The sequence below is a fragment of the Tenrec ecaudatus genome, chromosome 1 (genome assembly GCF_050624435.1).
Source record: "Tenrec ecaudatus isolate mTenEca1 chromosome 1, mTenEca1.hap1, whole genome shotgun sequence".
NCBI lineage: Eukaryota > Metazoa > Chordata > Mammalia > Afrosoricida > Tenrecidae > Tenrec > Tenrec ecaudatus.
In genome coordinates, this window is record NC_134530.1 from 159176380 (window position 1) to 159245425 (window position 69046).

Consider the following 69046-nt stretch of genomic DNA (forward strand, 5'->3'; position numbering starts at 1 on the left):
TTCATGGAGGGAAAAAAATGAGCTGATCTTTAGGGTTTGGGTTTTCTTTGGCTGATTTTTGAAAGCAAACAGACATACCTTTTTCCTAGTCTTGGTCTGGAAGCTCCAGATTTTCTTCACATGACCTTGTCACCAGACTCCAAGTTCATTTTAACTTTTTTTTTAAGCCACTCAAACCACAATATGAATTTGACGGATGAGGAATCTGGACTTTTTAACTTTTAAATAACTTTTATTATAGTTTTTATAGAGCTTTTAGAAAAACATTAACAGTCCATCCCAATAAATGAAATCAAGACCCAATTAAACCTTCAATATATGTGGGACTTTAAATTAGTATTTTTTGTCACAGCTCCACTGAAATGTATGCAGTATCGTGTAGCACCATGCAAACTTCCTCAGGTGGTAGCTGTGCATGAGGTATACTGGAGGGGAACTGAAGCCGGTTCTCCTGCATGGAAGGCAAGAATTGGACCACTGAACCACTAATGTCCGCAGGTAACTTTGGTTAAAGTAATTGTTACTACTTCAAATCAAAATATACTCTCGATTTGCAACTCCATAAGGAATGCTGAGTGAATCAGAATTTTTTCTGCTTCTTAGAAAAGAGTTACTGAGATGACAAACTAATGCCTACCACATGCAAGCACTGTTAAGTTCATTTCCAAGCAAATTCCATTTTTAAGACCATCGAAGCCCACAATGGTGTTGAAAAAGTGAATGTCACACACACAAACTAGTCATTATAACAAATCTTCAATTTATTTGAAGCAATTGTTTCAAAAACTTTTAAGTTACAGCAGTCACAGATAAAACGGGGAACAGTCAGAAACAGAATGATCGGGAGTACTGCATTTTTTGTTTGCTGTTTTTTAACACTGTCATGGCTTTATTCAAAACAGTTACACAAAAAGTATTAACTTCAAAGTTTTTAAAGGAGAGATTCTTGAGGAACTTAACACACTATATACACACTGCCATAGAAAGAGCATTAAAATAGGACCAAAAACCTCTACAAAATATAAAACCCACCCTTACTTATTTGCATGAAAATATCACCCACAAAGCTAAATAAGTTCTAAAAGTTATCTGGAGGCTCTAAACATTTTCAAACCAAAGAACTCTATTTCTGATTGCACAATAAGATGATTGGTAAGAAAGTCAATATATAGATTTAATTTTAAAAATAATTTTATAGTCTGACATACTATGTGATGGGAATTCTTAGGGACTAAAACAAGGCATGTCAATTATTGAAAAGAGGTCAAATGTTTTAGTCTTTTGGAGATTCTAATACCTCCAAGATTGATCCCAAGAATTTCCTTTCAGTCAGTTGTGCAACATTTTAGTTTCTCTACAAATAACTTCATAATATTTACTTTAAAACTCACACATTTAAATTTAAAAAGTACCAAGTCCCAATCTGAAAGTGTAACTTCAACTAATTTGCTTTTTATTTATTTCTACAAATATCCAAAAGGAAAATCATTCAGATAGCCAAAATTTGGAAATAGGCAAAAATGGAGATATCGTCATCTCATATTTTTTAGCAGCCATATAAGGAAACCCATTTAGGTACATTCACACTGATCCCAGATGGTTTTCCTTTTTCTAATGGCCATCTATTTGAAAAGAAAACTTAATTTAAATATACATTTCAAAATTTTGCCAACTGCCTAAGATATCCCAATTAAATGCTGTAATATTCTTTATAAATACAGGAGGAATAAAAGTTTTCCTCAGGAAAGCTGTATTTTATAGGACAGTATCCAAACCATTTGGGAAGCCAACTTCGACACACTGACGTGACCGTCTCATTCACTGACTTCTGAAGAGTACGGATGCGTGGCCTCCCGTAGCCTCCCTTGCTTTTCCCCGTCTTCAGTTAAGAGTCTACATGTTGTCAGCCAAAAGAGAACTACCGCAAGCAGAGCCTGTTGCATAGAACTATTAGGATAATATTTGTATCTGAGCGAATACACAATTTCTTTGCTTTAGCTTGTTTAAAACTTAGGTCTAAAAAAGGTAGTTGAGGTATAAGACTAAAGGTTTTCCTGGATAGCCACAAGTTTCCCAACTTTTTTATTTATATTTTTTGAGCTCAAGGAAAGAATGAAAACCAGTCAGGTGATCACAAGGAGACTGCTGAGAATAAAAGAATGCACACCTAAAAGCAAACGACCCCTGTGACATCATGGTCTGCAGCCTGAAGAAGGGCTCACCGGCACATCTCTGAAATTAGTATAAGCAAACGTTCCTTCAAAATGAACATCTTACCAGCCACCCGCTTAAAAGAGGTTCCAAAAGCCTCCATAAAACCCATGAAACTATTGCTGGCTGAGCTTACTATTTATTCTGCTGCTACTTCCCAAGCAGCTCTGACAGCGAAGCAGCACTTCAAATACAGAAAGAAAAGCCACTGCCTTCTTACTAAAGATCTCTGAGATGTAACTAAAAAATACAACCAATTCATGTGCAAGAAGAAAATTGTCATTTCATAGTCAGTTGACCGTGATTTCAGTTAGTTTATAAATAACTTTAGAACCTTATGAATGAAACGCACTATACTATTCCTGTGTGAAAGCCAGCATATTTTAATTATGGGCTAAGCATGACTGATGCAGAGAGCATGAATGAGAAAATAAAATTTGAAATAATTTTTTTTTCAGAATAGCGGGAAGTTTCTGAATAGGGGGAAGGGAGGAGCCAGTGAAAACTTTTCTCTACATACAATATGATTATCAACAAACTAATGAATCTTATTTGGAATGATAAAAAGGCAAAAATAGTAAAACCACACTTTTCCTATAAAAAGTTACATGTTTTCAGTAAGGATAACTATTGTACAAGAAGAAACAAAGACGAGACCACTCCATCGCAAACCGAAGACTGTCAGGAAATCTGCTCTTAGAGTGACCTAGTCCTCTTCTTCTTCTCCATCATCTTCAACATCTCGTTTTCTCTTCTCGCCTCGAAGGCTTTCTTCTTCTGAAAGAGTGGACGGAAAATTGTAAAACGATAAATTTTAACAAATGAATATGCATTAAGTTACAAAGTTTTGATTATCTTAGTGAAAAGATAGCAGCATATTTAAAAGTGGCATAAGACAATGAAGTTTACTATCCAAATTTATTTCAGTTTCAATATACTGAATAGATTTAGAAATCCTTAATACTGGCAGCTTGGTATGCACTCTGGTGGTCAAATTATGAAGCACAGATAAGAAACTAGGCTTGACACAAGGGAAATGTTCATAAAAACAACTTTTTGAACGATGTTAAAAGAGAGCCAGAGGATATGCTCACAGGGCATTATCTGGGTTTTCAGAGCTCTGTGCTGCTCTCTTACAGGTAGGGTTTCACATTTTCCAAAATGGAACATTACAAAATAATAATGAATTGAACTCAAGGCTCCATTCTTTGTTTTAAATGTAAAGCAGTTTAATTTTTAAAATGAAACTCATAAATTACCTGAGGAAATTATTCTTTAAAAAAGAATTTATACCTTTCAAAGCATATGAAAAGCACACCAAATTAAGTTATAAGCGATCAGTAATAAAATCCATGACTTTAACTTTAAAGTTTTTTAATGACTAACTCACCCTCTTCTTCCTCTTCCTCTCCTTCTTCAACATAGTCATCATCATCTTCTTCATCCTTGTAATTAAGATATTTAGTTAGAGAATAAAAAGGACATGATGTAGATTTTTCACTGTTGGGAGTTAATGTACCCTAGCAATGGCAAAGAAATACTTCTCTGTGCTCTGATGATCTCTACCTATATAATGTAAGTCCTTTCAAAAACCCTACCCAAACCCTAGTTTTATTAAGTTATCTTTTAAATCAGTACTGTCCAAAATGATCTATATATGTGCCACCCCTCATTTGACTACCAGCCACTTGTGGCTGAGCATTTGAAACATGACCAATGCACATGAAGGGGAAGTTTTCATTTTTGTTCACTTTGAGTCACATGTGGCTGGTGGCTATCACACTGATCAGAGCAGCTTTCTAGGCGTCAGCAACAGGGCCTGCGTTCTGTAGATGGAAGGGGTGTTACCTGAGTCCTAGCACTAACTTAAATATATTTATTCCCCGGGCCTCATTTCCAATCAAGAAAAGGAAAATATTAGTCTAAAAAGATGTGACATTCCTTTCACATTTAAAAACAAAGGTTAAAAAGTACAGTTCAACTTGACCAATAGCTCTTATGGGATGAACTGTTCTGGAAAGGTAATCTTTAAATATAGCCTTTCAACACAATTTTTTTTAAGTAGTCAAATAGGATAGAAATTTAAAATGTACTGCATACTCGTCTACTGCTTTATGTTGACCTTTTCTTTGAATAACGAGTCCCACCAGTGTAATCATAAACATTGTACCAGGTTGATGCCCTAAGAATCTATTATGGAATCAGAAAACAGATCAATAAGCTTATCATATAATTGAATATAAAAGAGATAACAGGTTCAGAATAACAGCTTGGACCCTCTCCTATAAATAAAAGGCCTTTTATCACTTATATTTTGGCTTCTCCACTTACAAGCTTGTCTTGGCTATGTTCCAAATGGCTGAGTTCCAGATTTGTTTTTAAAAAAAAGTGAAGCAATCTAGTCTCCAGCCCAAGAGTATACTGCTTCCAAAAAGTGCATTAACCCACTGGTGGCTATCAAGAACTCAGATTCCACTAGAGTGGTTGGCCAAGACTAAGGTCTTTTCCTATCAGTAGGAAATAAAATGTTTCCTCATTTATGCTCTGAGTATTACAAAATTGATGTTGTTGAGTCAAAGGGGACCGAAGCGACCTCATCTGGCAGTGGGTGTTCTCGGCTGTGACCTCTTTGAAAGCACATGCTCAGCCTGTCCTCATGGCACTGCCTATTCCTTAGCAACCTACTGCCAACAACCTACCCAGGGCCTGGAGTACTACAAGAGCGCCACTGTCCCTAGCTCGACCAGGCCCCACCCCCTCATTTTAATAAGATATACTGTTGTATCCTTGCAGCTGAAATAGAAATAAAAACACTCAAAAAATGGCCAGTGAAATACAATTTCTAGAGATATCAGGGGGATTAGGGGAGGATGGGGGGAGAGAGGAGGAATCGATCACAAGGATCAACCTATAATCCCCTCAGGTAGATGAACAATGGAAAAGTGGGTGAGAGGCGATAGAGGAAGATGTCAGATATGAAAATAATAATCTAACTTATCAAGGGTTCATGAGGGAGGGCGGAGAAATAAATAGATGATATCAAGAGCTTAAATGGGAAGAGAAGGCTTTGAAAATGATGGCAGCATATTTGCAAATGTGCTTGACACACTGGATGAATGTATGGATTGTGTTGAGAGATGTAAGGGCCCCCAATAAAGTATTTAATTAAAAATACAATTTCTTGTATTAGATTACTAATTAGAATACTAATCATTTCTAGTCTAAAGATATATTATTTATAAAAGTACTGAATTCTACAACTCGCTAACCTTAGGACACACTTGTCCAAATCAACTGACACTTCTTGTGAGCCTACTATGTGTCAGTCAATTTACTAGATGCTAAGATACAAGGAGGAATGGCTCTTGGCCTTCAGGAGCTCACCACTTTAACATGAGGCCACCCAAAACAAATACCTTCCGGCAACTGCTTCAAAGGAAACTGAGGAGGGAATGCTGGCCATGGGAAACCACAGAAGCTTGGCTAATGAAGCAACTCTGGAGTTAGGGTGCTTCTGTTTTTTAAGCTAGAGTGTACTAGGTGTGATTGGACAGTGATTTTTAAAGTAAATGCATATATAAAAACTAATGAAATTGTATATAAAATTAGTGCATTTTAGGTTTTGCTATAATTATGTTTACCTCAATAAAAAAAGGGAAAAGTTCATCAGAATGAGTGGAAAAGAATTTGATAGTATTAAAGACAAAAAGGTAAATAGTTTGGTGCCACAGGCAACAATTTAACTTGGTAGTGAGAGAGATGAGGCTAGAGGAGGCAGCAGAGAGCAGGCACATAAGGAAAGGTCTTCTGTGCCCAGCCAAAGAGCCTGGCAAATGGGACACCTGAGTGCTTCCAGCTGGCTAGAATGCGAGCGCTCAGGCAGCACTGCAAAGGGTGTGCCCTTGGGGTGAGCACTGTATTCAGAGGGACCGGTTAGAAAGCCACTACAGAAAAATAAGAAGAGATCGTCCAAGGAAAGGAAACTTATGCTTTCTTGATATGCTTTACATATATTTAAACTGAATGAAATAAATTGAATGCAAATTATTAAGCCGTTACAACAGTCTTGGTAATTTAATCTCAATTTCATAACTATAGAAACAGGCTCAGAAAAATTTGCAAAAACGGTTCCATCACACCAAGCAACTGAGGGCAAAATGGAATTTGTTTTTAATATTAAGGAAATAATAGGTATTTATGATTATTTGGATATAGTGTGAGGCAAAGAACTGTGGAGGGCAGGCGGAAGAGAGGCAGACAGATACATGCATGCACTAAGCAGTAACTCAGATTTGCATACAACTTACTTTTACATTCAACTTTCAGGCCATATGCCTGAATAATTACTTTTCAGTATAAATGAAAAATGTCTATTCACCTGGATTTCTTCTTTCATTAAGTATGAGAGGCCCACTTCCTCTTCTCCCTCTCCCAGTTCTGAGCCTGCATCCTCCTCCTCCTCCTCCTCATCATCATCATCTTCCTCTTCTTCCTCATAGCCTTCAGGTGGACCAGCCTCATCTCCGTCTTCATCTTCATCATCTTCATCTCCATCTTTAAAAATATTTCAAAATATGGACAGTTGGGCAAATGTTTCTTGCTAGTACGTTAATCCTTTTTACCCCGACCCAGTCACTTCAAACTCAAACCAGTAAGTGGAACAATAATTTTTTAAATGAATATTTTGCATCATTTATTTGTGCAAACAGCAAGAAAAATATGGAACACTTCGCGAATTTGTGTGTCATCCTTGCGCAGGGGCCATGCTAATCTTCTCTGTATCGTTCCAATTTTAGTATATGTGCTGCTGAAGCGAGCACAGAACAATAATTTTCTTTGAAGATTTCCCTTAAACAACACTCATATTTACTGGCTGAGAAATGTGGTTTTTAAATATAGGTTTTTCCAATGTACAAATTTTCATAAAAACATTATGTACCACAATCAATTTTACTTTATACTTAAAACTCAACTTGCCCACCATTCTATATATTGTTTACCCATCAAATTTTGGACAGTGAAAATAATTCCAGCCCATAATAGCAAGTAGTAGCCTATTACAAAATTTAAATTCTCTTTGTAAAAATCACCTTTTTATCAAAAAATATATACTGATTATCAACTCCAGAACATTTCTCAACACCCAAAAGGAAGAGAGGCACCATTAACAATCTGGCAACTGCGCATCTTAGTGTTTCTATGAGTTCTCCATTTTCAACATGTGATAACAAATTATACAATATGTGTCCTTTTGAATCTGGCATGTTATTTTCTTTCTTTTTTAACAATTTATTGGGGCTCATACAACTCTTATCACAGTTCATACATATACATACATCAATTGTATAAAGCACAGCTGTACAGTCTTTGCCCTAATCAATTTTTTTCTGGCATGTTGTTTTCACAACTTATCCATGATGCCCAAATATCATTTCTTTATTCTTTTTAATTGTTGAATAACATCTCATGTAATATTCCATTACATGGAGATATTGCCATCTGTTTATCCATTCAGCAGATAGTCGCTTCTACTTTTCACTATTAAGAATAGTGTTAAAAATTTCTTAAAAGTCTCCCCCTTTAGTGTATGACTGTAAAAAAAACATAGTGCTTGGTATTATAATAAGTGTGACATTCCTTATACCCTCAGAAGTCTGAAAGAAGAAATACTAGGACAGGACAAGGAATAGGGGTTTTTAAATCATTGTCTTTTGGCCTCTTGTTTATTTTTAACTATCTAAAACTCCAAGTCTAGTCTAATTTGCATGGCTAGGGCAGAGACTGTAATTATGACACATTGTTGAGTATTAAGAATGACTACCATCATCATCATCCTCGTCAGATGCTTCAGGTGCTTCGTTATCCTCCTGATCAAATCCATCTAAGTACGTAATTTGCTGCAGCAGTTCAAAAACACTTTCTCTATAATCTTCCAGGTTTGTGATCTCACAGTTAAACAAGTCAAGACTTTTCAAGTTTTTAAGATTTTGCTGTAAAAGAAATGTTAAAAATTACATTAAAGGCTTACGATATTGTGGTTTTTAAAAATTCTTTTAAAAAATTATTCTTAAATGATCAATAATTCCTACTAAAGGACTTTATGTCAAGCAGAGCCACCCTGTCATCCATCAGTCCTGACTCAGATCTGAGACACCCAGCCCCTTTCTGCCTCTGAATCTGGGCTTAAAGAGCAATCTGGGCAACAATGTTTAAGTTTATTTTCAATCCACAAACAAGTGGTTGAAATCAACAATTTCAACCTCCTCCCAACCTTTTTAAAAAAATTCAGTGCAACAATTTGGTTTCACTTCATTTCCTTTTCCTTTCCATATACCAGGAAATAAGGGAGCAAGTAGTAAAATAACTCCAAGAATAAGCAAGACAGAAGGAAGGAAAAGAAGCTAAGAAAATAACAAGACATTCAACTTCTAAAGCCAATGACAAATTTCTCACTGATGCGAACACTTCTTTAGCTATTTTACCACCTAAAGGAAGAGGAACCAGGAACCCTCTAGAGAATAGCATGTAAGCAATTCAGGTATCAACTCCTCATTTTTCCTCTCCCTCCCCACTCCCCCTGAACCCTTGATAATTTATAAATAATTATCTTATTCAACTTAGGAGTCTTAAGAATTAAATAGAACTTAAGACAAAATACAAATAGCAGAAATTCCAACCAAAATAAAATTAGAAAGTAAATCCAAAAACAAAACTTTCCCTACTTACCAGCGCTTCTACTGTACTGAGATCTTTGATCTTGTTCCCACTCAGATTGAGGTAGGTGAGGTTTGGACATTTCTCTGCCAGGACTTCCAAGCCTCCGGAAATGCTATTGTTACTAAGTTCTAACTACATATTCCATGCGGGAAGAAAACAAAGATTGGATGGATCAGAAAAAAATATATCAACGGCAAACAATGATCATTCCTCTCTCTGAGTTCCCGAGATTGCCGCTATGAGGCATTAACTTTCAAATTTCCACAGATCACACACAAGAATCCTTATACAATGGACTCCCCGCCCAGAACTGGTTCTGGCAGTGCAACATTTGGTTTGTTCCAGAGACAAACAGTTGGTAAATGCTAGATCCAGATCTGTGTCAGTCCATTGTTCAATGTGTGTTTTGTGAAAGCAATCCTAGAGCAGATTCCAAGATCCTATATAATGTTTTTCTTATCTCTAGAAGCTTAGAAACTTGTGAACAGTTGACAGATTGGTTTCATTTGGCCAAAAGTAAACAAACTAGCCTGTGATGCTTTCACACCTAAAGCCAACTTACCTTCCGAAGTTTGTTTAAGCTGGGAAGTCGAGCCAGTGAACTTAGTTCCACTTCAGCCATGCTCAGAGATTCGAGTTCTTTAAAAGTGTCATTCAGGCCCTCAATTTCCCCATTGACACACCGACAATTATCAAGGACCAACTCTGTCACCTGTTAGAAGAAACATTCATGCCACTTTAGTTTGCTGTCTGTTTAGACACAGACCTGGGTCCGAACACTGAAGAAATTTGAGTTTTAAACCTAACACCTCTTTTAAAACCACCACACAGATCCTTCTTACTTCCCTACAATCTCCTACCCCCCAAAACACACCCTGACTAAGTCATAGAACCAATCTTTCAAATGTTACACTTCAAGTAGCAAATGCAATGTCTGCTTCAAACCTTGGTGGCACAAAGAATAAAACTTTGAAAATGGTCTCAGGGTAAAACCTGTTTGTGACCCTAGTAGTGCTTGAGAATGACCCACAGCATCGGGCACATTTTCATGCAGGGAGGGAGGAGCTGGGCTCTTGGCAAAGGATTCAAGCCGGTGTGCTAAAAGTTTGCACAGAGAAGCCCCTCTTTGGTTGATAAATACCGTACCACCAAACTTCAAAACATTGTCACCCTTCTGGAATAGCCTGGCTTTGGGGTGTTTTTTGTTCTAATCTTGAGGCCAGACAGTATCACTTAGACCCCTACATGATTGACAAAAATGTTCTTTTCCCCTGCCATCCTGGTATTGTTTTTGTGGCCTTTCCTCCATTCTTGGACCAGGGAGGAAAGCTGGATCCCGTTAGGTCAAAGTTGTAGCAACAAAACTTCTGGTGTGGGCTGTGAGAGACTTAACCTGAGCAGGGACGGAGATGCAGAAGACCCAGTCTGGTCTCTGTCCACAGCAAAATGATGTCTGAAGTCTTGTGAAAGCTACAGATTAACAACCAGGAATGCCTCTCCCCTATATGAATGTGACCGGGACAGTTATTTCGGAGCAAAAGCAGCAAACTGCTCTCACTGAGAGGAGGAAAGGAAGGCTCAGAGAACAGGGATTCTTTGCCCAGGGCCACACAATTCCTATATGGCAGAGTCTTGCCTCAGCGCCAAGACTTACGAGGCCTGGTCTAGCTGAGTGGTGGCAGGGCCACTAGATCTGGTTTCAGAAAACCAGTTCTACCACTTCAGTAAATCACATCATTGCTGGGTTTGTTAATTTGGATTCTGGACAATACAATTCAACTCACAAGTTTATCTGAAAGAGAAAGGTAAACAACAAACATGAGAAATGCTTTGTAAACTGTCCAGAAGTTTACAAATGTGAGACCCGTTATTACAGAGGCTTGGGGGTGGGGGAAGGCTGCTATGGGGGGGCTGCCTGCTCCAGTTAAGAGGGCAAGGAAGGCAAATTCATTTCCCCAACCCAAGGCCGGGAAAAATAATTTTTAGTGTTTGCCAGAGAGAGCTTTTATTGTGTCTGACACTGCTTTTCCGTAGAGGCGCGAACAAGCAGACCCTAGAAAACGTCGAGGGGTTCTGGATGAGCCAGGGCTGTGCCCTGCCAGTTCCTGGGGACGATTTTTACGTGATTCCCACCAGTCAGGGTCTTGTTCATCCGCTAACCCCCGCCCGTTTAAAAGTGGAACAGAAAAGCTCTCGGGTATATTCCAAGTCTGGGCCGCGCCCGCGCTCGGCTCCGGAACCGTGCAGTCCGCGCTCGGCTCCGCCCGGCCTCAGCCCGCCCGCCCGCCCGCCCCGCAGAGCGGCCCCCGCCCAGCCCTTTAACTCCGGCGACGGCAGCAAGAGCCGACGAGGCCGGCTCCGAGGCGCAAAGCGACTACGACGCGAGGGTGGAGCCGGGCGAGAGCCGCCTCCCGGGGGTCAGACTCGGCGCGGCGGCCCCCGCGCACCACAGCGACGGCGTCCTCCGTGCCCTCGGGGGGAGCCGGGAGGCCGCCCTGCCCGCCCCGGGCGCCCGGCGCGCACCGCTTGCAGGGGCCCTGCGAGCGCCCCCAGCCCGCGCCCACCGGACGGCGGGCGCCCGGGGTCCCCCGGCCCGGCCCGGGCCCCGCCACCTCGCCGCCCTCGGCCCCGAGCGAGTTGGCAGCACTGCAGCAAAGTTGGAGCAACTTCGCCGGCGGCGGGCGAGTGGCCCGGGGGTCGCGCCCACGCCGCCGGCCGTCGCGGGGGGCAGACGGGGAGCGGGCGCCGACCGCCCCCCCCAGCCCGCTCCCCGCCCCCACGAGGGCAGGAAGCCCCGCTCCCCCAGGGCCGGCCGGGCTAAGCCCCCAAGCACACACAAACAGGCCCCTCGAAACTTAAACCCTTCGCCATTTTAGGAAGACTGGAATGACTGGAAATCAAACATTTCCTCCAACACCCACCGCAAGTGGGGCTAATTTACTGCCCCTCCCGACACACCCCCTCGGCCCCCAGCAAGCAGACCCTCGGCAGAGGGGCTCCGCGGGGACGGGGAGGGGGCTGAGTCATCTCACCTCCTCCGGGGCTTTGTTCCGTAACTCCAGGTTAATCCTCTTCTTCATCTCCATGTCCTCCACCTCCTCTTCTGCCGCTCCTCTACTCCCTTCCTCTTTCCTGCCGTCCCCCACCACCCCCAACCCCGCAATCCACGACGGCTTCCAAATGAATGAAGGGACGCCCACCACCACCGGAGAGGTGTGTGGGGGGTGGGCAGAGAACAGCAAATGGAGACCGAGGAGTTGGTACTCTAACTCGCTGCCCCCACCTCCTCGTCCACACTCGCGCGCGCGCACACACGCACTCACACACACACACACACACCCGCAGTTCCTTCCCCTTCAATGGCTGCTCGGAGACTGAGACTCCATGACACGGCACCGCCAACCCCCTGGCCTACACTCCACCCACCTCCCGAACGTATTGGCGGCTGCTTCAGCATCACACTATTCCATTGGTCAACGTGACTGTCTATCAATCGCGAGGGCGGGCCTAGACTACAAACTCTGCGCCTACTGGCTGCGACTGAGCGCGCAGTTCGCTCCGATAGGCCCAGGAGAGTGTCCGTCCCCGGGAAATGATTTTGAATCCCAGCAGCCCCCTCCTCCTCTTTGTGTACTTGGCGCGCTTTCCCCGGGCGCTCCGACGGTTTGACGCTTCCCCCTCCTTTTCTAGAGCGAAAGGGAAGAAGGGTGCTATCCCGCGCTGTGAGACGGGCCAGTCACCCCACACGCGCCGTCTGCGGGCCATGTTCTAAAGCACAGGCCCCGCTTTGCTGCCAAAGTGTGCACCGCAAGGGGACAGGTTTCTGCGGGGTGGAAGCCGGCAGAATCCAGATGCTATTTCAAACTCTACCGTGTAAGGACCGTCTGAGCTTGAATGCTGTCGAGTAACTGAACTTTCCGGGGATTTGTCACGGAGGTCATTGTTGCGTAGTTGCCGCGACCAGCCTAGGACCTCGGGGTGAAGGACGCTGGCCTAACGAAACCGCCATCAGTTCGCGCAGAAATGGCTAGCGGTGCCTCTCTGACTTCGTTTTGGTTGGTTTCCATGGAAATCTGCCCGTCAGGAGGGCATTGGAAAGTGTATGTGGTCTGTTCAAACTTTATGTCTGCTTTGTTCTTCTGGCCCTCATTCATTTACACCCTTTTCCAGGAGAAGTTTCAGATCATCTGCGGAGGGAAGTGATGAGTCCTCACCAGGTCGTCACATCTGAGTTTTTATTTGCTTTTTTCCCCCTTTCAGTTTCTCAGGTTAGAGACCTCCCACTGCTTCACCAAAAGCATTCCCCCTTCCCCCTCGCCATCACAAATAGCCTTACATTCAAAATGTAAATACTTGCTATTTGACCTGGTAAATACTTCAAAGGGAAAAACAAAATAGTGATTGCCTTTTTAATGATACGTATTTCCTTTGAAGTCCCTGAAAAGGGAGTTTTGTAAAGGTGAAAACAAAGGCTTCGTATGAAGAGGGAGTGATGGAAACCTTTTTGGTATAAAATGACATCTCTGGGGGCCATTTAGAGAGTTTTATTTTTGTTTTTTTGTTTTAATGTAAGCAAAAAGTAGTCCAAAAGACATAGGTGGTGGTAAAAAACTTGGGGAAATTTTTTAATTAAAGAAAAACCTGGAAGCACTTTTTTTTTGGAGGGGAATCATTTTATTGGGGGCTCATACAACTCTTATCACAATCTCCATACATCCATTGTGTCAAGCACATTTGTACATTTGTTGCCATCATCATTCTCAAAACATTTGCTTTCTGCTTGAACCCTTGGTATCAGCTCCTCATTTCCCCCCTCCCTCCCTACCTGCCCTCATGAACCCTTGATAATTTATAATTTATTATTATTTTGTCATGTCTTACACTGTCAACATCTCCCTTCATCCACTTTTCTGTTGTCCATCCCCCAGGTTGGGGGTTATATGTAGATCCTTGTAATGGGTTCCCCCTTTCTACCCTCCCTTCCCTCCACCCTCCCAGTATGGCCACTCTCAACACTGGTCCAGAGGGGTTTACCTGCCCCAGATTCCCTGTGTTACTAGTTCCTTTCTGTACCAGTGTACATGCTCTCGTCTAGCCAGATTTCTAAGGTAGAATTGGGATCATGATAGTTGGGGGTGGGGGACAGAAAGCATTTAAGAACTAGAGAAAAGTTGTATGCTTCATTGCTGCTACCCTGCACCCACTGGCTCCTCCCCCAGACCCTTCTGTAAGGAGATGTCCTGTTGCTTACAGATGGGTTTTGGGTCCCCACTCCGCAATCCCCTTCATTCACAATGATATGATTTTTTTGTTCTTTGATGCCTGATACCTGATCCTATCGACACCTCATGATCATCCAGGCTGGTGTGCTTCTTCCATGTGGACTTTGTTCCTTCTCAGCTAGTTGGCCGCTTGTTTACCTTCAAGCCTTTAAGACCCCAGATGCTGTATCTTTTGATAGCCCGGCACCATCAGCTTTCTTCACCACATTGGAAGCACATTCTAGTACCAGCCTAGGAGTTAGCGGTCCTGAGTTCTGATTCACCTGAGCCACTGCACTGTCCTCACAGAGGTGCGTCTGAGCTCTGATGGTATATAGTGGTTACATCTTGGGCTGCAAACCACATGGTTGACAGTTCAAAACCCCCCAGCAGCTTGGCAGAAGAAAGATTGGGCTTTCTGCTCCTGTAAACAGAGTCTTGAAAACCCACGGGGTTGCTGTGAATCAGCATTGATTCTATAACAGTGAATTTAGTGGAATTTTAATTATTTTGAAGAGCACCAAATAGAATTCAATGTCTTAAGATAACTTAATATTATACTTTCTCATAAAATGATGGGTTTACTTTTATTTTTTTGTTGTAGTGGAAAGAAAACAGTTGCCATGTCAACCATTTTTATGTGTACAATTTAGTGCGACATCACAGAGTTTAGCTTTAACATGTATCTTTAAAGAACTTGCTGCAGTCACTGGTGTAGACTTTACTCCTTCTTCAGCCAAATTGCCCCCCAACTGAACAGAGCTCTTAGGTTACACTGAGTCTATGAGAAGATGAAATGTATTGCATAATTTGACCATAATACAAGTTAACTTTATTTCTCTGTGACCACTAAAAAGTCTTCAGGAAAAGAAAAATACTGAATTTCTGCCTAACCCTGTGATGTCTAATGTAGTGTCCTTTGTTTATCTGTCTACAGAAAGAAGAAAAGAGGGACAACTCATAGCTATATTGCTGAAAGGAGAGTAACCGGCGTAAGCACGGCAATAACCCTAAAAATGTACATAAGCTAAAGTAAAAGCAAAAGGAAATAGTCGTATACATCCAGGGGGAAGGCTGCTTTTGTAACTGACAACACTCATGCTGACATGAATGAGGGAAGGGAGCGCTCCTACATGACCAGGAGGGATGGAAAGCAAGACAGCCACTAGGGAAAAGAGAGTGCTTCTTACAAAGTCACACACACTCCAATGCCCATGCCCATAGCGTAGTGATTGGGCCTACTCCCAGGGAGAAAGATGAGAGCTACAGTCTCTGAAACCCATTGGGGCCCTTCTGCCCTGTCCTCTCGGCTTCGGCAGGTTGCAATGAACTTGATGGCAGTGAGTGAGAACATACTTGTACAAAACCCCACTCTTAGGTATTTATTCAAGAACAATGAAAAATATGTGTCCACTCAAAAACCTATACTTAGACATTTATGATCGTTTTACTCATGATTGCCCCTCAGTAGACATCACCCGAATGTCTCTCAGCTGGAAAATGGATAAACAAACATATCAGGGAAATTCAGAAAGTTCCTGGAAAGAAAGAATTCAAAGATAATGGAGTTTTCTGAGGAACTTTTTGAAACCCGTCATAAAATTAAAAACAAATAAACACAAGAACTGCAATAAAATGAAGCAAACTCCTGGTGTGCGACAACATGAATGAATCTTAAGTGAAAGAAGCCACACAAAGACTGGGCCCTGTGTTCTTTCAGATACGAGTAGAAGACATGCTGGAAAAGACAAAATTATAGTCAGAAGACAGATGGGTAGTTTTGAAGGATGGGTGTGGGAAAGGGTTACTACACAGCAACAGAATTATGGAGGGCTGAGGGAACAGTTCTCTCTATTGGCTGTAGTGATGGTTACAACTGTCTGTCAAAACTCAGGAGGCTGTGCACTTAAAAGACTAAATTGTACTGTGTAAAGGATGCCCCTATAGGCCTGATTTTAATCAGAAAACATTTGTTTTTTACAAAAAGGATATACCCTTCTCTAATTCTACTTCTAGCAACTTATCTGAAAGAAACAACTGGACAAATACATATAGGAAATAAAAATGTCCTAATTTTAAAGTTTGTTTAGGTAAAAATTAATTTTTCAATGAAAAATTAAAATTCAGGGAATTAAATATAAAATATATTAACCTGCTTCTATACAGTACTATGTCATCAATATTTCGATGGCATGGGTATGTACCTATTGATGTAGAAAAAATATTCAAAAAACAATGTTAAGGAAAAAAGGACAAGTTATATGCCTAATATGTATATAATGACCCAATTTTATAAATATATATGTAAATGATAGTTGTACATATGTAGCTTCATAAGAAAAGCTTGCAAAATATCAAAATGTTAACAGTGATTATCTCTAAGAATGTTCAGAGATTTTTTTTCCTTACTTTCTTCTTTGAATCTTCTATTTTCTGTAAATTAATAATAATTTATAATTAAGACTACTAAGATCTGATATTCTCTATAGTTCTGGAATCAATTCCAATGAACTACTTATTTTTTAAAATCATTTTATTGGGGGCTTATACAATTCTTATCACTATCCATACATACATCCATTGTGTCAAGCGCATATGTACATTTGTTGCCATCATCATTCTCAAAACATTTGCCTTCCACTTGATCCCTTGATATCAACTGTTCGTTTTCCTCCTCCCTCCCCACTCCCCGCTCCTGTTATTTCTTAAAGGACAAAAATAACTTTCATCCAAATCACAACAAAAAGTAACCCCCCCCCCAAATTTTCAATATGCATGTATTTATAACCAAACTGTGACAAGGGCAACTTAGATAAAAGCACTGTGCATGTTTGGTGGTAAAATAAAATAAAATGGAAAAAGGACAGGATCATTAATAGCTCATCAATAACTGCATTTTCTATTTGCAGATGTCATTTTAGGAGGTGTGTATGTGTGTGTGTGTGTGTGTGTGTGTGTGTGTGTGTGTGTGTGTGTCACACAGAGAGAGATGGAAAAACTGCCCTCATGTTCTCAGATGACACGGAGGATGAAAATCTCACTACTAATTGCTCCCATCTCTTGGTTCCTGTAACACTTTGTTATAACCAAACTCACTGCCATTGAATTGATGCAGACTCACAGCGACCCTATAGGACAGGGTAGAGCTGTCTCTGTGGGTTTCTGAGACTGGAACTCTTTAAGGGAGTAGAAAGCCTTTTCTTTCTCCCTCAGATCAGGGGGTAGTTTCAAACTGCTCACCTGGCAGTTATGCCCGATGCATAACCACTATGCTACCAGCTCCTTTGCTGCAGCAGTGTTTAGAATTCATCACCATGGTCTTCTAGCAAGTGGGAGGATAGCCTCATCCCCTATGGGAGCATAAAGTTCTGGAGGGCGAGGCTGATGTCTTATTCATGTTTATGTTTCTGAGCCCTGGTCAGAAACCGCCCACTCCATGGGAGAAAGACGAGGCTTTTTACTCCTGTAAAGAGAGCCAGACACTGTGCCTAGCACTTGGAAGTACACAGTTAATTTGTAACCTAGAAGATGAATTACTAACCTTGAAGAAAAAGGGTGATCTTAAAGAAAAAGAAAGTCTGGACCTCTCAAAGAGTGGTTAACCACTGTCTGCATCTCGCTGCCTCTGTAGGGCAGTGGTGCTCAGGGCGTGGTGTACCCCCACCCACCAGCCTCTCTGGGGGCTCGTGAGAACTGTGCATTTCAGAACACACTCCAGATCTTCGGAATGGGGAACTATGAGAATGGGGCCCAGAAATAGGCATTCTGACAAAAGTTTCCAGGTGATTCTATTACACAGATTTTTTGAGACGGGGTTAGTTTTCTTGTTTTGGGCTAGCCTGGCAGCTGTATGACCAGTTACAGCTAGACTTCTAAACCCCTCAACACTCAGCATCTGCTAATATAAAGTAAGGGGGTTGGAATGATATCTGAGGATCCTTCCGTTCTGAAATTTTGTAAAAAAAGAAGCTGAAAGAAAGTTAATGTCCTAGCGCTACAGCTCTTTTAGAATTTGTCTAGCAGGTTTTCTGGTCTTCCCGGAAAACCCCCCCAAAAAAAAAAAAAGAAAGTAAATGTCCAATGACAAGATACATTCACTCAATAATGCTCTACCAGGCAGTGTTCTAGGCATTTATTCAATGAACACATTACATTTCTGGCTCCTTGCTTTTGCTTTTCCTAAGGTTCATCTTTTAATTAAAAAATCACTACTTTTTAAATGAAAGATGTTGCCACATTTCAGGCCACAACCTGTTACTTGCCCCTCTGTCTACAAGATTCTTGTGCTGCTGTAGCTGTTGTGGAGTGTGAATGGGGCGACATCGTTATCCAGAGTGCTGATCGCCTCTCCCTCACGCAGTACTCTGACTTTAGCTCTTGAACACTTTTATGTTAGTTAAGGGCCTTCCCTACCAATGGATTTGAAGATAAACGTGTTCACCTTCAAGCCTGTAAGACCCCAGATGCTATCTCTTTTGATAGCCGGACACCATCAGCTTTCTTCACCACAATTGCTTATGCATCCACTTTGTCTTTAGCAATCATGTAGGGAAAGTGAGCATGATGGAATACCAGGTTAATAGAACAAAGTGTTCTTGCATTGAGTGAGTACTTGAGTGGAGGCCCAATGTCCATCTGCTACCTTAATACCAAATCTATAAATATATGTACATAGATCTATTTCCCCATCGTCATATATAATATATTTACATATGTACATGCCTTTATCTAGCAGCCATCTACCTGAGAAGCAACAAAGCCCACATGGAAGAAACACACCAGCTTGTGTGATCATGAGGTGTCGATGGGATCAGGTAACAGTCATCAAATAACAAAAAATCATATCATTGTGAATGAGGGGGAGTGCAGAGTGGAGACCCAGAACCCATCTGTAGGCAACTGGACATCCCCTTACAGAAGGGTCTCCAGTAAGAGACGAGCTAGTCAGGGTGCAGTGTAACATTGATAAAACATACAACTTTCCTCTAGTTCTTTAATGCTTCTTCCCCGCCACCCCCCTCTTATGATCCCAATTCTACCTTACAAATCTGGCTAGACCAGAGGATGTACACTGGTAGAGATAAGAGCTGGAAACACAGGGAATCCAAGACAGATAAATCCCTCAGGATCAATAATGAGAGTGGCCATCCAGGAGAGGAAAGGGAAGGTGGGGTGGGGGAGAAGGAGAGGGAACTGATCACAATGATCTACATATAACTCCTTCCATGATGGATGGAAAACAGAAAAGTGGGTGAAGGCAGACATCAGTCAGTGTAAGACATGAAAAAATTATAAACTATCAAGGGGGAGGGAGGGGAAAATATTAGCTGATACCAATGTCTCAAGTTGAAAATGTTTTGAAAATGATGATGGCAACAAACTTACAAATGTGCTTGACACATAGATGTATGTATGGATTTGTGATAAGAGTTGTATGAGCCCCCAATAAAATGATTAAAAAATAAACATGTGATAAAATTACTTCATAAGGCGCTCTGGTGGTGTAATGGCTAGGTATTGGACTGCAAACCGCAAGGTTGGCAGTTCCCAAGCCACCAGCTTCCCCATGGGAAAAGCTAAGGCTCTCTACTCCTGTAAACAGTCACAGTCTCAGAAACCCACAGGGACAGTTCTCTAGCCTATGGAGTCGACACGAGCTGTCATGGACGCGATGGCAGTGAGTTACATCGCTTCATGGCCAGAGGTTGCTGCTCTTCCAAGAAATCAAACTCTGCCTAATTCTGATCCTCGGTGCTCAGCAGCTGGCTGCCATCTGAAAGCGTCTGGGCGACCCTTTGGTTTCCCTTTGAGCTGCCTCACTTCCTCATTGGCCGCTCAAATTTAGAGAACCTAGTAGTTTTCGCTGCAGCGTTTTACAGAGCCCTGGTGGCCTCCTAGGGTCAGCCTCAGTAGGCGATTCAAATCCAGCAACCACTCGGGGAAGATGAGGTTCTCTCCCTAAACAGGAAACAGAACCAGGGTCTGCTGACTCACTGCCACCGATTCTGAGTTAGAGCCACCATTTGGGACAGGGTAGAATTGGCCCTTGTGGGTTTCCAAACCTGTAGCTCTTTACAAGAGTAGAAAGCCTTACTTCACCCACTAAGCAGTTGGTGGTTTCGAACTTCTGACCTTGTGGTTAGCAGCCCAATGTGTAAACAGAGCCACCTTACAGTCTTGAAAATTTGGTATTTGGGATTTCTATGAGTTGCTATGAATAGGAATCAACTCAATGGCAGTGAGTTTGGTTTATGTTATAGATAGGTATATTGTGCCAACCTGGCCAATGAACACATGTGGGATTAATTGAAGGGCGGAGAGATAAATGGCTCGCGAGCTTCACCTTTCTTGTCTCTTGCTCTTTGATGATCGACCAGTGTGCAGCTGCCTTAGCTGGTTCTCTCAACTTACCAACTTGTGAGCTGCACTACCTGTGGGACACCTAACCCGTGGGCTGTGTCGCTGTAGTTTGAGGTTCCTTCAAGACCTGCTTCACCACGCTACTGGAGTACACATCGCTTGAGCTGGGGACTGTCGGACCCTGTCATCTGACTGACTGTTGCTGACCTGCCTTGCTGTTTGCTGCCTGTGGACAGATTGCCAGAATTGCTATACAGAAAACTCAGCTGCCTGCTTCATTGACTTGCACCCGGCCGCCCTCAAGACTTGAGGGACTGCCAGTGTGTTAGCTGTCTCATGGAAGTGAGTTGCACTGAGCCATTTGTACTGCTCTATAGACTGTTTATTTCATATATAGCCTATCTGTCTATCTATACAAATATATAAAAAACCCTAAGTGTCCTGGTTTTGTTTCTCAAGAGAACCCTGTCTAACAAAGTTTATAATTGAGAAAATCAAGGTTAAACCCTCTTAACCTCACTGTCACTGAGTGATTCCCACACAGAACAGGGTTTCTGAGGCTGGAAAATTTTTTTCAGGTTGTGAATCTTTAGGTAGACTCATTATTGCCCGCCAGAGCAAGCTGGTAGTTAGCAACCCAAGGAGTAACCAATGACACCACCAGGACAAACCACAATGTCCCTGATGGATTCCCAGAATAGACAGCAGATGGCGCCAGAAGGCAGCAAAGTGCATTCTATTAGTACTTCTGCCAAATCCAGGTTCATCAGTGAGCTAGAGGAGAAGCTGGAATTCAAAGAAAGGTTTCAGGAGTATGAGCAGCAATGAGAAGTTTTCTGTTTTGTTTTTAACATTTAGGATCCTCTTGTCACCTACTCCAAATTAGTATGGTGGGGAAGCAGCAGTAGGAATAACTACAATAAATTCAGATGATCATAATAAAGTTAGGGGCCAAAGGAAGATGCTCACCTCCTTGCCCTTTGCCCTTTTCTGGGCAACTCGGCCCAGAAACCAGGGCTTTGTCCATTTGGTGGGGATGGGGAGGAATGTCCTCCAGGGGTTGTTCCCTCAAGAAGGAGGGGAGGGGCAGGGGGAGTGCTGATACGGGACTAAGACATCTTTGTGAAACAACGATCAATTGTGTGTGCACAATCCCAAAGCCCACCAACTTCCCAGGAGGAATAAACAAAGACCAAACTCCCTGCCATGGAGTCAGTGCTGACTCCTAGCGGCTCTTAACTCACAGGTGGGTTTCTGGGATTGGAACTGTTTACAGCTGTAGAAACCCCAGTCTTTCTCCTGCCGCGCTGCTGGTGCTTTCTAACTGCCGACCATTTAGAACGCAGCAACTCGGAACCACTACACCACCAGGGCTCATAATGGAAAAACCAAAAAAAATTTTTTAATTAAATTTTAAATTCCTAGAGGAGCCAGGAGGTGGCGCCCGCAAGACACCCTACCTGCCGGGGGAAGCTGAAATCTCCAAACCAGCACTGGCAAAGGACAGACAGGTCATCTGGTCCAGGCCTCTGCTAGGCTATCCTGCCTAAGACGTCTCTGATCGCTGCCTTGCTTCCATTCTTCTGTATTTCGGACGATTCTATTAACTTTTAAAATTCTTCTTAGATGGGTAGATGGGTTGCGGGATGGGGTGGGGGTGTTCCAAATATAAACCTTACTCTTTTTTTTCTCATAAAACTTACTTGAAGGCAAAATAATAATTTGGAGGGGAATGGGGAATTTTTAAAAAAGGAAACTGCATCTACAACGTGGCAGATGAGTTACAGGGGACAGAGAGGCAAGGCGGGTTCCGGCCGGTGCGGGCTGGTGACCCCGCTCTGCATTATTCCGCCCACTTGGCGCTGGGCCTGCCCTCCTATTGAGACCCTGCTCCCTTTGATGGGGCCTGGACTGCTCCGTGACTGGAGGAGGAGCGCAGAAGGCGCTCAGTGGGGTCCACCTTGGATGATGACTCCGGTGAAGGGTGTGTAGGAGAAAGAGGTGGAAAGATTCCGGGGTCTAGCTTGAAATTATCTGTGGGCTTTGCACTCTGTAAGGAGGGATTTAGGATGCACATTCCGATCGGGATTTCCAGTGGGGGGGGGGAGGTAACAAGCACTGGCGCACATTCCTGAGCCACGGAGCCTCGAGGGCAGGTTTCACTCGGTCCTGCTGATTTGGCCCCAGCCCTTTGTTAGGAGAAGGACCCCCTAGACCCTTCTCTCACCCCCACTTCGTGTGTACTCGCCTGCTTCCCTCTGCCTCGCCGCCTTTCTCTGCAGTCCGCCTTTTTGGGGGATGTGCTGGCGGTCCTTTCTAAGACGTGCTAGCTGCCGCCCCTGCCCTGGCCTCCACGCTACGGGTCAGTGTCCTCGCCGGTGACAAAAGCCGTCCTAGATCTGGGTCCCCCGGGAGGGAGGTGTCCGGACGCGCATTTGGAGCCGCTGTCTCTCCATGGTGCCGCGGAGGCCCCTCCCCCGCTGGGCACACAAACGGGCTTTATTCAGCAAACAAGCCGCCCCCCTTCCAGGCCACGCAGGCACGTGGAGCGAGCCGGGCCTCGCCGTGGGAAGGAGGTGGTGACAGGCGGCCGGCAAAGTTCGCCTCCCCTCACTTCCATGCCTTATTTTCACACCACCCAGGTTTCAGTCTTCGACCCTTCACCCCCGCCCGCCCCCTAGGTCCTCCCCGCCCCCCCCACCGCCCCAGCTTGTCATTTATTTACCAAGTCTCAAGCAGTTCAAATTCTACCAGGGATTAGGAGCTGACCCTCCACCTCCGGCCCATACCACCTAGGGGGCTGCTCCCCCGAGAAGCCGGACCAGGGGGTATAAAAGCCCGCTGCTCTTGCGAGGGGGTTGCAGGGGGCCCCCTGAGTCCCCCAGAGCCCACCCCCGGGCTTCAGGGGCTACCCGTTGAGCTGGGTCGTCAGCGCGCACTGCGAGGGGCGGACGCGCTCGCTGCAGCTGGGCTCCAGAGCCCCGGCCAGCGCTCACGAGGAACCCGCCGCTCCCGCGGCCCCAGGCTGGGCCATCCTGCATACCTAATGGGCTATTTAAGGAGCTGCTCGACGCGGCCCGGGCAGCCCCCCCTCCCCACGTACACCCTTCCAGATCCACCTTAAAAGCGGGAGGCAATTGTGAAGTCGCTGGCCAGCAAGTGGAGTAGGGACTGCAGAGGGAGATAAAGAGAGAGCAGAGGGAGAGGCAGCAAAGTTTTTTTCTTTTTTCCCTGGGGACCCTGAAGCCCACGGAACCCCAAACCGCCTGGGAAGCCTGGAGAGACACCCAGAGAGAGAAATTCATTCCACACCGGCAACTCCTTTCTTGCGCTCTCCTGGAAGCCTCTCTGCCTGCCCTAACCCTCTAGTCCCCCAACTCCCAGGCCACTTTGGCCCTTCTGGGGAGAGCATGCTGTTGGTGGCCGTCCTGCTCGAGGTGATTTGGACCCAGGCTGCAGACGGCGGTAAGTGCCACTGGTGTCTGTGCTGATGTCCACATGTCGCCCTGTGTGTGTCTGATTCTGATTCGGGCAGGCGGCTTGAAAGGGGGCCTAGGGCCGGAATAATCTCAGGCCAAGGTTGGGAGAAAGGAGGGGGGGGAGGAGACCACGACTCTGGTTTTCTCTTTGTTCCGCCTTGCTTTTATTGAGGATGAGCGAGAACTCACTCGCGCCGGGACTAGTTGGCAAACAAGTGTGGGGATCTGTTTTGTAGGTTGTATTCGGCAACTCTTTTCCCTAGTGCCCGAGTCAGGCCGCCTTTGTGGCCTTCACGTCTGACCTCCTCCCAGCGAAATCCAAGGTGTGGAGGGAAAGGTTAGAGGGCCTGGTGGGGGAGGGGGCAGGGGAAGCAGAGAGGGTTCGAATCTTATTCTAACCTAACCCTACATATCCCGCCTAACTCCAGCCTAATTTATCCCCTATTGAAAACCTCATCCCAAACATTCCCCCTAGATTTGACGGAGCAAGTAATTTCCCAGTTCTTTCACCCTGAAGTGGTAGCACTAATAGTCAATATTTGCTGGGACCCCTACCAAGGGCTTCCTGAAGCACCCAGGGGAGAGGGGAAGGGGACTCTTGGGCAAACAGGCCATTGCAATTCAGAAGTCCCCAGGGAATTCCTACAGTTGACTTTTTGTGTTCCTGTGTCTAATGCAGGGCCCAGCACATATAGGAGTGCAATTCAATTTATTGGAAGAACTTGGCGGGGGGGGTGGGGTGGGGTGGGGGGGGGGTGGTGATCTAGAGAAGAACTTGGCGGGGGGGGGGGGGGGATCTAGAGAGGAAAGGACGGTGTGTGTGGGTGAACTGAGAAATAGGAAGAGAGGAAGAGATGTGGAGTCAGTCTGTTGGGACTCTGGTGGGAGGGGAAGGGGGAAGTGGTCAGCTTTTGTAAAACCAGGGCATTTGGGTTTTCAGGGCATACCACACATTGGGGGGAGGGGGCAATGAGAGGCCACCTGCCTTCCCGTGGGCTGTTTTTCAGAATAGTCATAACTGAGGAGGGATGGACCAGCAGACTCCACCAGGGGAGAGCCCCAGGACATCTGAGGGGAGGAGTGGGTGTAATTTCAGAGACTAGGAGGGAGAGGATGGAATGGGGATTATTAGCCCATTTTGAAGCAATGTGAATACTTCGGAGAAAACCTACAAGAAGCCCTCCCATTGTCCCCTTTGAAGCGCTTTGGCCCTGGGTGGGGCTGAATGACAGCAGACCCCCAAGTCTCCAGGGACAGGACTGCTCCAGAGCCTGGCATGTGACCCAGCTGGCAGCTCTCTCTTCCACGCACAATGCTTCACTTTCATCATGTCCCTGCCAGCCTGTACCCACCCACCACCCTCAACCTAGGATAGACCTTGCCGCGACTCCCACCCTTCCCTCACACTCTGGACTCTAGGAAGCCTGCTTCAGTGATAGGGAGTTGCCGCTAGGGCTGCTGGGGAAAAAGATGAAGTGTTCATTTACAGCTCATTGTCTTTGTTCATATAATGCTTCAAGCAAATGAATAATTCCGCTAGATTCGCATGGGTACCCGCTCCACCTCTGAACGTCTTTTCCCCTATCCTTGTCCCTTTCCTCCAAACCCGCCGCCCCCTCACTAACCTTCTGATGGGTTGGATTGGCTTGGCACAGGTTGGAGACACTTGGACCTGAGTTAATTTTAGGTTCTGGGCTCGCTCTCTGTTCGTTCCTCCTCTAGTTAGCAAGCACTAGCACAGCTTGGCTGGCCATGTTTAAAAGGCCCCAGATGGACCTTCCCACTGAGGTGTCTGGTTTCACTGGCTTCCCTGGGCAGTTCTGGAGTGGGGGGAGGTGAGGGATCCCAGAGGGAAGTGGAGCGGCATGGAGTGGCCGAGGGAGGGGCCATGGAGGTCAGGGCTCTGCCTACCGGCTGCGCTGTTTGTAATCCAAACTACTCTGTATTGCAGGTCAACACTGGACCTATGAGGGTGAGATTGGAACTCCAGGGTCCTTCCTCCTGCTGCCCCTTTCACAATGGGACCTCCTCCCACAACCATCAAATTATAGCAACCCCATAGGACAGAAGTGAACTGCCCTCAGAGTTTTCAAGACTGTAAATTTCTTCTGGAAGCCGATTCTCCTCTTCCTTCAGACTTTTTGGTTAGCAGCCTTTACCTGTGCCATAGGGCTTCTGGCACCTTCTTATCTGTGTAGATGCAGGAAGACTTGCATCGTCTTGGGTGGGGAGATGATGATGTAAGTCTTTAGCTTCTCACCCTAAATCCTTTATTTCCCCATCTCCCCACAGGTTTTTTGCATGTAAGGTTCCTAGACCTTGTTCTAACCATCAAACACCCCACTTCCTGATTTGCCAGAAGAGCCGATTAGATCCCTAGTAGATCTATGCGGGAAGGAGGGAGCCAGACTAGGAAGGAAACTGCACGGGGTTGGGGCGGGAAGGAACCCTGAGCTGAGTTTGCAGATCCCCTCCTGGCACTCTCTGCCCTAGTCAATTACACCCCAAAGCTGCACACTGAATTGACGAGCTTTGAGGTCAGGGATAAAGAGTGGCTGGCAGGGTGTTGGTGACCCTGCGGGAGGTGGAGCTCAGTTCCTTTGTCCTTTGAACCTTTGATCAATGACTGATCCAACTCCATAGCCAAGGTGAGACCCAGTGTAAGAGCAGGAAGTGAATAATGGAAGGAAAGCCAGGCTATCTGAATCCCATGGTCACTGGGAGGGGACCCCAGGAGACCCTTCTCTCAAGGATCATGTTATTTGACCTGTTTCCCCACCCCTTCTCTGGAGGCTTTCTACCCATCCCCTCCTCTCCTCATTCAGCTCTCTTATCATTAAACTACAGGTAAGTGAGAGCTACCCTTCCCCCACTCACCCCCAGAGTTGGGGAACCATCGCTCCCTCTGAGTAAAGGAGGGGACCTACAGCCCACAGCACGGACCTGGGGGGTTTGGGGAACGACTCCTACCTCACTAGCCTTGCACATTTGGGGTCTGGACCTGGTAGGGGGAGGAGGGAAGTACATTTCTACCTCCACAGAGATATATAATTTGGGATGGGGTGTGTGGCCAAGGTGGCTGGAGAACAGGACAAATGTCCTTGGTAACCCCCACCAGGCCCACATGGTCAGGACGACTGGCCAGCCTCCTACCCCGAGTGTGGAGGCAATGCCCAGTCCCCCATCGACATCCGGACGGATGATGTGATATTTGACCCCAAGCTGCCGGCTCTGCAGCCTCGTGGATATGAGCAACCTGGTACTGAACCTCTGGATCTGCACAACAATGGCCACACAGGTAAAAGCTCCCAGGTGTAGGACCCACTTTCAATCTTAGGTGAAAGCAGAGGTCTAACTTCTGAGTTCTCAGGTTTCATCCATGAATTTGGGGATATGAGAAATGGGGATCAGCTCCTAAAGCCAAGGTGGAAATTCAAAGTCTATAAATGACGTCTATAAGCAAGCATTATGGGTGAGCTAGTATCTCAGCATTGACTCGATGCCTACCGGGGAGAGGAGCAGGGTGCTAGCATTGGCCTATCAGACGTGACGGTCACCCACCCTAGGTCCTCCACCCACCCTAGGATGCTCTCGTTTCCTCACAGTGCAGCTCTCTCTACCTCCGAGCCTGTACCTGGAAGGATTTCCCCGAAGATATGTGACTGCCCAACTCCACTTGCACTGGGGTCAGAAAGGATCGCCAGGGGGGTCAGAGCATCAGATCAACAGTAAAGCTACGGCTGCGGAGGTACCAGGGTCCAAAGAGCTTGGACTGGGACAGGGTGACAGGGCTGGTCAGTATGAGGCAAGAGAAGAATCTGGACACTGAGATAAGTCATAGTGGGGAGAGAAGACCAAGCTTTGTTGAGACAGAGGGTGCTGGGGGTGGGCGAGGTTAAGGTCGAGGACTGGGAAACATTCAGTGACTCGTTGCCCTCTGCCCTCACTCAGCTCCACATTGTACATTATGATTCCGATACCTATCCTACCTTAAGTGAGGCTGCTGACAAACCGCTTGGCCTGGCTGTCCTGGGCATCTTGATCGAGGTCAGTGGCCCCAAATCCTACCCTAGGCCTCCCCACACCCTCGGCATCCCTGTGTTAGCCTGTCAAGCCTGTCCATTTACTCTCGACACGGTGCCTTCCTCCAAACACAGACCCTACATCCAAACGCTCTGCCTTTCCTCCACTTCCAGGTGGGAGAGACCAAGAATTCAGCTTATGAACACATTCTGAGTCATTTGCATGAAATCAGGCACAAAGGTAAGCTCCCAGGACCGACAGTAGAGGGAAACAAGATTCAACTTTAGGACAAGTCCAAAAACTGGCCTCAGAGGCCTGGGATGAGGCAGGCTGGAATCCAGGGAGGTTTGCTTCTGGGATCCAGGCTAGGCTAGCGAGGGCCCCCTCAGAGAATGAGGCCTGCCCTGTTCTCTCCAGATCAGAAGACGGTAGTGCCTCCTTTCAACCTGAGCGAGCTGCTTCCCCCACAGATGGGGCAGTTCTTCCGGTACAATGGCTCGCTTACCACTCCCCCTTGCTACCAGAGTGTGCTCTGGACAGTCTTCAATCAAAGGGTCCAGATTTCCAGGGACCAGGTGAGTGGTGGAGAGGTGATGCAGCAGAACTCTAGCTGTACGTACGTCACCTAACATCCTTTCCCACTCCCCTTAATCCCATGGTTCGGTTCTGCTCCGTAGCTGGACACGCTTCAAGAAACATTGTTCTCTGAGGAGCCCTCACGGCTGCTGGTGCAGAACTACAGAGCGCCCCAGCCGCTCCACCAGCGGATGGTCTTGGCTTCTTTCAGTCAAGGTGACTGTGGAGGTCTCAGAAAGAGGAGAAACGGGGTAGAAACTGGCAGAGGGGGGCGGGGAAGGGCATGAAACACGTCCTTGGGGAGTATAGTGGTTACCTTTTGGGCTATAGTCTACATGGTCAGCAGTTCAATGCTCTGAAGGAGACAGACTGGGCTTTCTACTCCTATGAACAGTCTCAGAACCCTACAGGGAGTCTATGAGTCAGCACTGACTCAGGACAGCTTGGTTTGGGAAGGAGGAGCCCGGGTGGCACAGTGGTGACGCACTGGACTACAATCTGCAAGGTCAGCAGTTTGAAACCACTAGCTGCTCCATAGAAGAAAGACTGGGCTTTCTACTCCCGGGGAGGATAGTCTAGGGTCACGGTAAGTCGGCAGGACTCAATGGCAGTGAGTCTGGCTTGGGAAGGAAACAGGGCTAAGAGGGGAAGTTGTCTCCAGGACAAGTGCACGCCCTGGTGCCCAGTGGTTTTCTCCACACAGATGTGGTGTGCTGCGCCCAGCTAGGGTGGGATCTGCAGTCTCACTGACACGGGTTTACTTCCCTCCCAGAGAGCACCACCGAATATACTACAGGTAAGGCAGCCCTACCCTGCTAGGGGGCGGAGGGGTGGGGTGTAAGTTCATCATGTGGGAGAAAGGCTGTTAAGGATCTGCTGACACCTTCCATCTTTCCCTCCCAGGTGAAAAGCTGGGTCTAGGTGTGGGAATCTTGGTTGGCTGTCTCTGCCTTTTGCTGGCTGTTTATTTCATCGCTAGGAAGATTCGGTGAGGTCCTACTTCCCATTTACCCCATCCTTTTTTCCCCACTGAACAGCATCCTCCTACGGCAGCTCTTATCTGCTTCCCTAGGACTCTAGGCATTTCCATGAACCATTCCCCCTTTCAGGAAGAAGAGGCTGGGAAACCAGAAGAGTGTGGTCTTCACTTCTGCACGTGCCACCACTGAGGCATAGACCCCCTCGGACAGCTAGGATGTCTTCCTGTCTTGCCTATCAGGGAGCTTCTACAATACGGAGCAGGGCATTGACCTTAAATACTGTAGCGGTAGTAGGCAGAAGGCCCTCCTTGCTCGGGACAACTCCTGCCAAGAGGCACGGCCCCAGCCCCCGTCAGTGAGGAAGAGTAGCCCTCCAACCTCTCAAAACATGCAGGAGGGGAGCCACTGATGTCGTCCGGCACACTGCTCAGTTGTAGGGGCTCCGTCACCTGCCAGTCTTCTCTCCCCACTGAGACTGCAAGGCCTCTCCTCTTAGGTGGCGGTTTTCTGTAATTAGGGTTGTTTGTTTGGTTTTTTGGCAGTATATTTGGAAATAAAAGTGACAGACCCTACGTCTGGCAGGAGAGTTCCTTAATCTCTGGGATGGTAGGGATGGGCAAAGGGCAAGGGGGGTGGGTGCGGGGGAGTGTTGTCAGGGAGGAGAGAGGATGACAAACAAACCACGAGTGAGTCACTCCTCCCTTCCAGTTCTGGAAGGGGGAAATCCCCTTGGAGGAAAACAGTCCCAAGTCTACTGTGTTCTATTAGCAGCCCAGATCTCTGCCCCAGAAGGGGGCCAAGCCTAGAGTGGTCAGAGCTGGTCAGCTTATAAAGGAGGCTGGATAAGACAGAGAGGGCAGAAATCTCAATTATCTCCTCCACGCTGACTTAAAAGTCAAATCCCCCCCGCAATTATAAAGTCTTTTTTATTAGTCAAAATCACAATCACTTCGATTAAAAGATGGCACGTGCCACCCTCAGCAGAAAAATGATACAGTTTATAGAAAACCTCCCTCCGCCCCTCACCCACCCCAATTAAAAACTAGAAAAAATTTGCCCTCCTTCCCTGTGATGTCATGGCAGCAACCCCTGCGGTAACATGGCAGGTCTGGAGTGGGCCAGCTCACCCAGCACCCTCCACTTCACCTTGGGGAAAGGAGGGGCGCTGGTGGTCAAGGAGGTGAAAACCATTAGTTCCAGTAATACCAGTTCTCAACCCCAAACATGCACTCCCCGCCTTCCCCCCACCCCCCGGGGCCTGGGAAAAGGGGATGGACATGAGTCCAGCCAGAGGAGCACTCTGAGGAAGGAAAACAGCCCAAGGAGGTGAGGAGAGTTTCAATAGGCCTCCCTTCCCCCCTGCCCCCCAAATTAAAGAAGGCAGTTTGGGGTCTTTATCACACCAAAAATGGTTCCCCTCAGACCTGAGGAAAAGCTCAAGATGTCCAGTCTTGGGAAAGGACACTGGGAAACTCAGAGCCTCTATCAGTTTCATCTTAATGGTTACGCTACATCCCCTTTCTTGGCAATCTGCACTGTCCAGAACTGGAGATGGAGGAATACGGGGCGAGGAGATCAAGAGGGCACCGCAGGCCCAGGGGTCCCCCCCAGGTTCCCTCAGTCCTCGGGTGGGATGCGCAGGGCAGAATACACCATCACCCGACTGTCCTCCTGCCGTCGGCCTGCAGAGGGGAAGGGGGATGAGTCTTGGGCAGGGTGAGAGCACAGCACTGACACCTGGGGAATCCTGGACAATAAAGGGGTCCCCAAGTAGTGGGGATAAGTGCAGATTCAAACCCACCAGTCACTGACTGGCTAAACCCAGCCTGCTCCTGGTAAAACCTAGAGACTAAAGGTCACCAGTGGACAAAACAAAACCCTGAAGGTGGTGGGGCAGACCGACGAGGAGACAGAATTGTGGACAATGGACACGGGCTGGGGCAGGGCTCAGTCATGGGCAGTGGGCAGGCAGGTGGGTGATCTGGCAGGCGATCAGTCCAGGTAGTCAGTCCTTACACGAGAGGCTGCGCTGGATACTTTGGAGGGACCCTCCGGCTGTGATGAAGGCCCAGAGTCCCATGGAGACAGTGACCGCATAGATGGGCAGCAGACTGGCCTCGTACCACGGGTTCAGGAATGTCTGCAAGAGAGTGAGAAGAGTTAATCCTCCCTCTCCTCCCTACACCTCTTTCCCAGGAGCTCTTTGTGCCTCTGACCCAATCCTACCCAAGGACCTCACTCAAAACCCCTAGTCCTTCTCTCCAGAACACACTTCTGATGTTCAGCTTCCGCAGAGGTTTCTGCCAGTCCTGCTCCTGCCCCCCACCCCACCCCGATCATCTGCATTACTGGACCCACTCATTCAACACCAACCGGTCCCAAAGAATCCCCAAAGCAGGTTATACAACTGATTTTGAGATGAAAGATCCCTTAACGACTTACATACCTTCCTACCTGTTTGCCAGGTAAGTTTTAAAAGGTTAAGGAGAGGGCATATTTCCCCCATCTCATTCACCATTAAATGTGTTTCTTCCTAACTCGGGCCCAACTCACCAATTCCCCCAACTCACCAGTCCTGATGTCAGTAGGTGACTCCCCACCACCAGGCCCAAAGCCCAGTACCGTCTCTTCTCACAGGCATCGAAGAAGACAACTCCCCAAAAGGTATGCAGCAGGATGATGGCTGCTGTCAGGAAGGCTGCAGGGAAGGAGAAGGGGAGGAGATATTCCAATTTTCTCCCAGCCTCCAGAGACTCTGGGCCAAAGAAGCCTCCCAGGAAGGGACAATAAGTCAGATCAGAGCCAGGGAGGGTTAGGATATGAAAGCAAGGCAAGGAAGTGGGTCTCACCTGAGGTCAGGAAGTAATAGGGTGAGTCTCCATGGATCCCAACCACACCTGGCCCAAGTGCATCAGCCAAAATATTGATAACAGAGAAGACACCACTGATGATCCCGAAGGAGAGCCCAGACACTGGGGAGAGGAAGGTTCTCATCAATGTCACAGATCATTACAGCGAGACTTCCAGCAGCCCCCTCCCCCATCCCTTGTCACAAGTCTCCCCTGCATGCTCTCCTTCCAGCCATCTCCCCTGGAAGGCCAAGTGTGAAGGAAAACAAGTCCATGCGGATGTCTAGAGACTTCCCAAGGGGAGAATGGTGTCCAGCTCCCACCTGCAGTCCTTCTCCCTGGGCTCACCATAGGCCATCTGGCGGATGGAGATGGGTGATCTTCCGTCCTCACTCAGCGATGCTAAGCCCTCATCTGCCTTCCTGGGGTGCGGGAAATATGAGGGAGGGCTGAAGTGCTCCTTTCTCTGCTGTCGCCCTCCCTTAGGGCCTCCTCCTCCAAGCCACCACCCAGGGCTCGTCCCATGATGCAGTCCTCTGCCCCTCTCCCTGCCAGATCACCCCATCTTCTTACTTAAGCAGCTTGTAGTAAGCAAAACGGAACACCTCCTGTAGAAGTACAGAGACTGCAGCACCAAAGATCAGGAGGCCATACTGGAGCCGGGCATCTGACCGGTCAGTCACATGGACCAAGATGAACCAGACCACAGAGGCCAAGAGCAGAGAGACCAGCCAGAAAAATGCCCTGAGGAAAGAGGAGGGCAATCAGACAGGGCATCGGAGGGGCCCCCAGAGAAATCAGGGAGGGGAGTCAGCCACGGCTGAAGCATGAAAAGTGGAAGTTAGACTTCCGGATGGGCAGGGAGACGGGGCCAGATGGGGTAAGGGCACATCTGTCTGTAGGGATCTAGACACAGAGGAAGGGATGAAAAATTGGTTAAAGACTTCAGCGAAATGAGGGTGGGTGTGCGCCCAACAAGACCGGTCGAGGTATCCATTCCTGGATCCTCCTTGGGTCATATGACTCAGTCAGCAGAGGTCAGTTCAGACCCCTTAGCCTCAGGCCTTCTCTGAGTAGCCGAGAGGAAAACAGAAGAATCCTTGCCGTTCCTGGAAATCGGAAACCAACTACGGGAAAGGGCACACCATCCACACCTCCGATCCAACCCTTTCCAACTTTCACCTCCACTTGTCTCTCTCCGCCAACCCAAGCTCCCGGGCTCGCCTCAGTTCCCAGCCCCTTCCGGATCTCTCTTCGGTGTCCTCCCACGGCTCCCCGAGCCCCACTCACCCCGCGACCAGGATGATGACGCGAAGTGGGTCCCCAGCCACTGTAATCAGGAACAGCGCAAAGGCCGGGCCGAACGCGACGAAAGTGCATCCGAAAAACACTGCGGCCCCCATGGTTGGGCAGCTGACGGCGGGCTGGAGACCTGGCCCCGGCAGGCGAATGGCAACGGAGCTCCAGCTGGGAGTCCGTGCAGGGTGGCGACGCGACCCCGCGAGGGGCGCGGTGCAATGTCACCCCCAGACCCCGGGAAAGGGGGAGGGGGTACCGAAACCCCACAAGGAGACCCGCGCGACTTCCTCTACGGAAGCCGAGCTGAGGACAAACCCTGGGCCGCAGCGCATGGCCACCTCCCATCTATCCCCTTTGGAGACCAATGGAGCAGCGGCGGGGGCGGGGCGGGCCGCACAGCCTGCTGGGAGTTGTAGTGCCCCGCCTGTCGGAGTGCCCGACCTCAGTCCAGGGAGCGGTCGCCACCCAGAAAGGGGTTGGGCCGCGACCGGGCTGGGCCAGGGCACGGATTCCTGGGTTTGGCTCCTCCTCGGCTTCCTCTAACGACTTTGTGGGAAAGGGTGGTAGCAAGCCTAAAGCTTCTTGAAGGGCAGCACAGAGGAAGATCCTGTTTGAATCTAAGGGACAAATACAAAGTCCGCACAGGATAGAGAGTGCGGGGAGATAGGGACGAGCATTGTTCTTACTTGAATGAGAGGAAATGGGCTACAGCTGCCGAAGGAATGGAGCGCAGACTTAAAAGTAGGAACTCCTTGGACCGGCTTAGTCTAGGAAACGAGGGATAAAGTATACCGCTAAAGATGCCTTCATCCGAGAGAACCAAGAGCTGTCGGGCTGTCCTAAGATGTTGAGAGAGAGATTCTGGAGTTAAAGCGCTCAGAGAACACGAAGTTACTGGGAAAGGACTCATCCCCAGGACGTTACATTTCTATTGTCATGCTTCCTCTATTTATTTTCCGAAAATGGACCTCAGTGAGGTCTTTCCTCCGACTAGGGTGGAGGGCGGGGGAGGGGGGTTGGGAAGAGAGGCCCCATATTCAAGTGAAAGGAGAGGAGGGCATGATAACCCCATTTGGGTGAGTTCTTAAGAGATGGTATTTCGGCAAAGGAGTCTGAGGATGGGAAAGTGGGAGAATTCGAAATACTGTTGTTAAGAAAGAAAACTACCGAAAAACTATAGAAAGGGTCCCAAGCAAGCCAAGCTTCCTCCTGTTCTCCACCCTTTTCACCTCTTTACCAAGGGGTGAGGGCGGGGAGAGAGGGGTTTGAAGGCTTTTGCTGTCAGACACATCTGAATTTTAAATTTTCAAAGAGAGAGGCTGGGAGGGAAGTTATTTGTGACTTAATACATATGTACACATCTACATATTTTCCGGTGTTGATTTTCAAGTTTTCCCCCTCCCCACCTAGGAAGTTTTAGAAAGGGACTGTATGAACAGATACATTGTATAGATGTACACTGAAAGCTACCATGGAAATACTTCTCCAATAGAGAAGGCAGCATCCTGGCCAGTGCTCAGGACACCAAATGTCCTTTTGCTGGGATTATCAGGCTGAGTTGGTCAAAGAGATAAGGAGGGGCCAACTCATCTCTCCTTTATGCAATTGCCACCTCGGCTTCTGACCCAAGAAAGAAAGAAAGAAGTCTTGTTTGTGGCTAACGGGGAAAACTTGCGTAGTGTCTGGTTTGTACTAGATTCTGGGTAGACACCAAAAAAGAATAAGACAAACTCACTGCCATCAAGTGGATGCCAACTCAAAACGATCCTAGAAATACTTATTAACGCCCCATTTAAGAAAACGAAAACAGAGGACCTGATGCAGAGGGCTTAAGTGGAGAGCAAATGCTTTGAGAGTGATTAGGGCAAAGAATGTATGGATGTGCTTTATACAATTGATGTATGTATATGTGTGGGTTGTGATAAGAGTTGTATGAGCCCCTAATAAAATGTTTAAAATTAAAAAAAACAAAAACAACAATTATTTTCTTGTCCTCATTGCTTGTGAATCCTGAGTAGCCCAAAGAGGTTTCCTCGTCCATCAGTAAACGTTGTTGAACTGAATGGGACGCAGAAAAGCAGAGGGGAGAGTAAGGTGAGCTCCACCAAGAAGGCTGGAATGAACAGAGCACGTGACTGAACGCGAGAGCGCGAGCGTGCACCTGCCTGCAGCAGGGAATGAGACTAGGGCTTCCTTCCTAACACCCTCCCCCACCCCACCAGGAAGTTGACAAAGAGGTGAGATGAGGTTGGTGCTTAACAGAGAGAAAATAACTGGCTATGATACTGAGATTTTTTTTTTTATCAAAAGCTATACAGCAGGTGCTTCCATTCTTGCAGCCAGAGACAGAATGCTCTTTTGGTCTAGAAAAACACTCACCCCTGCCTCCAAAGATTTCAACTATGATGAAAGATTGAGCCTGAGAGAGAAGGGCAACGCTGGGTGCTGCTGATAAATTACTAATAACCAAAACCCCGTCTCACTGCCATCGCTTCATTTCTGACCCCCAACCACCCTATAGGACAGGGTCCAACTGTCCTTGTGGGTTTTGGAGACTGCCACTCTTTACAGCAGTGGTTCTCGACCTGTGGGTCGCAACCCCTTTGGGGGTGTCTCAAACAACCGTTTCAAAAGGGTTGCCTAAGACCGTCGGAGAACACATATTTCCGAACGGAGACATCACTTCTCTATCCATCTCCAGGCGGTCTGCCCACATGCAGATATGCTCACATATGAGTACCTGGTGTCAAGACTGTTACCCATGCTACACCATCCTTCGAGACAAAATTTCATTTACTTGTCATTAAAAATAAATATTTCATAATATATAATTATATATTGTTTTGTGATTCATCACTGTTTTGTGTTCACTTTGTCACAATGAGAATACATCCTGCATATCAGATATTTACATGATGATTCATAAAATAGCAACATTACAGTGATGAAGTAGTAACAAAAATAATTTTATGCTTGGGGGTCCTCACCACATGAAGAACTGTATGAAAGGGTCTCGGCATGAGGAAGGTTGAGAACCGCTGATTTACAGGAAGAGAAAGCCTTGTCTCTCTCCCTCGGAGCTGGCTGGTGATTTCCAACAGCTGGTTTTGTGGTTAGCAGCCCAATGCTTAACCCCTACACAACCAAACTAAAACCCAAAGGCCCTGCTGCCAAGTGGATGCCGCCTCATAGCGACCCTATCAGAGCAGGTAGAACTGCCCCTGTGAGTACCTGAGACAGTAACTCTTTACAGGAGTAGAAAGCCCTGCCTTGCTCCTACTCAGTGGGCAGTGGTTTTGAACTGCTGGACCTTTTGGATCATAGCCCAGGGCTCCTTCATTGAGGATTAGGGAGGGAAAACCAACCAACCAGCCACTGTCATTGAGTTGATTGTAAATCTTTAGGGGGACAGATAGCCCCCTCTTCCCTCACGGAGCCGCTGGTGGGTTGGCCGTGCAGTTAGCAATCCAAAGTTTAGCCCGCAGCACCACCAGGGCTCCCTTAAGACTGGAAGAGGAAGAGTGAATGTCTGTGAGGACCAGGAGGGAGGCATAGGAGGAGAAAAGAGGCAAACTCCTTGGGAGAGCGGTTTGCAGTGGTTGTGGGAGTCCTGGCTGGCTATCATCCAGGGGTTGGGAAAGCTCCATGAACATAAACCCCACTTATTGGCAGTTCTCACTAGGGACCGGTAGTGACAGCTCAAGTCAGCCGGCAAGTGGGCGGAGAGTTCTGTCCCCTGAGAGAAGCGTTGCCGTAGCTCCCGCCGTGCTTTGATGGGGGGCGGAGTAAGTTTGGTGGGAAAAACTGTGATTTCCTTCTTTTAAGTTCATAGCGGTAGCACAGAGTTTGAGAATGGATGTCCTCTTTGTAGCCATCCTTGCCGTGCCACTGGTCCTGGGTAAGTCCACCGTCTCCCTGAACTTTACCGCCAGATCTTCTACCCTACTGGTGAGAGGGGCGATGGCTGCAGCCCTCTGGGGAAAGGGGGCAATGCTCTCTCATCTCTGCTGGACCCCTGTGTTCAGTGGGGAGGAGGGGAGAGAGGGCAACTCTGAAAGGTAGAGCCACGCAAAAAAATGAAAAAGCAGTCTGGTAGAGAAAAGGCTGAGGAGAGACGGAGCCCCAGTGTGTTCCTAACAAGGTTGAGCTCCCCCGCTCTCCCACACCACGGAGTTAAAGAAGTGAAGGGGACTCAAGTTGAGAGCGAAGGAAAGAGGTGCATTCTTTGAGGCTGGGTAGCCAGAAACTACTGGAGGAAGCCAGCAGATCTCCTTTCCCAGAGAATTGGAGGGGAAACCTTGTATTATCTGTCGTTGTAAAAACATAGAAAGGGGGTGGCGATGAGGGCAGTGGAGGACCGACTGTCTTCAGCGCAAAGTCCCGAGAGGAGCTGTCTCCTTCCCTTCTTTGTTCCTCCCTCGGCCAGGTGCACTGTCGTTTCCTTTTCCTCCGGGTTCGCGTGTCATTAGCTTGGAGCTGGAAGGGGAACACTGCAAGAGTTTAGGGAAGTATTTAGCAGGAGGCCTAGAGTTCTGGAGTCACTCATTCCAATGCCACATAGTTTCAGTTCTGGGACTGGAGATGGAGCATCCAGCGCAGCTGACTCATTTGAAGAAATCGGGTTAACTGGCTTGTTCACGGTGTTTTGCAAGTTCACAGTAAAGCTAGAACTACACGCCATACCTCCCAAAGCCTTATGCCTACATGCTCTATTTGTGAGACACTGATAAAACAAGATGTCTCACATATGCAGACAATAAGGTCTGGCGCATACTGGCTCAGCAATGTGGAGTTTGTCATTTCTGGTCTCGTTGTGATTCCTAGTCCCCTTGTTAAGGCTGAGCTCCAGCTGTAGGTTTATAATATGTAAAGGGGCCCATGTTCTGATCTGGGAGCTCCTGGATTGAAGGACAGAGAGTACCAGGCCTCCTCACAAAAATGAAGCTGGAATGTAGGAGCCTGCGAGGGCTCAGAGGTACAGAGGCAGAGGGAGAACATGGCCCTCAGAGGGGAAGCAAAGGAAACCGATAGTCCGGGTTCCTTCTAGTGCTAACAAGTTCCAGAAGCCCTTTGACCACTAGCTCTTGTCCCCGTAGGACAAGAGTATGAGGATGGAGCGATGCTGGAAGAGGATGAGTATTATCAGGTGATCTATTATTATACTGTCACCCCCAATTACGGTGAGTACGTGTAAAGGTCTGATCCTTCACCGGATGAAAGGAGCCTTCTGTAACACCTGGCTCTGAACTGTTGTCCTTTGCTTTTCGAATGAAGCAACTGGGTCAGAGCGATCTTTGGCCATGAGTCTAGGTTATCAAGACTCATGATGCTATTTTCCAAGTCAGTGTTCAAATTTCAACTTTTTGGAAACTGGTTGCAACAATTTGAAAAATTTCAAGTTTCTAAATTATGTTAGATACCAGATAAAAGGTATAAACAGATACTCAAAAACAGCTTTGACTTTAAAGTTGGTTAGATTTTAATCATATGAGTTCTAAGTAGTGCTGTCAGGTAAGCATTGAACTGCCAGCCACAGGTTGGTGGTCCAAACCCACTAGCTTCTCAGCAGGAAAAAGTTGAGGCTATCTGTGCCCGTAAAGATCTATAGCCTCAGGAACCCTAGGTAAGAACCACATGGATGGCAGTGTATGAGTAATGCGTTTTACAACTTGAACAAGTTTAAGTTTTCTGAGTGAAGTGAGGTCTTCCTTCACTCATTGCTGTCTCCTCTTTTACTGCTGATTGACTTCTGCTTTCCAGACGACTTTCCTGTGAACTTCACCATTGATTACTCCATATTTGAGGAAGAGGACAAGCTGGTGAGTGACCCTCGTCTGTCTGAGCGTCTGTGTGCAGATGGTCAAGCTAGAAAACAGTGGTCAACAGAACTTGATGAATGTGTCAAATAAAATAATACTATTTATTGAGGCGAGAAACGATTTTCTTTTTATTGAAACTATTTTTAAAGAGGGAGCATCATCCAGAGACAAAATGCTCCCTTAGGGAATATATAGGGGGAGTCCACTAGGGAAGTTATAATTGGAATTGACTGATTTGTTCAATCATTTCTCAATCTTATCCATCGAGTTTACTAGTGTTTTCTTAGTTACCTCATGCTGTCACACAAATACTACAAGTGTGTAGATTTAAAGAACAGATATTTATTTTCTCACAGTTTCTGAGGCTGAAAGTCCAAACCAGGGTCTCAGCAGGCTAGAATCACGGTGCTCCTGGTTCCTTCACCACGTTCAGTGCTTCTAGGTGGTCCTCACGTGGCATTGCGTTCCCTGGGGTGTATAGATGTCTATTCTGGTCTTTTGATTGGCTTTTACACATGCTTTTAATTAAAGCAGGGGATGTCTTACAAAGCAGAAGTATTTGTCTCATTGGCTTTATAGTTAGACTTGTCTGAGGAGCATTGATGGAGGCTGGCATGGTGAGTCAGAAGCATTTTTTTAACCATTTTATTGGGACATAGCCCACATATCATACAAGTCAATTGTTCAATCATATCAAGAAGAGCTGCTTAATCAGAAAAAATTTTAATTATCAAGTTTTAGTTTTTATAGTTAGCACATTTTGAAATTTTTCTCTTGTTCTATCAAGGTTTATACCTGGTACAAATGGCCATTTTAATTGATTTAAGAAATTTACACCTGGCAAAATAGCCATTCATTCTTAATTTATATTTAACACAGTAAAAACAACAACAAACCCCGGGCAATGTTTAAGTATACCGATTTAGCATGACTAGAACTACATTTGAAGAAGTAAAACCAGGTAGTACACCCAAGAAAGACTTGGTGAGCACCACTGAGGAGAAGGAAGCTAAGACAGGGAGAGGAGGCCCAATCCTGACTGGATGTGGAGAACAGGATGAGGACATGATCTATGCAAGCATAACACATGGAGAAGTCTTGAGTCTTTAGGGAAACTTCGGACTGAGTATTGACCAGGGTGATAGAGGGGATGCTAACACTGTTTTCCAATCTCACTGAGGGCAGAACCGTTTGAATAAGGAAAGAACACAAGCAGGCGAAACGACCACTCATCTTCAGACAGAACACACAGGCCACCACAAACCTGCCACAATGCAGCCACCGACAATGAAGCCACCGACAATGAAGCCACCAACAATGAAGCCACCAGCAATGAAGCCACCGACAATGAAGCCACCAGCAACGAAGCCAGCGACAATGAAGCCACCAGCAATGAAGCCACTGACAATGAAGCCACCAGCAAGGAAGCCAGCGACAATGAAACCAACCACAATGAAACCAGTGAGTGAATTGGGGGTGGAGGGGTAAGGGATACTGATGGAGACATCTCTTACCCTAGATAGATCCAGGCTTGCTAATGTGGAGCTGAGGGTGGGCTGGAAAACCAGGCGTCAGTGGATGGGGAAACCAAATAACAAGTACTGCAATGCAGGTGTTCACCTCAGCTTGGCCATCGTGTTTCACAGAGATTTAGCACTAACCCTGTCTACAGAACACCAGGAAATGTGATGCAGTTACATTTCAGTTTGACAGTATTGGCTGGGTATGCAATGTATGCCTAAGACTGCTGAGGAGATTAGTGATCATGAAAAATACATCTATGATGCTATTATTGTCCTCAAGGAATTTCTAAAACTCAAGTCTACATGCATGAAACATATAACAAAATGAATAGGTATGTAACAATGCTAAATTACATATAACTTTGAGAGTATATGACATAAACAAGTATTTTAGGCAGTGGACAGAAAGAGATCAATATAGGCTACAGTTGTCTGGTAGGCTTTTGTGAGGCAGTTTGTGATTATGATACACATCGAAGAATAGGTAAGTTTTTAACTGGTAGAAAGCTATGAAAGAATTAAAGCCATCAGGAGGAAGAATGATTATTGTAACAGTGAGAGAGCCTAATAGAAGGCTAGTGGGTAGAAGAAGCCTGGTATGTCTAGTGGATGGGGTATGAAGGCATATTGAAGGAAGCATTGAAAAAATGTAAATAATAAAATCTACAGAATTCCTCATATTGACCTAGGAGTTCCTGGGTGGCCAAATGGGTAAGTGCTCAACTACTACCCAAGAGGTGGTGGGTTCAAATTCACCTGGAGGCACTGCAGAAGACAGTCCTGGTCACCTGCTGCTGGAAGGCCCTAACCTTGGAGTAGTTTGCTTCTGCTCAGATGGGCTCACTGTGAGCCATGGCAACTAAAAACAACATTTGCTTGGTGATTTCACATCAAAGAAGTCAGAACCAAACCATATCAGACTGAAGTTTAGACTCTATCTCATAAAAACTGGGAGCCAAGGAAGTTCTTCAGTATGATGATGACACAGTGCAGCAGTATTTTAGGACAACTGGTTATCTGGCTGGCTGTCTGCAGGAAGGAGTGGAGTGGAGTGAGATGGATGAGATTTGCGTGATCCCAGAAACAACTTGTTAAGGCAAAGGAGATGAGTAAGGGATATTTTGAAGACAATGCCTGTCTCAGCGATCATTTCATATGCATAAATGAGGAGAGAGTTAAAATAGCATAGGTTTTTTAGCTTAGATATTTGGGAAATGATTCAACAAAATGGGATGGTGAGAGGCCAGAGTTTAGAAGGGAGGCTATTCAATTGGTATTAGCCAAGCTGAATTTACGGTGACAGCCCTGTGAATATGTTCTAAAGGTTGCTGAATCAGGTCAGGGCAAGAGTTCTAAGGGCAAAGTCAAAGTTATGAAAGTAGGTGAGCTCAGTAGAGCCAGGATACACAGAAAACCAGAAAGCCAATGATTGTGCTTGTAATTAGGAGGAGGCAGAGTAATCAACCAAGAAAATAAGAGGATTCATTAGAGACAGAGGCAGACCTCTAACTTTATATTATTAGATTGTAATAGTACAGCCCCAAAGAAAGCCATTTGAATTGAGTGGTTGGAACAAAACCTACATCTCTGTGCAGTTAAAGAAAGAGTAGATTGTGTGGAAAGAGAGGCTAATACCAATTTGAGAGGTCTGTCCATGAAAGAAGAGAAACAACAGGAAAGGGAACAGGGCCTTGAATGCAGATGGAGGAGCTAGTAAGATAGAATGTTGAAAATCACCAACAGGTGAAAATCGTTTAAAGTCTCAAGAAGTCTTCTTTTAGACTGCAAATTCCTGGAGGACAAGGAACGTGTCTTACTCATTTCATTAGCTCTACTATAGCGACTCGTAGTTCTCCTACAGCCCCTAGCAAAGTGCACATGGTTCACTTTCAGCTGCCAACACAGGTGGATGGCTCAAACCCATCCTGCAGCACCTCGAAAGAAAGGCCTGGCGATCTGGTTCTTGAAAGATTCTAGTAAAAATAAACCCAAATCTTACAGAACCCTTCTACTCTGCAGCAGCACATGGGTCACATCAACTCCATGATTTTTGTTTCCAATAGCACCTTGCACAGTGACATGCACGTATGGACAGAGTAGGTATCATTGAATAAGGGTCACCTGTATCATGAGGGGTGGCTGGGAAGGCATGATGGAAAAGACTTCAGTGAGGGGGAGGCGGGCTGACTCTGCCCCTAAAACAAGGAAACAGAGTGGGGTGCACAGAAGGCGGTTATCCTTTCTGGCATGGGCTGGGGTGGGGACCAGGAGGGTGACACTAACTTGTTGTGGGACAATCTCTGTATTTTAGCACAGTCAAGATCTGAATGATTCTGTGTCCAGCCTGCAGAGTCCTGTTCCCCTCATCTTGTTCTGGGCCTTCATTCAGTGGGGAATGTATTTCATTTAGAAGGTGAGAGTGCCGCCACTATGACCTCATTTGTGCCAGTCTATCAGGCCAGTGTGTCCAGTCAGTGTTTCCCTCTTACAAGCGATCACAGATAGAAAACTGTACTGTCTACCCTTACAGAAGGATGAAGATCACTGTTTAAGACAGCGGTTTCAACCTGTGGGTCTCAACCCCTTTGGGGGTCGAACAACCCTTTCACAGGAGTCGCCTAATTCATAACAATAGCAAAATTACAGTTATGAAGTAGCAACAAAAATAATTTTATGGTTGGGGGGATTACCACAACTTGAGGAACTGTATTAAAGGGTCAGGGCATTAGGAAGGTTGAGAACCACTGGTTTAGAAGATGTTGAGAAAAAGACACAAAGTCACTAATTTCTCCCAGCTGGGAGACCTTCAAGACCTCTTAGATCAGTGGATCAGATTTCCAGTCTGCCTTGAGGAACTAACACTGTTTCCAGCCTGGCCCTGGCTTAAGGCATAGCTGGTGGCAGAGCAAAGTGGGCAGGGCCCTACTACAAGGCAAAGTCTGGAAGCGAAAGTTCAGAGGCTTAGAGGTTGGTGGTTCTCTGCTGCAAGGAAGAGTGTGAGGAAAACGAAGAGGGGAAACAACTGTATAGGGAAGGAATTGAAGTTGGGATTTTCAGTAACTTGGGGTGGGGGTTTATGTAGAGGAGTGAGAAGGGGAGGGGACACCACATCTTTGCAAGGATACCACCAGCTTAGAAGGTGAAATCTAGAGACTCTGCATTGGGTGGTAGGGCATGGAGCACAAGTGGGGCTTCCTGGACCCTCTGACCTTGCCTCTCTCAACCCTCCCCCCTCTTTGCTCTTTAGGAAAGAGAAGTCTGCTACAACATTTGGGATGGAAATTTGGAGAAGATAAAATAAAGAATAAGTTCATAATCTGGATATCCCCTTTCATGAGAGTCTTTTCTAAAGCTGTACCACTGGACAGCACCAAGAATTGGGGGGGGGGGAAGGCTAGCTAGGCAGGGAGTGACAGGAGTTACAGATTGATTCATCATACAATCTGAAGCCAGTCTGATGTCTGTGGTTGTTTTTCTTCACTCTGCTATTGCTTCATTGTTATATATAAGCTCCAGGCCTTTTGCTTTACAGATGGGTGAGATTTATTTAGAACACCTTTGGCCCTCTTTTGTAAAGTAAGCACATTGTCAAAAATCTGTACATTAATAACTTTTAAAAAACTCACTGACATCGAGGTGATTCTGACTCATAATGACCCTATAGGGCAGGATAGAACTGTAACTCTATAGGAGTAGAAAGCCTCATCTCTCTCCCTTGGCGGTGGCTAGTGGTTGTGAACCAGTGGCCTTGCAGGTAGTAGCCTAATGTATAACCATTACACCACCAGGGCTCTTCACATTAATAAGTACTAAGGATAAATTTAAAATATTCACATCCTCCTCCTCTACCCCTTTCCCAGCCCCACAAGACCACTTGGCAGTTAGTCATGGGAGTAGGGGCAGTTTTTTGGTTTTGCTTAAAAAAAAAAAGTTTTACTAGAGCTTCCAGCAGCGCTGGATGGATCATGGCGGATCCGAGTGAGGCAGATCAAGATCAAAACCGGCATCGTGAAGCGACTGGTCAAAGAAAAAGTAACATATGAAAAAGCGGCAAAACAACAAGAAGAAACGATTGAAAAAATGAAGGCTGAAGATGGTGAAAATTATGCCATTATAAAGCAAGAGTCCGGGATGATGATCCGATTGCCAGCGCAGGTTGGAAGCCGCATATGCCGATCTTCTGCAGCTATTACAAAGTGAAAAAGACCTGGAAGAAGCTGAAGAATTTAAAGAGGCTCATTTAGTACTGGACTCCTTTAAGTTAGAAGCCTGACATTTTTCTGTATGTTTTTTTTTTCCTTATATGGGTTTTTTCTTGCCTTATATTCTGAGATCCATTCCACAGTTTAGTATTTCTCACCACTGCTGTGTTATGTTCCAGTAGAATGAAAATGTGATTCTTTTTATGCAGTTGAATATATTTTGTTGGCCTGATTTAAGGCATCAAATAAATCAGTTCGGCTAATAAAAAAGAAGTCTTACTAGAACCGACCGCCCCCTTGTGGTCTCTCCAGTGTCACGTTGTTCAACACTGCGAGAGGAAGTACGGTAACTTCCCGGGTACACTGAATCCCTAAACTTTGGACTCCTGTTCCTCCCTCCTTGGAATCACGGCGCATCTTCTCCAGGGAACAAATGAAGACATGGAGCTGGACAAGTGACATCTTGGAGATCGAAAGGCTACCCTCTTCGGTCGGCCCGGGCGGAGAAGTTGTGCTTCGCGCTCCAGAGTCCGGCCGACTGGCATCTGGGTGGATAACGTGCACGGCCGGTTACGTAAGGGGAGGGCTGGCGGGGCCGCCCCAGCAGGCGCCGGGAGAGCACACGGTGTTCTCGGCGGCGGTCCCCACCCTCCTCACCCGGCACGGCGAGGCACCCCGCGGTGGCGAGACCGGCAGTCACGAGTGCCGGGCCGCCCACCGAGGGGGCCGTACAGCGCGTCACACCTTCATTCTCTCACACACGTTGCAGGCACCGCTCGCTGGCGGGCTCCACGTGCTGCGCTCGTGAGCGAAGACGCTCCCCGAGAGGGCGGCGGGGAGGCTCGGGAGGCGGAGCCGGGGAAGTCCAGTGGACGAGAGGCCGCCGGGCCCGCAGGTCCCGCCTCGGCACGCTCAGCCACGCCTCTCGAGCCCGTCACGCGCCTTTCAAGGCCTTGGGCTCGGCTCCCTTCCGCCCCTAGTCTCTTCCCACTCGGCGCCCCCGCCGCTTGCTTTCATCACCCGGTCCTCACCCAGAGTCGCATGTGGGGGCGGGGCACGGAACGCTCCCCTTGCAGCCAATCATCGCGTTTCTGCCTCCTTATTGGCCCGACCCCTGTGTACTGTAGCAAATGGGCCGCGAAGACTGGTAACGAGAATCACGTGGTGCCGGCTCCACAACCAATGAGAGTGCGACATCCGTACACAGGGGGAGGCACGTGCGGAGTCGCACGTGTCTGGGAGGGGGAAGGGGCGGTACCCACAAAATGACAGAGACCGCGGTGGGTAACCGCAACACAGACTAGAAGAAACCGGCAGCGAACGGAGACAGACCTTGAGCTGAGCCTACAGAAGCCGGTGAGGAGACCCGGAGGGTGGGGATCGAGCCGCGCGAGAGGACTGGATCCTGAGGAAGTGGGTCTGAGGGGCCAGAGGGGTGATTTTGTGATTGAAGGGATCACTTCGTGCCTCAGACACGAGCCGGGCTCCTGATCTAGAAAGCTTGGGAAGGAAGCGGGAAGCTGGTTTCGGTGGGTCTTGAGGTAGATCCAGGTGGCGTGACCTCGGATGGGGAGGCTCGCTGCAGGAACTGACGGGGGAACAGCGGAGGCGAGCAGCAGGCAGGGGTCGGGTGGGAGGGCAGGCACCCACTTAGGAACCAGTTCGAACTGCCGGAGACCCGTTCCAGTTCATTACATCAGGGTAAAGAGTGGAGACGGGGGTGGGGGGTGGGGGCTGGGTTTGTGTTTTTTTGTACTATTGTCTCTGAACTGTGTGACACTGGGGATGAGGAAGAGCAGGACATTCCGGTCTCCTCATCCATTTCCCAGTCCTCAACCTTTGGTTTCCAACTCTCTCGCTTTCCTCTTCAGTTGCAGGTTTCATCTCTGCGTTCTCCGAGAGCTGCTTGCTCTCCAGCGCCTGCTTTTGGACCTATGGATTCTCCATCTAGCATTTCTTCCTGTTCTTCCTTCTCCCTCTCTTCCTTTTCTTCCACCTCACCGGTGAACACTGACTTTGGCCTCCCCTCGGATAGTGAGGGGGAAGAGAGGGGGCTTCCTGGCCCCACACCAGACGCTGCTGGTGGAGGTACGCGGCCCAGCCCCGGTCCTATCCGCTGCAGACATGGACTCAAGGTTTCCAGTAACCAACATACAGCATCGTACCCGGAACAGCGGTGCCTGGCTTCTCCCATTGCAGGATCTGGCGCCAAAAGATCAAGAGATGATTTGGGAACCAGCCTAAACGTCCGGGGTGGTACCACAGAGGGAGACCTGCTCTTTGCTCAGAAGGTAAGAAAAACGGGAAAGGCAAAGTTACCACCCAGTTGATTTTCAAGGACCCTGTGAGAGGAGGGTTTGCTCCCAGATTTAGAAGTGGAGGGGAGAACCGTTTACGAGGAGTAGGAAATTCTTAGTTTTCTCATGGCCTTTGTATGTTATTCTACAGTGTGAAGAACTCCAGGGATTCATCCGCCCTCTCACAGATCTACTGAATGGGCTGAAAATGGGCCGCTTTGAGAGAGGTAATTTATCAGATAACTTGTGCTTTTAAGTGTGTTTTTCTTAAATTTTTGGGACTGTTCACTTGGTTCTAACTCATAGTGACCCATGTACAACAGAATGAAACACTATCTGACCCAGTGCCATCCTCACAGTGTTATGTTTGTGCCCATTGCCAACCTGGTGCCCTTCTCCAGGGACTGGCCATCCTCCCTACTAAGGAGCATTCTGGCTTTCCTTCTTCCAAGCTCTGTGTTCATTCTTATGGCAATCCATGGTATCTTTAATTGTCTTTGCCAACACCATAATTCAAAGACACCAAGTATGCCTTGTTCTACTCATAGTCCAGTTCTTGCATGCATCTGAGGTGATTGAAACCATGGCTTGGGCCAGCCATACCTTTAGACTTCAAGGTGACATCTTTGTTTTTAACATTTTAAAGCAATATTTTGCAGCAGATTTATCTACTGCAATACATCTTGACTGCTGCTTCCCTAGGCATTGGTTGTGGAGTCAAGTAAAGTAAAATTCTTGACCTCAATATTTTCTGTCATAATGTTCCCTATTGATCTAGTCATGGGGATTTTTTCTTATTGCTACTGTATAATCCATACTTGTGAGGGGAGACCAGCCCCTAACAACCATCACGGGTTTGTAGGCACAACTGTATGGTTATAATTCCTTGGTCATCTTTGAGTGGGCTCATCCTTGCCTCTGGGTTCTTCAAGGGAACAATCCACTACCCTTATCAGAAGGGAATGGGTCCTACTGAGGGTGGGACAGACTATACAGTCTGATTGCTCTCGATGGCTAATAACCCTTAAGGAGAATAACCTCTGACTTGCTTCTGTTGACCTCCATGTGTACAGTCCTTTACCATGTGTAGCAAGCAGCATCTTAGGTTTGGCATATATTTGGGAGAAATCTTTCTGTATCCCACACATACTGAAGGCTGAAACCTTTGATCTTTATCAGTAAGTGCTGCAAGTCCTCTTTGCTTTCACCAAGTAAAATTGTGTCATATGCATATTGCAAATCATGAATTAAGCTTTCTCCAAACCTGATACCATGTTCTTTGTGTAATCTAGATTTTGGAATTACTTGCTCAGCATACAGATTAAATAAGTACAGTGGAAGGAAACAACTCTGACACACACATTTCCTGATTTTAAATGACATAGTATCCCCTTGTTCAGTACAATTTTGACTTCTAACTTCATTACCATCTTAATCATATACTACCTTCTGAAAATGGTTGGATGTTGGCCAGTTCTTACAGGTAGAGTGATTTTCTGTATTTTTTTCCATTTTCTTTTAATGCTTCCTGCCTCACTTACTAGTTTGCCTATAAAATCCTTCTATGTTGCAAATCAAAACTTGATTTTTTTTCTTCAATTCTTTCAGCTTGAAAAGTGCCATTCATGTTCTTCTGTTTTGGCGTGTCTAATTCTAAGTCTTTACACATTTAATTATAATACTTTGTCTTCACAAGATGCCCTTTGAAATTTCCTGTTCTGCTCTTGTGCTTTTACTCATTTCTTTCATTCACTTTAGTTATTCTGTGTTGAAGATTAAATGTCAGACTCTCTTCTGATACATTTTAGTGTTTTCTGTCTTTCCTGTCTTTTTTTTCTTCCCTATTTTTAATGAATTTTTCCCTTTATGTATAATATCCTTGATGTCTTCCCACAACTTGTCTGATCTTTAGTCATTATAGTTCAATGTGTCAAATATATTCTTGAGATGGTCTCTAAATTCAGGGGGATGTACTTAATTAAGGTTGTACTTTTGTTCCCATGGACTTTTCATTTCCAGCTTCAACTTGACCTTCTATATGAGCAATTGATGGTCTGTTCCATAGTCAGTCTCTGGCTTTGTTCTGACTCATGATGTGAGCTTCTTCATGTGGTTTCTGATGTCATTTCTCTCACCAAGGCCATATTGTCCAACTACTGATCCTTCTGTTTCTGAGTTCATACTCCCAATCACTGGCAATTTTCTATGCATCTTCATTGCATATTTGATCAATTTGGGGCCAGAAGTTAGTGCAACTTTTCAATTTCTTATCTTTGGTATTAGTAGTTAGTGCAAAAATCCTCAACACTTGTATTAACTGGTCTTTCTTGTAGATATGTAGATATTACTCTATCATGGAAGCATTGTTCTTCAGAGTAGATCTTGAAATGCTCTTTAAAAATGAATGTGAGATCATTCCTCCTCAATTTGTAAATCTCAGCATAGACTATATAACTGACTAATTCAAAATTACCAATATCAGTCCATTTCAGCTCACTAATGCCTAGGATATCTTTTTGTTTTTTTCCTTTTGTTTTTGACAACTTCCAGTTTTCCTAGATTTATTCTTTGTGCATCCATGTTCTAATTATGAGTGGTTATTTATAGCTGTTTCTTCTCATTTTGAGTTGTGCCACATCAGTACATGAAGGTCCTGCAGGCTCTACTCCATCCATGCCATTAAGGCTCTGAGACCACAGTGCTTCTCCGGTTATATGCCGAATACCTTCCAACCAGAGCGGTTCCTCTTCAAGTATTAGCTTCACTAATGTTCCTGGCTATTTCATAAACCTTTCACTGGGCCATTTTTAGAAATAGGTTGCCAGGGCTACTACTCTATTTTTTAAAATCTAGTTAATTTCTTTACATAGCTCAGTTTTATCCCACTTCCGTCCTTCTTTTACCCGGCTGGAAATGTAAACCTCACTCCTTGATCCTTCTCTCTCTCTGACCCCAGGCTTGAGCAGTTTCCAGCAGAGTGTGGCAATGGACAGGATTCAACGTATTGTAGGTGTTTTACAGAAGCCACAGATGGGGTAAGTCTTTTTGATTCTTTCCTTAGTGCCTCCTAAAAATGAGAGAGGTCCCCATTCCTGTCCTTTTTCTCCCCTCCAAACCTCTCCATCTTTAACGCCCTTTTGTATGTCCCCTTCACAGGGAGCGTTACCTAGGGACCCTATTGCAGGTAGAAGGGATGTTAAAGACTTGGTTCCCTCAGATAGCTGCCCAGAAGTCATCTCTACGTGACAGCCAGCACCATCTGACCAGGGTAAGAGCATGTAAGTCTGGGAAAGGTGGAGTAATAATGCAATAAAAGTATGCATGTTTACTTCAGGCTATTTTCCTCTGAAAGGCTGCTTTGCAGTGTAGAAAATGACTATGCTTCATTAATTATCCTGAATCCTAAAGGGACATCGTTCTATTTTATGTGAATTACTGGAAAGAAATCCATGAAGTTTAGTCCTATGCCTCTTGCTACAGCTTATCCGCTTCCTGCAAAGATATCTAAGACCTTTTACTTGGGCCAAATGATTCATTAATAAAGATGTCTCAGTTTTTTGTGCAGATGTTTTCTCCCCTGCTTCTCCAAAATCCTTCATTTATCTCTCTTTTCAATCCTGCCCAAGAATATTTGTACCAAACTCTCTAGATGCCTTTGAGTGTTTTACTCAGTGGCTGGGTGTCGATGGCTGTCGTTGGGGTGAAGTACTCCGAGGAGGAGTGTTGGATAAATTCTTAGGCCCAGTGTGGATGTGATTTATTTCCTATGGCTTCAAATGAGAGTACTGAGGAAGGGGAATGTCTGTAGATAAGAACAAATCTTTTGATAATTTTCAGTCTACCACAGTTATCATTATTTCCTATAAGAATGGTTTACTTAATAAGCACCAAGATTCCATCTGTTTACTAGTTTATACTTCATTTAAACATTAAATAACATAGAAAATTAGAATTTATAATCCAGAAACAGGAAAAGTAGACTTTAAGGAAATGCTAAAAGGAACCATTTATAAATAGTAGCAACCTGTGGGACTGTCTATTTTGTTCATCTTTGATTACCCAATGCCTAAAACTGTATGTGGTACATAGTAGGCCCTCAAGAATTTGTTGAATAAGTGTAAGTACACCATGGATACTCCAGTATAAGCCAACTCGAGTCTCCGCCAAGGCACCTATTTTTACCACAAAAACTGCACTAAAAATATGCTTGGAAAATGGCTTATACTGGAGAATATATGGTAATTAGGTTCCTAAAACTTCTAATTAACCTCAATCTAGCAGGAACAGATCTGGCATAAAACCAGGTACATCTTGTTTGCAAAGATAGCTAAGATTTAAGTCACCAGATAGTGCTAAATGGAAAGTTTGCTCAGCAAATTTTTTTTCTCATCTCTTGCCCTTTTAGCATTTGCCAAAACACCACACTAATGTGGCTGTTTCTTCTGCACCTCCCATGGAAAAGAAGAACCAGACACAACTGAGACATGTAGTTCTGAAGCAGAAGCAGCCTTGGCACCTTACAGAATGGCCAGCTATGGACCTGACCTGGATCCACACAACTCCAATTTGCAACCCCCCTTTCAGCTCCCCAGGTACCATCTCCATGAGCCACGGTCCCTTAGGTGTCATCCTCTTCCTCCAGCATGGGGTGCAGCCCCCTGCTCATTCTGCCCCCACCACTCCAGTCCCACCTACTACAGCATCTCCTGCCACCTCGATGAGTCTAAGAAACTGTCTGGAGAAGGACCTCGTTGCCACCGTTTGCCAGTGATTCTCCCTTTGAACTGGACTTGTCCTCTGACCTTTCCTGGTCTACCCACCATGTTCAGAGAAGCACCCACCGGACACCTGGAGCATATCAGAAGCCATCCTCCACTTGTTCTTCACCTTCTTAACCCAACCAGGACTTTGACCATGTGATTTATAATTTGTGTAAATACATGTTTATATATTTTACTTTAATGTATTTGTGTTGAAAGAGGATAAGGTCTTTTTGATTAAAGAAATTTTATACCTAAACAGTTTGTTGATTGGAGGGAAATTGAAAACCTTCTGTTTTAAATACCAATCTTTATTTTCTGGAGAAAGGAAAAAGAATTTGGAAATGTTCCTGAGTAAGAACTCCACATAAAGAGTCTGTCTGGATACTACAATTGTTATAGTCGAGGGAAGGGGAACCCTGGGGCATCATGGTTAAGGGGTAGGCTGCTAAGGACAAAGTCAGTAGTTTGAAACCACCAGCTGCTCTGAGGAAGAACGATTGAGGTTTTCTACTCCCACAAAAAGTTAGTCTCAGAAACCGACAGGAGCAATTCTGTCCTGTAGGGTCACTCTGAGTCAGTAGGGATTTTCTGATGGCAGTGAATTAGGCTTGGCTTGGTTTGGTAACAGAGGGAAACGAACTATTACTTTCCTTCTTGCTGTTGTCTTCACAGGGAACATCCATGGTAGAGTTACAAGCTTCAAAGATGGATTTGTTTTTCATTCTGGCTCATAAATACCTTTCCCATTTGTAATTTTCCAACTGACCCAGGCTAGCAGGTTCTTCTGCCCTGGGGTAGGTATTTACATCAGTAATTGGCTGGCAAAGGAGGGGCACAAGAGCCCGATCTGTAGTAATTGCGTGTTTTGAAGGAGGAGTATCCTAAAACTGTCAGAGTGGGGTTCTCCTCAGACACTACATGTAGGTTGGAGCAAGGCAGGTTATCTGGTGCTGTCAGGAAGCAGAATGGAGCTCATGAGTTTAACTACATCTACCCCTCTCCCTATACGAATTTCTTTCTGACTCATGTCAGTTTTTACCAAACAATTTCCTTTCCATCCTAAACCTTTGAATGTGTCAGAATTCTGTGCCATTTGAATTCTTGCTTACTGGCTTTTTAGCATGGCTACCTGCACACTCTTCCATCCTCCCACCCCTATACCTCAAGGCTTCTGTTCGTAAGTGAATTATTACTTCCCTTTATTTCAGAGAATATGAACTTTCAAAGTCAAAACTCTCCCACTGCTTTTGCCAACCACCCCCCTTCACCTTTGGAACATTTGCTGTATCAGTTATGCCTTCTTGATCTTGCGACTTTGATTGCTTTCCAATAATGACGACTGGTGTTTCCTAGCAATGTAATCCAGTCCTCACATCTCAAAAACCTCTCGTGCCTGCTCATCCCTATCGCCATAATTCTTTATACCAAACTCATTGCCATCAAGTTGATTGTGACTTGTAGTGACCTTAGATAGGGTTTCTGAAACTGTAAATCTTAATGGGAGCAGACATCTGACACTGACGCTGCTTATTGACACTCTTGCCTCGGATCTCATGACTGCACACTATGGTGATTTTCCTCTCATCTGGTATCAACTTCCAGGCTTCTCTGACTCCAACTCCTCCCACCTCAGAGTATGCGTATCATTTTTTTTTTTAGAACTCTTGATTTCAAGTTTGGTGATTCTTCAAGTGTTCACCAGATAAATTACCTTTCCTTTAAATATGTCCTATTTCTGGGGCCAGCCCCAATCCAAGCTACGCAGACCCCCCCTCCCCACAAGACATCATGAAGATACATCCTGGGAGAGTGGCAGGTCTACCCAAACTACATGGGAGCAAACTATGAGGGGAAGAGAGAGGCAAGAGTGGACCGCAACCTGGTCCACCAAGCCTTGAGGATGACATTCCAGCCAATGCACAGAGAGGACCATAGGGCCAGCCCCACCATGAGACATGCCGCCCCCTCACTGGCCCACAGCGCTAAGAGGGATTGTTGGGGAAACCAGCCCCTCACAACTATATCATGTGTCTGAGAGGCACAATTATATGGTTATAATATATAAAGATTATAGTAAAGTCATAGAGAATAATAGAGATAGGAAAGAATAAAATGAAGGAGTCAGACACATTTCATAGTAGCATGCTCACCTCCTGAAAGGCCATGATCTTACCAGCCAGGTCTGTGCACAGCACCAGGCAGAGGGCAGGAGAGAGAGCGATTTATTTCTAACCAAGGCTTATGTATCTTTTGGGGGCGTGCAAGCCCCCTGATTTCAGGTAAAGACATGTCACAGGAATGGGTTGTACTACAGATAATACAGTAATGAGGGAGAAATCTAAGGGTATCCAGCAGGAGGGATTGGGGGTACGCATGTGACAAGATGGGCCAATCCTAGATTCAGGAAGGCAGCCTAACTTTGGATGCTACTGAGCAGGTTTGACCCGTTCTAAGCTCTCCAGGGAAACAATCACTATGCTATCAATAGGGTGTGAGCCCCAACTACAGTCTGTTCTGGATGGCTGAATTCCTTCAGGGAGAATATCTCTAAGCATCCGACCTCCCACCATGTACTGGCAAACAGTCTCTTAGATTTGGCATATCTTTGGGGAGACAAAGCTGGGGAAAAGTCTTTTTATATACCACAAGGGATAGTCTTTTTATATACCACAGGAGATACAGTGCGGGAATTGTGCCCGGCCTGACCACCCCCACACAGGGACTAAACACTCAACAGAGCAGCAAGGGAGGCAGATCAACAAAGTCCCTGAGGAATCCTGAAAATAGACTTGGAAATCAGTAGGCAGGCTTGTCACGTCATCAGACCCAATTGGAAAACATTCATAGAGGCAGCAGACAGACCTAGGTTCTTTTTTGTCTTGTCTTTTTCTTCCTCGTGTCTATCTATATAAGATAGGCTGGATAAACAATCCTAAGGAGGAGAAAACAATGGGGCTGATGGTTCCAGGGGGACATGGGAGAGGGGGTGGGGGAAAAGGAAGAGGGAGCCAATAAACTCAGGGACAAGGGAAGAACAGAGATCTAAAAGCAATGGTGAGGAGGGTGTAGAATGCCTGGTGGGGTTTGATCAAGTGTAATGTAGCCGAGAGAAATTACTGAGAGCCAATGAAGGTCGAACACTATAGTGGGACAGGAGGAAAGTAAAAGGACACAGAGTAAAGAACTAGGAGGCATAAATATGAGCATGTACATGTTATGTAAATATATAGCAATAGGGATATAGGTCTATGTACATTTACTTAAATGTTAAGTATCAAGGTAGCAGACTGACATGGAAGAAGCACACTAGCCTGTGTGATCACAAGGTGTTGACAGGATCAGGTATGAGGCATCAGAAGACCCAAAACAATTATATTGATGCGATCAATGGGGGTCAGAGTGGAGCCCCAAAGCCCATCTGTAAGCAATTGGACATCCCCTCACAGAAGGGTCACAAGGAAGGAACAAGTCATTCAGAGTGCAGTAGAGCACCAACAAAACACGCAACTTTCCTCTAGGTTCTTTAATGCTTCTTCCCCCCAAATATCAGGACCCCAGTTCTACTTTACAAGTCCAGCTAGACCAGAGCATGTACACTGGTACAGATAAAGAGCTCTTGACAACACATAATCTAGGACAGATAAACCTCTCTACAATAGTAATGGGAGTAGTGATGCAATGAGGGTAGGGGGAAGGTAGAGAAAAGGGAAACCAATCACAGTGATTGATGGATTAACCCCACCCAGGGGGATGAACAACAGAAATGTGATGAAGGAAGACAGCGGATTGTATAAGATATGAAAATAATAATTTATCATTTATCAAGGATTCACAAAGGTAGGAGGGAGGTTAAAAAGAGGAGCTGATACAAAAAAATTTTTTTGAAACTGATGGTGGCAACATATGTACAAATGTGCTTGACATAATGGATGTATGGATTGTTATAAGAGCCCCCAATAAAATGATTTATTAAAAAATAAATATGTCCTGTTCCTCCTTCTACAGGCTCCCGTCTCTGCTAGAACTATCAGTGCTACCATGGTTTTCTATGTCATGAGGTTTCAAAGTCAATAGCATTCAGTCATCAAACCTTTTTTATTCTCTCTTCGGGATGACCATTAAATCCTTTTCTTCCTACCCATTCCCTTGGCCACCACTCTACACCTCAAGCTTTGATTAGAGCTATAGTCTCTCTTCTGCTAACTAGACAAACGCTCCTAGAACAGGGCTTCACATGTCATTCAGTCTCTACTAACACCCTTTCATGGAGCCCAGAAGTTTAAGACCTCTGTTCCTCCCTCTGCTCCCGTGTGAGCCCTCTGTTCCAGCAAACTAGTTTTCTTCTTATTTTTTTAAAAGCCTTTTGACACTAAACTTCTTTATGATGTTTACTATTCTTGGCCTTCCCTGCTTTTTCCCTCTTAGCTAAACCTTACCTTTCTTTCAGAGGCTAATTCAAGTCCCATCTCCATGGCCACATGAGTGATGAGAGTATCAGAACTGAGACAGAATTCTGATCTCCTGACTTCTAATCCAGTACATTGTCACCATATTATGCTGTGGCTTATGTAATTCATTTTGCATCGATCACATGCTAGCTGGGCTGATGCGTGTCTTTTATATACTGATATCTGGTGGTCCAGAAGGAACAGGAGTGCTGTCAACAGTACATGGCATGGGGAAGCATTCAATAAGACTTTGTTGAATGGAAGGGGGAGTGGGGAGGGAGAGGGCAAAGATGAGCAGATACCAAGGGCTTAAGTGGAGAGCAAATATTTTGTTAATGGTGAGGGCAACGAAAGTACAAATGTGCTTGACACAATTGATGTATATATGGATTGTGATAATAGTTGTATGAGCCCCCAATAAAATCATTAAAAAAAATTTGGTGAGAAGTGCAATGGCATTCTCCTCTAGCTGGATTTTAAAGCGTGGGACCTGGCTTATGGTGAAAAGGGCTTGTGGGTTGGGTTGAGCATAAGTAATGAGGATGCATATGTGCATACTCAAAGAACCTCCTTACCAAGAACCTGCCTAGGGGCCTCCTTAGCCCCTTTGAGTCTTTCTCCCTCTTGTTTTCCAGCAACTGTTAGATCTGAATTTATGTGAGTCATCATAAATGGGTATGCAGTAAGTGGAGAGCAAATGCTTTGAGAGTGATTAAGGCAAAGAATGTACAGATGTGATTTACACAATTGACGTATGTATATGTGTGGATCGTGATAAGAGTTGTATGAATCCCTATTAAAATGTAAAATAAATAAATGGGTATGCAGAAGTAGCATGCAAATGAAATAAAAGGGTTATTTCCAAAGCCAGGCAAGAAAGAAGGAAAACATTTTAGTATGTCCTTCTAAGAGGTGAAGGGCATCAAATCGGACAAAACAGATCGACTCTAAATGCTGCAGGAGCTTCTCATCGTTTTTATACAGTGAGACGGCCATGGTGTTATATTTATAGGAAACTCACGATGTGGCAGGTGACGCGTGTGAAGCTGGTTTTCGTCGGAAGACCTATGAAAGCGCATGTGTCCTTTCCGAGAAGACAACAAGAAGCATGATGAAGCTGCTCCCATTTATGTCCCATCCGGAAAAAGAAGCCGTTAAAACCTATTAAGGGTTTCGTAGGACGAGGGGCACGGAATGAAGACGACCTTCTCAGGACGGAAGGACAGGTCGGGGACCCGTCTCGGAGAGATTTCACTCGGTTGTTGAGTTCGATCTGCGGGCGGGAAGGTGGCCAACGGGAGCCAGCGCCATGTTGCCATGGTTTCCACGCAGCGCCCTTCCGAGTTGGCGCTCCCGGCGGCGCGCGGGGATGCCGTCGTTTCCGCTTCCGGCCGCGGGCGGCGCCGGGGCGTGGGGCGTGGGGCGTGCCGCCGGCGAGCTGCTCGCGGGCGCTGCGGGCTGCGAGAGGGGCTCGCCCGGAAGGCCCGTTGCTTCCCCACACCCTCCGCCCCGGCCCCGCGGCTCCGCCTGGGTCTTCGTGCCAGGCGACGCCCTCCTGCCCGCCCGTGGCTTCCTTCGCTCCGGGTTCGTGCGGGCCGTGGGAAGAGGACATGGGCCTGCTTTCTGGGATGGGGCAACGCGCACGTGTTGCCCTTCTTCCTCACCTTCCTGGGCACGTTGCACGTCCGGGTCCTGCATAAACCACGTAGGAGCGCCTGCCATCCGCTGTGTTGTGTTTTAAATGGTCTCTGTCCTTGTCTCGCCCTTTCTTTGTCATCGTTTAGGGACATTGGAGTGAAGACTTAAGTCCAAGGTCATGGCAAAACATCTGAAGTTCATTGCCAGGACAGTGATGGTGCAGGAAGGAAATGTGGAAGGGGCCTACAGGACCCTCAACAGGTAATTGTTAAGGGAGCAGATTCATCGCCTGTGGGGTACAGCAGTGGTACTTCCCTTTCCCCTATTTAAATTGTCCCCAAACCAGTGCCAGACAGCATGGTCATGGAATCTCGAAACTTGTGTTCTCAGTTTACTTCCCCAAACCTAACCCTTTAAGAATGTCATTCAGTAAACAGCTGTCATTTTTAAACTAATCGTGAACTCGATTCACGAATTGAAGTTAGCCCAAGGAAAAAATCAAGATGTGAAGCTACCCGAGTTTAAGCAAGGAAGGAGACCCGTACTACACAGTAAACAGAAAGACAAGGGGAAGATTGGTGTGGGACAGAAGTCAGGCAGAGGAGTTTTGTTGGCATTCTGGAGAAGCGAGCAAGAGACGGGAGGCATGAAAGGTAGGCTCCCAGGAGGGTTACGACGTAAGCAACAAGTATAGAAGGAAATGCGCTGACACGGGGAGGAGCTGGATCAAAATGTTTAGAATGCTTTGTTTAGATTTAGAATGGGCCTTATAAAGACTCTCACCACTGTGGTTTCTTTCCCAAGCAAAAAATTCCTTAGCCTCCGCCACATTCATTTTCTCTTCCTAAAGTTAAGTGGGTTTGATGTGATACTTTTGCTTGTTGTATTGAATTATCCAAAAAAAAATTAGGAAAGGGCTTTTAAGAGACTGCATGGGATTGCCAAACACCCAAGGTAGGTAAGGAGTTGCGAGGTGTGGGGGGACTCAGGGCCATAGCCTTGGAGGACACCATACTTAGATGGCACAGCATAGTCCACAGTAAAATGTCCTAAGTCCTACTCTGGTAAGTAGTGACTTAAACCTTGTAAAAAGCCATCTAGGGTGGAAGTATTGGTCTTCTGCCTGGAGTTTAGAATGAAGAAAATCTAAGATGCTTGTAAACAATTAGCTTTGGGAACTAATGAGCCATGCCAACTTCAGCTGCCACAACCCTGCGACTAGAAAACTGGATGATGCCCGGCTGTCACAGCTTACTGCTCTAAAAGAGATCACATTAAAAGGTCTCTCATAAAATTTTGAAATTTTTTCAAAAGATCTTTGATAGAGTGGGAGAGAAATGTGGAACATAACTCAAAATCATAAAATAGACCAGGCTTGCTGGTCAGACATGGAAACTGGTGGACTCCCTCACAGTGTGGTCCATCTTCACCCTTCGGGCCTGGAACTGCCCTTGCCCTGGTGGTTCAGTTTTCAGCTACACAGTAAGTCTGACGGTAATCATGATAATAGGGAGGTAAGCAGTCCTTAGAACAATCTTTTGAGGTAAGGGAAGCATTTTCCCAAGACAGAGTTCAAAAGTTGGGAAGTATTAGGAAAAAGGAGAGATAGGAGCGGATAACACAGTGAAGGAGTGAGATGCATGGTACATCATGGGGATTGCAATCAAGGACATGACACAGCGTGTCAATTGGTAAATGGAAAATTGACTTGCGCAATAAATGTTTACCCAATTCACAATAGAAAGTTAAAATTACAACACCATGATTTCCCCACCCCACCCAAAACAGTATGTATGAACAAGGTAACAGCTTATTTCTTCACAAGAGAAGCAACCTAACAGAAGCCTGTCTTCATGTCCCACTGTCTGGGGTTGTTCCAATTTGCACCATACATCAGTAGATCGGCTTCTCCCAGAATACAGTCTCTTGTAGTTTTAAGTTTTGTTCTACATTTTATCCATTTGTTCCCACTCTATCCAGGACTTTTGAACGTGATCCTTTTCAGATCTGATAATCATTTAGTTTTTATTATTTCTATTTTTAAAATTTATTTGTAGCAATATATTTTTAATCATTTTATTGGGGGCTCGTACAACTCTCATCACAATCCATACATACATCCATTGTGTCAAGCACATTTGTACATTTGTTGCCCTCATCATTCTCAAAATACTTGCTTTCTGCTTGAGCCCTTGGTATCAGCTCTTCATTTTTTCCCTCCCTCCCCACCCCCCCTCTTCCTCACGAACCCTTCATAATTTATAAATTATTATTTTGTCATGTCTTACACTGTCTGATATCTCCCTTCACCCACTTTTCTGTTGTCCGAGCCTGGACCCTTCTACGGGTTTAAGTTTTTCACATTTTGGTCCCTCTGTCCAGGTCCTTCTAATGTGCTCCTGTTCAGAACAGTTAGTGACTGCCAGCCACCATCTAGTTCTGCTCTCAGGGTTGTGGCCCTTTGACCGTCTGTAAGTCTACATTTCAGTGGCATTAATTTTGTGCTTAAGGTTGTGCAACCACCACCAAAACTTCCTTCATCCTAAACAGGAATTGTAGCCATGGCACATCAAGTCCTCGTTTCCCTTCTCACAAGCCTCTGGTAACTACTAATCTATATCTTTATATTTGTGCCTATTGTAGCTAAAAAACCTGTATCTTTATGTTCCTGCTATATATAAGTAATATGTACTCTTATGTGTCTGGCTTATTTAATTTAGCATAGTATTTTCTAGCTTCACTGATGTTATAGCATGTATTAGAACATCATCCCATTTTATAGTTGAATAATATTCCATGTTACACATAGGCAAACTGTATTTATTCATCTCATATGGACATGTTGGTTTCCACTTCCTGTCTGTTGTGAATAGTGCTTTGTTGAGCACTAGTGTCCAGGCGTCTGCACTGCGGCTCTCGAGGCCTGGGGATGTCTATAGGACTGGCGTTGGGCTGTCACGTGGTAGTTCTCTGCTCTACTTTTTGAGGAACTGCTGAGCTGTTTGCCACAGCATCTGTATTGTTTGTTTTCCTCCCAGCGATGGGTAAGGTTTGCACATCCTTGCCAACAGTTCTGTTTTCTCAATTATAGCTGTCCTGGTGGGAGGTGGTTTCATTTTGTATCTCCCTAGTGGCTACTGATGTTGAGCATCGTTTCCTGTGCTTCCTTGTTATTTGTGAATCTTCTTTGGAGAACTGTCTGTTCAAGTCATGTACCCATTTTTATTGGGTTGTCTGTCTGTGTTGTTGAATTGTGGGAATTTTTGACATACTTTGGACAGGAAACCTTTATTGTGTGTATGATTTCCAGATGGTTTATCCCTTCTGTAAGTTGTCTTTTCACTTTCCTGATAATGACCTTGGATGCACAAGGGTTATTTTGATGAATTCCAGTTTTCTTTCCTTTTATTCCTCATGCTTTTGGTGTTACAGCTAAGAGTCCATTGTCAAATCCAAGGTCCTGAAATTTTACCCTTATAATTTGTTTTAAGAATTTTGTGGTTTTAGCTTCTATGTTTAGGTTGTTGCTCCGCTTTTAATTTCTTCATGTGGTTTGAAGAAGGCTTCCAACTTAATTCTTTTGCATGGGGAACGCCAGTTGTCTCAACACTATTTATTAAAAACACTGTTCTCTATCCATTGAATAGACTTGAGAATCTTAACATTAATTGGTCATAGATGTATGGTTTGGGTTTTTATCCTTTTTTAAAAAATCATTTTATTGGGGCTCGTACAATTCTTATCACAATCCATATGTACATCCATTTTGTCAAGCACATTTGTATATTTGGTTGTCATCATCATTCTCAAAACATTTGCCTTCTACTTGAACCCTTAATATCAGCGCCTCATTTTACCCCTCCCCCCACTATCCCCTCCCTCGTGAAGCATTGATAATTTATAAATTATTATTTTGTCATATCTTACACTGTCTGACGTCTTCCTTCACCTAATTTTGTCCATCCCCCAGGGAGGAGGTTATATGTAGATCCTTGTGATTGGTTTCCCCTTTCCACCTCACCTTTCCTCCACCCTCCAGGTATCTCCACTCTCACCTCACTGCTGGGCCTGAGGGGTTCATCTATCCCGGTTTCCCTGTGTTTCCAGTTCCCATCTGTACCGCTGTGCATTCTCTGGTCTAACCAGGTCTGCAATGTAGAATTGGGATCATTGTAGTTGGGGGGAGAATTTTTTGTTCTTTGATGCCTGGTATCTGATCCTGTCTACACCCTGTGGTCACACAGACTGGTGTGCTTCTTCCATGTGAGCTTTGATGCTTCTGAGCTAGATGGCCGCTTGTTTACCTTCAAGCCTTTAAGACCCCAGATGCTCTATCTTTTGATAGCTGGGCACCATCAGCTTTCTTCACTACATTTGTTTGTGCACACATTTGTGTTCAGTGATCATATCAGGAAAGGTGGGCACCCACTGATAAGATTTTTTGTTCTTTGATGTCTGATACCTGCTCCCTTCAACACCTCGTCACACAGGCTGGTGTGCTTCTTCCATGTGGACTTGGATGCTTCTGAGCTAGATGGCCGCTTTTTACTTTCAAGCCTTTAAGACCCCAGACACTATATCTTTTAATAGCCGGGCACCATCAGCTTTCTTCACCACATTTGCTTATGTACCCGCTTTGTCTTCAGCGATCCTGTCAGGAAGGTGTGCATCACGGAATGCTAATGTAGTTTAAAAAAGTGTTCTTGCATTGAGTAAGTACTTGAGTGGAGGTCCAATGTCAACCTGCTGCCTTAATACTAAACCTATAAATATGTGCACATAGATCTATTTCCCCATCATCCTATATAAATATATTTACATATGTTATTGACTCTATTTAGACCTATAAATATCCTTTGTCTCCTAGTTCTTTCCTTTATTTCGTTTTTCTTTCCTCTTGTCTCACCATCATGCTCAGCCTTCATTTGGGTTTCAGTAATTTCTCTCAGTTACGTTGCCCTTGTTGAATCCCTACCAGGACACTCACACCCTCCTTGCCACTAATTTTGGATCACTTGTTGCTGCCTTGCCCCTGGGTTGATCAACACCCACCTCCTTACCCCCGCCTCTCCCTCATTCATGTCCCCCCATAACCATCAGTCCTGTTGTTTTTTCCTCCAGACTGTTCATCCAGCCTATCTTATCTAGATAGATCTGCAGAGATAATAATATGCACCCGAAAAACAAGGCATAGCAAGACAAAGTGACAAGATAACACGCGATGACAACAAAAATGAAAAACAGTGACCCATAAAAGAATAAATTAATTTTTAAAAAAGAAAAATTTAAAAACTTTAAAAAGAAAGAAAATCTTGTAAATAGATCAAGGTCTGATTTTTAACCTCTGGGCGTGTTCTCCAGTCAAGTCTGATGGGGTGCCACGCTCTGGCCCGAATCCATCCTGTGCACTCCCTCGGGAGCTCCCTGCTCTGCTCCCCGCGTTGCTCTGCCGCAGGCCTTTAGTGATTTGCCTCTGTGTCGCAGGGTCAGTCTGGGCCAGTCCTGACACTGCATCTCCAGTGTTGGCCCCGATAGGGCCCTGGGTCAGCGAGGGGCGTCGTGTCTTATAGTGGGAACAGCCACATGGTGCGCTCTGTGCATTGACTGTTAGAAGCAAGGATATCCTCTGGGCTTGGTGGGCCAGGATGTGCTCCACTCTCTCTTCCTCCCCCTTCATTTGCCCCCGTGTGCTATGATCAGACATGTCCCTCTCCCCTAGCTGCAGCTTCAGTGCCGTCCTCTGAAGTGAATTCTTCCCGGGGGAGGTGTATGGTTTTTTCCCTTCACACTCACTCTTGTTTTACTGGTCTGTATGTCTGTTCTTGTACCATTGTCACACGCTTTGGTAACTCGTTTTCTACTGTTTTGCAATTGGGGTGTGTAAGTCCTCTTACTTTGTTCTTTTTCAAGATTGTTCGGGGCCTTAATGTAGAGCCTATAGATTGTTTGGGGTTGAACTGACATTGTAACATTAAGTCTACAATCTATGGACAAGGTTCCCCCCCCCCCCCCTGTTTATGTCTCCTTTAATTTCCTTATGGGACAAAGTTGAGTCTTTCTGTTCCCTTCAAGAATTACAGTCTTAGAAACCCACAAGACCAGTTCTACCTTGTTTAGAGGTTTGCTGTGAATCTGAATTGACTCGATGGCAGTGAGTTTGGTTCTTGGCTTAATATCCTCCAAAATATTTTATTGTTTTCGGTGTAAATGCCTTTCCCTGCAGGTAAAATTGCTTCCAGATCATCATGTTAAATACTGTTGCAACTGGAATTGTCTTCATAATCCTCTCTGGCTTGTTCAGCGCTGGTCTGTAGAAACAGCTGCCTTTCTGTTCTGTATCTTGCAACCACATTGTTTATCAGCACTGGTACCTTTCTTCTAGAGTCTTTGGGAGTTTCACATTTGTAAGCCGAGAGAGTTTTCCTGTTTTCTTTGTTTCTTTTCCTTGCTGAATTGCTTTGTCCAGTAGATATTCTTGTCTGGCTTCTGACCCAGGTGAACACTCGCTTTCCTGGTGGTTTCTTACCAATGTCCTTCATCATGTTGAGGGATTTCCCCCGTAATACTAGTCTGTTGAGTGATGTATAACAGTATTGGAAACTCCATACTTTGAAGGTTCTCTGTTTTTAATAGGTCACTGGTGGTTTACACATCTTTTTGTGTTCCGTCAGAGTGGTCAGTGTGACACCACAGGGTTTTACTTCCTTTAAAAAACATTTTTAAGCATTTTATTGGGGACTCTGATAACAGCTCTTATAACAGCCCATCCATCCATTGTGTCAAGCACATTTGTACATGTTGCCATAATCCTTTAAAAAACATATCCTTTCTACTTGAGCCCTTGGTATCTGCTTCTTTTTCCCCTCCATCTCCAGACCTCCCACCCTCATGAACCCTTGGTAAATTATCAGTTATCATTTTCCTGTCTTCCACCATCCACTGTCTCCCTTCACCCACGTTTCTGTTGTCACCCTGGGGGGGGGGGTATTATGTGTCGATCAGTGCAACCAGTTCCCCCTCCCCTCGTGGTATGTCTACTCCCATTACTTTACCTGAGGAGGTTATCTGTCCTGGAGTCTGTGTGTAGAGAGCTCTTATCTGTACCATTGGACATGCCCTGGCCTAGCTGGATTGTTAAGGCAGAATGGGGGGTCTTTATAGTGGGGGAAGGGAAGCATTAAAAACTAGGGGATGTTGTATGTTTCATCAGTGCTATACTGCACCCTGGCTGGCTAGTCCCTTCTTTGTGACCTTTCTGGGGGGGGATATCCAATTGTCTATAGATGGGCTTTGGCTCTCCACTCCAACCCCCCTGGTTTGCATCAATATGGTTGATTTTTTGGGGGTTTTCTGATGCCAGATTCCTGATCTTGTTGACACCTCATGATCACACAGGCTGGGTGCTTCTTCCATGTGGGCTTTGTTGTTTCCCTGCTAGATGGCAGCTTGTTAATCTTCAAGCCTTTAAGACCCAGGTGCTATGTCTCTTGATAGCCGGGGACCATCAGCTTTCATCACCACATTTGCTATGTACCCGCTTTGTCTTCAGCAATCCAGTCGGGAAGGGGAGCATCACAGAATGCCAGGTTGTTAGAACAAACTGTTCTTGCATTGAGGGAGTACTTGAGGGCCCAATGTCCATCTGCTGCCTTAATACTTAACATATAAATATATGTACATAGACCTATATCCCTATCGTTTTATATATATATTTACATATGTATGTGCCTATATACCTCTATAAATGTTGTTTGCCTCTTAGTTCATTATTCCCTTTTCCTTTCCTCCAGTCCCACTCATGTTCGACCTTCTTTCGTCTCTCAGTAACTCCTCTCGGCTACACTGCACTTAATCAAAACCTACCAGGCATTCCACACCCTCCTTGCCATCAGTTTTACATCACTGTTGGTCCCTTGCCCCTGGGTTTCTATGGCTCCTCTTTTTCTTTCCCCCTCCTCCCCCATCCCATGTTCTTCTGGAACTGTTGGTCCCATTGTTTTCTCCTTGGGATTGTTTATCCCGCCTATCTTATATAGACAGACTTGAGAAAGAAAGAGGGAACAAAAGCCTATAAATAGTTCCAGGTCTGTGTGTTAATGAATGTTTTCCGATCAGGACTGATGAGGTGCCAAGCCTTGCCCTTGAAATCTATTTTTGGGATTCCTTGGAGACTTACTTGCTTTGCTCCCCTTGCTGATCTGTTGTGCTTCCTACCTGTTTGGGCCTGGTGTGTGTGTGTGTGTGGGGGGGGTGTCACAATTCCCGAACTGTCTCCGGTGTTGTCCCCGGTAGTCCTGTGGGTCAGTGAGGGGATGCTGTGTCTCGACCCAGGTGGTTTTTCAGTCGTGGCTGCCTAATAGGATCATTTGGGAAGCCTTTTAAAAACATTTCGTTGCAAGAGCCCAACAGGAGACAACATCAGAATTTCTGAAAGGTGTGTCCTGGCCAGCAGCATTTAAAACAGATGTCCCATGAGATTTTAATTTGCGGGCAGGATTAAAAGTTATTGTAATAGGCTTTAGACTATTTAAATGCTTCTTTATGTATTTCTTGCACTAAACCAGAGTCTGTCACATAGGAAATTCTCAGTAAAGGCCTCCTTCATGCATGTAAATGCCCTTGCTCCTCTCTCCCTCCCTCCCTCCCTTTCCCACTAAAGTACGCTTTAGCAGCACAGGAGCTAGAAGGAGCGGGATGGGTCTACCACTTGAGCAAAATGGAATTTCTTTAACTTCTCCTCCTCCTGCCTCCATGTGTGTGAGTGTGTGTGTGTGTGTGTGTGTGTGTGTGTGTGTGTGTGAGAGAGAGAGAGAAGTATGTCTGTGATTAAGATGTAGGTGACTTTTGCATGCAGTGTAAGCTCTGCCTTTGGGCTAATTTCCTTACCTTCACTCTGTTAAAATGGTTGCAACAGAAAATGCATCAAATTTATCCAGAGACTTTTTGTTGCCTTTTGCACTCTGCCAGTATCAGAAATGCAACATGTCATGTTCTTTACATCACTGATTAAAACACTAGGATTGGAATAAGTTTTTGAGGCAAACAAATTGCATCCCTTGGGGGAGGGGGGCAATAGTTTGATTTTTTAAAAAAACCAAGAGTGTTGGTTAGACATAAAAATATCAAAGTAGAAATTCAAGTCCAGAAGATATTGGCGATCCAACAGTGTGAGGATCTCTTTAGGCTTCTTTGTGAATTTGGGAAATTATATTTTATAGCGGGAGTTATCGGGGGAACTGGTGCACGAAGGACCTGTCGTTAAACTCACTGCCATTGAGTCCACTCCTGCTCACAACAGCCCTGCAGGACAGTGGACCCGCCCTGTGGGTTTCTGAGACTGCAGCTCTACAAGAGGAGAAGGCCCTTCTGTAAAGTCACTGGTGGTTTCAAACTACTGAACTTGCCGATAGCAGCCGAACATATAACCATTGCATCGTCAAGGTCAATTTATGATGTTCCTAATTTTTTGTAAAATAATTATTTTAGCCATTTATCTTGGAGTATTAGATACATGTCTCATGAACTATTTAGCCTTGAGGGGAGATGATCAAATGTTGTGTTCTTAGAATAATTTTCTAGACAACAATTTAAGCATGCAAATATGAGCAGGCTGTTGTTGGTATCAGTCTTCCTCTTAAATGCAGTATTTTTCCTACAGTTTTCTTATGCTTTCTCTGATTCCTCACTGGCTACTTTTCTGTCTTTTTTAAATCTCAGGCTTTGCCTTATTTTTCTTTCAGCTTTCTGATAGTTGGTAGTTAAAAAATAAATTGCTTATTCTTTAGTCTAATTCTTTAGTCAAGAGGTAGGAGAGCAAATGAGGGGGGAGAGAGAGGTGCATTTGGGGCACTGAGGTATTTTTACAAAGGAAACTGCCACCGGAGGCCTGTTATATAACCAGGGGTCTCACTGTATCCTGGGATAAAGAAGTGGAGAGGGGCGGTTACTAGGAAGCTCTGTGTGATTGATTGGCTGGCTCCCAAGCAAAAAAGGGCAGGCACAGAAGCATGCCCGCTTGACCCCTATTACTGCTAGTGGGCAAGCTCAGAGCTGCTCATGCACGTTGGTCCTGACATAGACTGACTACACTGAAATGAAATGTGAGTTGGCACCCCCAATCACCTCCCCTGGCAGCTTGGGCTTCTTTTACATAATCGGATGAATTGCACAAATACTGGCAGTTGGTTTCTCCTTCAGCATGAAGTTGCCAGGCACCCGGATTCCAGCCTGCTATGGTTACTCTAAAGCTTTTGGTTTGCTGCCCTGGAACCACCTTTGAGGCGGAAGCAGCACCAGTAACACCCTGCCGATTTTCTCTGTGAGTTCTACAAAGCTCTCACGCATCCTTTTCTGGTGGAGGTAGAGTTGAGTAGATGCTCGCACTGCAGAGATTCCGGAGCATCGATACAGTGATCTACGCCCTCTGAGGGTGACTAAAGGGTGCAGGGTGAGCAGAAGAATCCTCCCTTAGCACCTGGGAATTTATTTGGTATGTGTTTGGAAGTAGTTTCGAGGGAATCCCATTTACCAACTCCATTCTTACGTTGGGAGCCACTGATCTTGAGACTGTTTTTCCTCCGCTGCCCTGAACATTCTTTTGC

At 45.7% G+C, this 69046-nt stretch overlaps 6 protein-coding genes, 2 non-coding genes and 1 pseudogene across 9 annotated transcripts in view; 6 read left to right on the plus strand and 3 right to left on the minus strand.

Annotated features, from left to right (window-relative positions):
• Positions 1–742: 742 nt before the first annotated feature.
• Positions 743–12312, minus strand: ANP32E (acidic nuclear phosphoprotein 32 family member E). Its single transcript, XM_075561099.1, has 7 exons — positions 11961–12312; positions 9491–9640; positions 8938–9060; positions 8033–8201; positions 6590–6765; positions 3602–3656; positions 743–2988 (listed from the first exon to the last, which is right to left on the minus strand). Exons 1-7 carry the CDS (start codon positions 12012–12014, stop codon positions 2918–2920), a joined length of 798 nt encoding a protein of 265 aa, XP_075417214.1. The 5' UTR covers positions 12015–12312; the 3' UTR covers positions 743–2917.
• LOC142438137 (U6 spliceosomal RNA) lies at positions 6925–7031 on the minus strand. The gene has a single exon (XR_012782567.1). It is a non-coding gene; the product is annotated as a U6 spliceosomal RNA (small nuclear RNA).
• Positions 12313–18178: 5866 nt separating the features above from the next.
• On the plus strand, positions 18179–18239 carry LOC142438315 (U7 small nuclear RNA). Its single transcript, XR_012782714.1, has one exon. It is a non-coding gene; the product is annotated as a U7 small nuclear RNA (small nuclear RNA).
• A 5720-nt stretch (positions 18240–23959) lies between these two features.
• CA14 (carbonic anhydrase 14) lies at positions 23960–29803 on the plus strand. The gene is made up of 11 exons (XM_075561112.1): positions 23960–24014; positions 25980–26000; positions 27147–27326; positions 27634–27776; positions 27980–28075; positions 28225–28291; positions 28469–28626; positions 28729–28843; positions 29400–29423; positions 29531–29615; positions 29737–29803. Exons 1-11 carry the CDS (start codon positions 23960–23962, stop codon positions 29801–29803), a joined length of 1011 nt encoding a protein of 336 aa, XP_075417227.1.
• Positions 29804–30515: 712 nt separating this feature from the next.
• APH1A (aph-1A gamma-secretase subunit) lies at positions 30516–34077 on the minus strand. The gene is made up of 7 exons (XM_075561127.1): positions 33747–34077; positions 33030–33200; positions 32805–32878; positions 32457–32579; positions 32178–32305; positions 31624–31747; positions 30516–31289 (listed from the first exon to the last, which is right to left on the minus strand). The coding sequence occupies exons 1-7, from the start codon at positions 33857–33859 to the stop codon at positions 31225–31227; spliced, it is 798 nt and encodes a 265-aa protein (XP_075417242.1). The 5' UTR covers positions 33860–34077; the 3' UTR covers positions 30516–31224.
• Positions 34078–37482: 3405 nt separating this feature from the next.
• On the plus strand, positions 37483–45023 carry C1H1orf54 (chromosome 1 C1orf54 homolog). Its single transcript, XM_075561139.1, has 6 exons — positions 37483–37653; positions 38852–38935; positions 39516–39574; positions 40760–41035; positions 43409–43510; positions 44345–45023. Exons 1-5 carry the CDS (start codon positions 37608–37610, stop codon positions 43505–43507), a joined length of 564 nt encoding a protein of 187 aa, XP_075417254.1. The 5' UTR covers positions 37483–37607; the 3' UTR covers positions 43508–43510; positions 44345–45023.
• LOC142437420 (tubulin-specific chaperone A pseudogene) lies at positions 45022–45563 on the plus strand (annotated as a pseudogene).
• Positions 45564–46532: 969 nt separating this feature from the next.
• CIART (circadian associated repressor of transcription) lies at positions 46533–52615 on the plus strand. Its single transcript, XM_075561152.1, is given in 7 exon segments — positions 46533–46655; positions 47171–47590; positions 47748–47823; positions 50553–50631; positions 50753–50864; positions 52002–52308; positions 52311–52615. Coding segments are annotated over 6 exon segments (1137 nt in total). The 5' UTR covers positions 46533–46655; positions 47171–47233; the 3' UTR covers positions 52517–52615.
• A 5308-nt stretch (positions 52616–57923) lies between these two features.
• Positions 57924–69046, plus strand: part of MRPS21 (mitochondrial ribosomal protein S21) — a 16142-nt gene continuing 5019 nt past the window's right edge. The window contains exons 1-2 of one of the 2 annotated variants that reach the window (XM_075561172.1): positions 57924–58033; positions 58592–58706. In XM_075561172.1, the coding sequence (XP_075417287.1) occupies positions 58624–58706 (83 nt within the window). In that variant the 5' untranslated portion in view covers positions 57924–58033; positions 58592–58623. Of the gene's footprint in view, positions 58034–58209; positions 58392–58591; positions 58707–69046 lie in introns of those variants that run through there. The other variant, XM_075561163.1, reaches the window with a different exon arrangement.

Bases quoted from the DNA above. Each gene is read 5' to 3' on its own strand.
- ANP32E (XM_075561099.1), bottom strand. From the start codon at position 12,014: ATGGAGATGAAGAAGAGGATTAACCTGGAGTTACGGAACAAAGCCCCG. The intron at 8,202-8,937 runs GTAAGTAGGGAA...TTTCTTTTACAG, and splicing joins TCAGTACAGTAGAAGCGCTG to CAAAATCTTAAAAACTTGAA. The intron at 6,766-8,032 runs GTAGTCATTCTT...ATATTTTTAAAG, and splicing joins TGACGAGGATGATGATGATG to ATGGAGATGAAGATGATGAA.
- CA14 (XM_075561112.1), top strand. From the start codon at position 23,960: ATGCTGTTGGTGGCCGTCCTGCTCGAGGTGATTTGGACCCAGGCTGCA. The intron at 28,076-28,224 runs GTCAGTGGCCCC...CTCCACTTCCAG, and splicing joins TCCTGGGCATCTTGATCGAG to GTGGGAGAGACCAAGAATTC. The intron at 29,616-29,736 runs GTGAGGTCCTAC...TCCCCCTTTCAG, and splicing joins TTCATCGCTAGGAAGATTCG to GAAGAAGAGGCTGGGAAACC.
- APH1A (XM_075561127.1), bottom strand. From the start codon at position 33,859: ATGGGGGCCGCAGTGTTTTTCGGATGCACTTTCGTCGCGTTCGGCCCG. The intron at 33,201-33,746 runs GTGAGTGGGGCT...CTCTTTCCTCAG, and splicing joins GTCATCATCCTGGTCGCGGG to GGCATTTTTCTGGCTGGTCT. The intron at 31,748-32,177 runs GTGAGTTGGGGG...ACTCTCTTGCAG, and splicing joins ACCTACTGACATCAGGACTG to ACATTCCTGAACCCGTGGTA.
- C1H1orf54 (XM_075561139.1), top strand. From the start codon at position 37,608: ATGGATGTCCTCTTTGTAGCCATCCTTGCCGTGCCACTGGTCCTGG. The intron at 37,654-38,851 runs GTAAGTCCACCG...TTGTCCCCGTAG, and splicing joins TGCCGTGCCACTGGTCCTGG to GACAAGAGTATGAGGATGGA. The intron at 41,036-43,408 runs GTGAGTGAATTG...TCTGTATTTTAG, and splicing joins AACCAACCACAATGAAACCA to CACAGTCAAGATCTGAATGA.